The sequence below is a fragment of the Ipomoea triloba genome, chromosome 12 (assembly GCF_003576645.1).
Source record: "Ipomoea triloba cultivar NCNSP0323 chromosome 12, ASM357664v1".
Lineage (NCBI taxonomy): Eukaryota > Viridiplantae > Streptophyta > Magnoliopsida > Solanales > Convolvulaceae > Ipomoea > Ipomoea triloba.
In genome coordinates this window covers 9160316-9232404 of record NC_044927.1, presented here as the reverse complement: position 1 = coordinate 9232404, position 72089 = coordinate 9160316, and the positions used below count along the sequence as shown (strand labels likewise).

General features: G+C 35.6%; 5 protein-coding genes across 9 annotated transcripts; 3 read left to right on the top strand and 2 right to left on the bottom strand.

Moving 5' to 3' along the window:
• Positions 1 to 12693: 12693 nt before the first annotated feature.
• LOC115999201 (GDSL esterase/lipase CPRD49-like) lies at positions 12694 to 35091 on the bottom strand. 5 transcript variants are annotated; one of them, XM_031239009.1, is made up of 11 exons: positions 35074 to 35088; positions 26317 to 26413; positions 24587 to 24831; positions 23429 to 23603; positions 23245 to 23337; positions 15672 to 15784; positions 15469 to 15546; positions 14615 to 14755; positions 14342 to 14418; positions 14087 to 14227; positions 12694 to 13130 (listed from the first exon to the last, which is right to left on the bottom strand). In XM_031239009.1, the coding sequence occupies exons 6-11, from the start codon at positions 15780 to 15782 to the stop codon at positions 12905 to 12907; spliced, it is 774 nt and encodes a 257-aa protein (XP_031094869.1). In that variant the 5' UTR covers positions 15783 to 15784; positions 23245 to 23337; positions 23429 to 23603; positions 24587 to 24831; positions 26317 to 26413; positions 35074 to 35088; the 3' UTR covers positions 12694 to 12904. The 5 variants fall into 5 exon arrangements, with proteins under 5 accessions (XP_031094869.1, XP_031094870.1, XP_031094868.1 ...); XM_031239010.1 differs by lacking the exon at positions 35074 to 35088 and adding an exon at positions 15864 to 15904 and having other exon boundaries at positions 26317 to 26469; XM_031239008.1 differs by lacking the exon at positions 35074 to 35088 and having other exon boundaries at positions 26317 to 26469.
• Positions 35092 to 40770: 5679 nt separating this feature from the next.
• LOC115999319 (putative ETHYLENE INSENSITIVE 3-like 4 protein) lies at positions 40771 to 42171 on the top strand. Its single transcript, XM_031239175.1, has one exon. The coding sequence runs from the start codon at positions 40771 to 40773 to the stop codon at positions 42169 to 42171; it is 1401 nt and encodes a 466-aa protein (XP_031095035.1).
• An 11575-nt stretch (positions 42172 to 53746) lies between these two features.
• Positions 53747 to 58860, top strand: LOC115998074 (probable envelope ADP,ATP carrier protein, chloroplastic). The gene is made up of 10 exons (XM_031237542.1): positions 53747 to 54196; positions 54859 to 54915; positions 55012 to 55074; positions 55202 to 55258; positions 55337 to 55420; positions 56596 to 56664; positions 57021 to 57133; positions 57225 to 57394; positions 57902 to 57980; positions 58404 to 58860. Exons 1-10 carry the CDS (start codon positions 53873 to 53875, stop codon positions 58525 to 58527), a joined length of 1140 nt encoding a protein of 379 aa, XP_031093402.1. The 5' UTR covers positions 53747 to 53872; the 3' UTR covers positions 58528 to 58860.
• Positions 58861 to 61190: 2330 nt separating this feature from the next.
• Positions 61191 to 64171, top strand: LOC115998443 (dehydrodolichyl diphosphate synthase 2-like). The gene is made up of 4 exons (XM_031238023.1): positions 61191 to 61772; positions 62248 to 62315; positions 63118 to 63543; positions 63700 to 64171. The coding sequence occupies exons 1-4, from the start codon at positions 61350 to 61352 to the stop codon at positions 63764 to 63766; spliced, it is 984 nt and encodes a 327-aa protein (XP_031093883.1). The 5' UTR covers positions 61191 to 61349; the 3' UTR covers positions 63767 to 64171.
• Positions 64172 to 64990: 819 nt separating this feature from the next.
• On the bottom strand, positions 64991 to 68017 carry LOC115998257 (high mobility group B protein 1). Its single transcript, XM_031237778.1, has 8 exons — positions 67865 to 68017; positions 67045 to 67135; positions 66717 to 66833; positions 66531 to 66588; positions 66390 to 66434; positions 65850 to 65930; positions 65657 to 65737; positions 64991 to 65310 (listed from the first exon to the last, which is right to left on the bottom strand). Exons 2-8 carry the CDS (start codon positions 67116 to 67118, stop codon positions 65263 to 65265), a joined length of 504 nt encoding a protein of 167 aa, XP_031093638.1. The 5' UTR covers positions 67119 to 67135; positions 67865 to 68017; the 3' UTR covers positions 64991 to 65262.
• Positions 68018 to 72089: the final 4072 nt, after the last annotated feature.

Below are 72089 nucleotides of genomic sequence, written 5' to 3'. Positions count from 1 at the left end.
TTGTTTTCTTCCCTGCGATCTAAGGCATAAAAAATTGTATTATTTATTATTATTATTTTTTTTGTTTAAAGTAGTAATCTGATGACTAATATGTTGGGTTTTTGTTTCTTCTCCTCGTTGGCGTGTGTTAGGAATTCTGAGGAGAAAGAGGAGGATTTCATGGCCATCAAAGGATCCAAGCTTCCTCAGCGACCCGAGCCAAATTTTTCTTGCCTTCTTCTTTTTAATTCACTTTTTAATGATATTTACTGATTCTCACTCTATTTGTTATAATTAATTAATTAATTACTAAGGAGTAATCTAGGACATATCGTGAAATGACATATTTACCCCCTCTCAAACGGCTATCTAACGGGAAATATAGACGGAGTACTAAAATTGTCCCCGTCACAATAACTATGTCCATAAATTGTCTGATTTTTTTATGGAGGACTAAAATTGTCTTTGCCACTATAAGTTTAGGACCAAAAAAGGAATTGACTCTAAAATAATATATCTTTATATATATTTATACTCACATACGTAAGAAAGAGAGGAATAGGAAAAGTAAGTGTTGTTACTTTTTGACACATTATGAAAGGCAATAATACATATCCTATTTATAGTAGAGGAAAATAAATAATGATGCTAACAATTAGGAAATAAAGCTGCAATGCTCTCCACGTTTTGCTCCCACACCTCACGTATAGCACCCGTTATTCCCATTACTTATTTACTTGGTTAAAATATTATAATATTATTATAACATTGCCTCCTTTAAACCAAGTTGGATTTATTGGTCATCACAATATCTTTCTTCAATTTAGGAAATGTCTCCATCTTCAGTAACCATCAGCAACTTGACATGCACTTGAACAATACTCAATGTTGATTTTTTTTTCAGTAACCAATTCTCTAATTCTGTGGTATTTGATATCAATATGTTTGCTACGACCATGAAAGACAGGATTCTTGGACAACGAAATTGCATATTTGTTGTCATAAAAAATAGTTGTAGGTGCTTCCTACTTGTGTTGTAAAAATTTTCAAAGTTCTTCTCAGCCAAATTGCCTGAGTAGCACAATTTGCTGCTGCAATATATTCTGCTTCTGCAGTTGAAAGTGCTATAATCTGCTGCTTCTTTGAAGACCAAGAAAATATGGCTGAACCAAGATAGAAGGCATATCCTGATGTGCTTTTTCTGGTCTCAACATCTCCAGCCCAATCACTGTCTGTATACCCATCAATTCAAGTTCCACAACTTCATTAGTAGAGTAAAAAATTCCATCCTTACTCGTACCTTTGACATATCTTAGAATTCGCTTTGCTGCAGCCCAATGTGATTCTTTTGGTTCTTCCATGGATCTGCTAAGTATTCCAACTCCAAAAGAAATATCTGGCCTTGTTGCCACCAGATACCTCAAACTCCCAATTAAGCTTTTATAAGCTATAATATTCACATTCTTACCAGACTCATCTTTGGACACCTTTAACTTTTCAGCTACCGGAGTTGAAACTGGTTTGGAGTTTTCCATTTTGAACTTTTTCAAAATATCAACATCATATTTCTTTCGTGAAATAAAGATTTCACCATCCATCTGAAAAACCTCAAGGCCAAGAAAGTAACACATAAGACACATATCAGTCAATTCAAATCTCTTAATTAGTGCCTCCCTGAATTCTGAGATTAACTTCAAGTTATTTCCAGTAAAAACCAAATCATCAACATACAGACAGATTATAACAACATCACCAGAATCAATGCATTTAACATACAAAGTGTGTTCATGAGGATATCTCATAAAACCACTTTCAACAAAATAAGAGTCAATGCAACCATACCATGCCCTAAGTGCCTGCTTTAAGCCATATAAAGCTTTATGTTCCTCTCCTATCTTCACAAAAACTTGGCATGGTATGTAACAGATTAGCGACGGATTTTTGTCAAAATTTGGCGCGCATTTTTTAGAAGCAAAATAAACCCGGAAATAATGCTCTAGCGACGGATTTTAAAATCCGTCGCTAGAAAGTGAGCGGGAATTTTTTTGACAAAATATAGCGACGGAAATGTGAATCCGTCGCTAAATCTAGCGACGGATTCACATTTCCGTCGCTAGATATTTAACGAAACTTTAAAAAAATGTAAAATAAAAATCTAGCGACGGAAATTTGAATCCGTCGCTAGATTTAGTGACGGATTTTAATTCCGTCGCTAAATCTAGCGACAGATTAAGATCCGTCGCTAGAATATTAACGTAGCGGGTTACGAATTTGTTTTACAAATTGAATCTAGAGACGTAATTTATATTCGTCGCTAGATTTAACGACGGATTCAAAATTCCGTCGCCAAATATGATAACCCTAGGTATATAAGTATTTTAATTCCATTTCTTCAGACTTAGAATTTCTTCCTTCCCCAGCAGCTTCTTCTCCTCTCTCTCTCTCTCGCTTGGAACCGTAGACCGGCGAACCATAGATCCTCTCTCTCTCGCTTCGAACCATAGATCCTCTCTCTTGCTTCGAACCGTAGACCGGCGACCTCGAACGTGGACCGGCGGGTGGAGTGGCGAGGCAGCGACAGTCGCTCCTTCTCGTCCAGCAGATCGAAGCCCGCGACGGTGGTGGTCGGCGTCCAGCGTACTCTCCTCCGATCTCCGTAGCAGGCGAGGGTGATGGCCCAGCAACGAAGGCGAGGCAGCGGCGATAGCAGGTTCCGGCGAGGGTAGGTTCCTACGAGGGTGATGGCCTGGACCTCCAGCGTCGGCGTAGGCAGTAGCAGGTTGCGTCCTCTCTTCTTCTTCTCTTATTTGTTTATATTTATTTATTTAGTTATTTATTATTGAGTTCTACCGATTGCAAAATTTCTTTGTTGCAAGGTAACTAGGTAAGGTTTGTTATTGAAGAATTATTGTTGTTAATGATGGCTTATTGATTAATTAATGTTGTTAATGATGGCTTATTGTTGTTAGATATGTAGTTATATTAACAAGGAATTATTTATTTTCACTTGTTCAAACCATGTACAATGTACAATAGCTTATTTTCTACCTATTTTCTGCCTATTTGAGCTCTATGTTTAATTTTACTACACTAGCTTAGTTTGAGATGTATGGACAAATTATTTTTTGAGGGGTTTCTCTGTCAATTTGTAAAAGTTACTGAATCTATGTATTGGAAATATTTAGCCTCACATTTGAGAGCTTGAGGAAGAAGTGAATTTACTGAAGAATCTCACACATCCAAACATTGTGGTGAGTATAGTCTCTTGTATTTTATGAGACTGAGTATATTCTCTTGCAGTTTAAAGACTAAGTTATATTCTCTTATACGAATAACACAAAGCAATTCTTGCAGATCTATTTGTTGAAAATCTATTTCAAATTTCAATGATGCATATCACCACTATTTACGTTATTATATTAGTGTATTATTCAAAATTCAGGATTTCTTAATTATTATCTAGAAGTTCTAATAAAGTGTGTGAAATTACTTCGTCGATCTTGAATGCAAGACTTTAAGAGTTCAGGGATTATTTAACGTTTTTATAATTATTAGTCCAGATTAGATAATACTAAAAGACAAACAAGAATAAAAACACAAGTAAATGAAATGAACCCGGACACAAGAAATGATCACGTAGTTCGAAGCTAAAACTCCTACGTCTGCGGGGCTACTCAGCTTTTGCCCAATCCACTAGATGCACCAAGGTTTACAACAGTTGGAATATCTCCCAAACGTACAATGGTTCTAAACCAACACAACCTTCAACATCTACACTTGAATTGACAAAACTGCAAGCCAGGAATTCTTCATTTCATCACCACGACTCAGCATCAACGACAGTCTCAAAGACAGTAGCAAAACGCCATTAATTTTTCAAATAAATCCTCTAGAAAATCACGTGTGAAGCTCTGAACATATAATGTGTGAAGAGATGATTTTAGAGCTTCAAGTGTCTTCTTATTTATAGCATAGCATCCTTTAAAACCCTCACAAAAGTAGAGCTGAAATAAACCTTGATTAAATGAGAGCCACACCCCTTAAAAAACTGTTAGTCACATAAATTAATTATGTTGACTAAATCCTTGTTGAGAGCTTGCTGTCTAAGACAGCATCCGCTAACATAGCTTCCCTTTCAGCACTGGCGGACAAACTGACTGACGGTCCAAAAACAAATAAAAACTAGATATAGGCTAAGTGTATTTTTGACAAATAATATAGCCAATAACAAAGGACCGTGTATCATTTTTACACTTACAATTTCCCCCTTTGGCAATTATTTGACAAAAAACACCTTCAAACAAACTTAGGCATTTTTATGAAATTAAACATAAAACAATTTATTTAGCTTGCCATAAGTTAGTTTGGTAACAAGTATGACTACCAAAAGGATAAATACATATCACAAAATAGAGGAGAGAAAATACCAACGAATAGATAGCCCAAGAGACGAATCATGACACTTCATCCAAAAACATACTTAACCAACCATCAAAATATAGAGAATACTCATTCATCATCATAATGTACCATCATCCAATAAAAAAAACATTAACATCCATCCACCATTTCATCAAAAACCACATAAAATTATCCATAGAACATCAGCAAAAGTATCCATAGAACAGCAGCAAACACAGTGGATTTTCTCCCCATCAACTTATTCACTCCCGCTTTTTGTCAAAGAATTGACAAAGGGTGACCATCTAATCAGAATCAAACTCGTCTTCATCATCACCCGATCCCGACGCTTCTTGAGCAGGATCTTGTTCTTGAGCAGCTTGACGTGAGGCTTGAAGTAGCTCCAACTGGGTGAGTTCACGCATGTCAGCAAGATGAGACTTTTCAAGATCAGCAGCAGCAGTTTGAAGAGATGCAATAGCATTATTTATGTACATAAGTGTGGATTGGGAAGCTTGAACACGAGCATGAAGCATAGGAATGGCAGCTGTGTCAAGCACTAAAGTAGCCCTGGACAGAGGAAGAGGATGAGCCAGAAGGCGCAACAGCACGAACTGGGCTGAGGACTGGAACCGGGACAGTTCCAAGCTGTGGACGATGATCATGGTGATTTTTCAAACATAGCCGTGAATCAACAGTGTACTTGCTTGGAATTTCTAGCAACGACTCATTGTTTTAAGGAGAAAACCCTTGAGCTTTGAGTAACCCAAAAATCAGATTCGAAAAGGGAAGATGAATTTTTGACTCCTTCTTTGTAAGGACAAAATCCATGATGCGATTGTAGATTAAATCACCAAGATCAAACTTAACCATATGACGAACTTTGTAGAGCAAGAGAGCCATTTTTGCCAAAATCGTACTCGTGGAGGCCGTAGGAAGCCAATTGCTATTTGCTAGTCGAAAAAGAACAGAGTACATGTCAGTCAACTGTTGAGTAGAAATATTCCCCGTTGGCCAGGCAGTAAGCTTGTTGTGTGTCAAGGCAGCAGCAAGAGTGTCTAGGCCTGGATTGCACCTTTCAAATAGAGCAGCCCGATTATAAAATTTGTTGATGGTGTCCGGACTAAACTCATACCATTGGCCACAAACATAGGCTTTGTGAAACAATGTAGACTCTTGAGATGTGGAATCACTGGATAGATTGGATTAGAATTCAGCAGTTAACCATTCAGAACAGGGACCCACATTCTGGACAGTCTGAAGTAGATCTTGATCTTTCAACAAAGGAATGATATTGCAATTTCGCATAAGATCATCTACATCAATCTCCTTCTGAAGCTAGACACCACGAGAGTTATGAGTAGTCCACTCTCTAATCAGGGATGAATCACGCAAAATCGGTTTGAACTTCTCAATCTTGATATTTGCGGGCGGTGAGACAGGGTTGATAATGGGGCTAACAGAGGCAGCAGCATCAGCAGATCCGGAGGCAGTCTTGGACCGAGTCATCCTTGGAGTAGGAGTGGTCATAGCCTTTTTCCCTTTCCTCTTTTCACCAACAATCACCACATCACTTGTATCATCTAGCTTCCCTTTTCCATAAACTTTCTTTTTAGCTTTGAGGGAAGCTTGTTCAAGAGGGACCTGTATAAGAGGCATAAACACAGACACAGCAGAGCAAGGTACAGGTAACTTTGATATTAAATCAGATAGTAATTCGGTAGTGCTGGCAGACAACGGAATTGGACCAGATGAAGCTGGAACAGTGACTGACTCAGAGACATATAAAGGGCATGTAGTAACAGTGACCGGAACAGAGTCATCAGACTTTGAGACACCGAAAGCAGCAGGCAAGTCAACATATAATGCAATATCACGTATATTGAACGTAGAAGCATCAAGAGTTGTGACTTGCACGGACATAGACCTTCCTAAAACAGAGGCAGCAACAGAGCCAGAAACAGAGCATACTGGAACAGAGACAGAAACAGAGCCAGTAGCCACTAACGAATCAACAAATAACACAGAAGCAGGTAAATCAGAGGATAACGCAGCAGGCAAAAGCACAATATCAGAGTTAAAAGCAATAGGCACATTTAAAGGACAAATAGAAGCAGCCACAGATTTAAGTCATGTAACACACGAAGAGCTAGGCATATCCGAACAAACTAAAGCAAAAGGCAAGGAAGAAACAAAAGATAGTGAAACTGAAATAGGTAACGAGATAGTGCCAGTACTAGAGGAAACATAGAATGATACCACATTTTCAGAATTTTTCGAAGCCTCTAACGCTGCTTGAAGCTCTGCATCATCGACTTCCTCGTCACTTTCTTCAATCGGCCATGGCGCAGCACCAATACCCTGAGCCAATGTTAGTAGATTCCGCCTCTAAACACAGTTCTGGATCTGTACTAAAGAACCAAAATTTATTAAGAAAAAATAACTTATGGAATTATAAAATACCTGGTTTATTTCAATGTTGATCGTTCAATCTTGAATTTCCAGATTCTCTACACCTTCCACTAGTTCTTGAGTACCACTTTTCTCTTACGGTGCGTTTGGTATTTTCTGGGTTATAAAATCCGCCTTCCTGACCCAAACTTGTTTTACAAATGGTGCAATATGCTTGTGAATTTATTTCTCAACCCTTTAATCCTTGTAGAAATAGTAGCATTCAGGTCTGGTGTGGCCGCGCATCCTGCAATAATGACAGACAGGGTTATATCTCATGCGATTAATGTTTGAGTGCAATACATTACCATATCCTTGTCTAGTTGCACTAGATTTTGAAAAAACACGATATGATTCAGATTCTGTAACACGACGTTGTGGAGCTGAGCTTGATTCATGCATGTCATGCACTGGTTCAGATTCTGTAATACGGCCTTGTGGAGCTGAGTTTGATTCAGGTGTGTTATGAACTGGTTCAGATTCTTTAACAAAGACAGTATCTTTGTTCTTGCCACCGGTGAAGCCAAGCCCAAATTTGGTAGTAGTTTGTCTTCCTGAATCAAGTATTTCATCAAGTGTAGATGTGGTGTCCATCATCTTGATTTCTTTTTCAGCAGCTTGATTTTTGTACACTTTTCTTGCATTTTCTAATGCACCAATTTGACTAGACAAAGAGCAATGAACTTTAAGTAAAACCTCCCATCTGGAGTACAATTTTTTGTATTCTAATTCATAAGACATAGAAGGTAACTCGCGATCTTATGCTGAAATATATTCTCCACTGTCTGAACCAGCAAGCTCTTCTGTGTCAGGATCAACGTCAGCTATTGAGGTAAAGGCCACAAAATTACCATAATTTCGTCAGCCTCTAACCCAGCAGCTTCTGATTCAGGTTTATCGTCGCTCCAAGTTAGGGCCGTCATGGACTTCTTTCTTCGTAACTATGTTGCACACTCAGCCTGAATATGTCCAAATCCTTCGCATTCATAGCATCGGATGCCCTTGTTCGCTTTGTCTTTAGGTTTAACAGTACGTGAGCAAGATGATCTTAATGTTGATCCTCCAGATTTTGTCACACCTTTTGAGCTACTTGAGTTGATCCCTTTCTGATTTTGTACCCTAGCATTTTGTGTGTAATTCTTTTGCTTAACCTGTTTCAAAATTTTAGAAAAATGTTTAGATAATAAACCAATAGGATCATCAGAAAGCTCATCTGTATCAGCTAAGTCGAAGTCTTGTCCTTCAGCGTTGAATGCAACAGATTTCTCCTTCTTTGTATGATCAGTCAGGATCTCCATTTCGTAGGTCCTAAGACTTCCCATCAACGCTGCAAGTGTTTTATCTTCCCAACCTGCGTTTTCCTGGATAGCGGTAACCTTCATTCGAAAACGCGGAGGTAGAGAACGCAAGACTTTCTTGACCAATTTTTGTTGGGGAAATGGCTCGCCTAGCACAGCAGCTCGATTTGCCAGTTCTTGAACACGTTCGTTCAAGCTTACAATATTTTCGTTTTCATTCATCCTTAGATCTTCAAAGTCTGAGTGAACCAGCTGTAACTTTGATTGTCTTACCGAGTTAGTGCGTTCATAGGTAGTTTCCAATATTTCCCACGCAATTTTTGCAGAGTCACAACCTGCAACTAAAGTGAATCGGCGTTCATGCATTAGTGAATAAATTATATCTAAAGCTTTATTATTATATCCAGCAAGGGTCCTTTTAGCTGCATCCCATTCAACTTCTGGTTTAAGCACTTTGGGATCATTTGCTGTTTCACCCACTTTTGTGGGATGTTCCCAACCAGTTAGGACAGCTTTCCAGATAAGTTCACCATGTGCTTTGATATGCATCCTTGTACGTTCTTTCCAGTAAGCATAGTTGTCACCATTTAGTTCAGGACATTGTTTATTCATCCTGACACACTCAACACATGGTGAGACAGAACAAAAAACAGCAAAAACCGAAAATAAAGCAACTAAAAGTCACCAAATAATTGAGTTCAAGAAACACGAGATCGCCAGATCTGTAGACTAATAGATTAAGTCCCCGGGCTTTGATACCAAATGAAATTACTTCGTGGATCTTGAATGCAAGACTTTAAGGGTTCAGGGATTATTTAACGTTTTTATAATTATTAGTCCAGATTAGATAATACTAAAAGACAAACAAGAATAAAAACACAAGTAAAAGAAATGAACCCGGACACAAGAAATGATCACACAGTTCGGAGCTAAAACTCCTACGTCTGCGGGGCTACTCAGCTTTTGCCAAATCCACTAGATGCACCAAGGTTTACAACAGTTGGAATATCTCCCAAACGTACAATGGTTCTAAACCAACACAAACTTCAACATCTACACTTGAATTGACAAAACTACAAGCCGGGAATTCTTCAATTCATCACCAAGACTCAGCATCAACGACAGTCTCAAAGACAGTAGCAAAACGCCATTAATTTTTCAAATAAATCCTCTAGAAAATCACGTGTGAAGCTCTGAACATATAATGTGTGAAGAGATGATTTTAGAGCTTCAAGTGCCTTCTTATTTATAGCATAGCATCCTTTAAAACCCTCACAAAAGTAGAGGTGAAATAAACCTTGATTAAATGAGAGCCACACCCCTTAAAAAACTGTTAGCCACATAAATTAATTATGTTGACTAAATCCTTGTTGAGAGCTTGCTGTCTGAGACAGCATTCGCTGACATAGCTTCCCTTTCAGCACTGGCAGACAAACTGACTGACGGTCCAAAAACAAATAAAAACTAGATATAAGCTAAGTGTATTTTTGACAAATAATATAGCCAATAACAAAGGACCGTGTCTCATTTGTACACTTACAATGTGCTTCATATTGCAGAGAATGTGTTTAATCTATGCAGTTTCCCCAACCTAGCAGGATAAAGAACCTTTCTGCATGTTCTTTCTGCATGATTCAGGCTCTAATGTTTTTTTAGCAATTGATAAACCTTTTTCAGGTAGTTTGTGATCTATATCGAGGAGGGAAGATATATTTCCACCCAAATGATGATGAAGTATTAGAACAAAGTGATAAAGTATGTACCTATTTGCTGCATATTACTGTTTTATTTTTCTGTCATCCAACACAAATAATTGATAAGCCTTTTTGATGTAGATCCCTACACCTTTTGAATTTTGACTGTAGAAGAAACAATTTAATCATATAAATGACTAAATCAAATGTTTCTTTTTAATTGACATGAACAAATGCTAAATAGACAGCACTGGTAGTTCTGTTTGAAAAGTGATCTTGTTAAACTTCAGCGCACATTTTAGTGAGGAAAAATATATTCTAAATACAGACGGATAGAAACAACTTAGCGACCGAACTTTTCCGTCACTAGATTTAGCGAAGGAAATTTAGCGGCGGAATTTCCGTTGCTAGATTTAGCGATGGAAATATCCGATGCTATTCTCTTACAAATTTTGTCATTCAAATCGTCGTGGAGAGGAAATAACGACGGAATTTTTTCGGTTCGCAACGGAAATATCCGTCGTTAAATTTAGCGACGGAATTATATTGTGTCGCAAAAATTTAGCAAGGAGGGTTTTAGCGACGGACCATTTCCATCGCTAAACCCGTTAGCGACGGGTTTTTTCCTTTCTAGCGACGAAAACTCCGTCGCTATTTTCACGTTTTTTTTTGTAGTGGTCGGAGAACCTTCAACAAACACAGGTCTGAGTGAATAATCTCTAACTGTTTTGTAGCTCTCCTTGACTTGCCCACAGGCCACAGGGAAGGGATCTCTATGCTTCTTCCCAATCAAACAAATCTCACAAATACGATCAGGGACATTCACAACAGGTAAATCATAAACAAGCTCTTTTTTCGCTAGATAGTTTAATCCAGAGAAATGGAAATGTCCAAATCGCATATGCCATAACCAATTATCATCACAAATTTCAGAATTAAATCAAGCAAGAAGTGCATGATTGATTTTCAAAGGAAATAGTCGATTTTGGGACATATTTACCTTTGCAATCTAAACTCCCTTAGCATTTACAATGGTACAACACTCCTGAGTAATATTTATCTTATATCTTTTTTCTGACAACTGCCCCATACTCAACCAATTTTGATGTAAGTCAGGAACATAGAACACATCGGATATAAAATTGTGAGTACCATCCTTCAACTGAATAAAGATTTTACCTTTTCCCAAAATTGGCACTTTTGACTTATTGCCAAAAGTCACTTCAGACCGGACTAGTTCATCTAGTTCGGAAAACAATTCTTTCTTCCCACACATATGGTTACTACACCCAGTATCCAAGAACCATATGTTTTCATCTGCAGAAAAACTATTACTAGCTAAAAGTAAGGTTTCAAAACTCTCATCGGACTTTTCAGCAATGTTTGCTTGATTTCCACGATTGTCTTCATTGTACCAACAATATGCAATCTGGTGCCCATACTTACCACAATTGTAGCAATGAAATGGAAATTTACCTTGTTTGGTATTACCTCCACCTCTTCCTTGTTTGGAGTTACCACGTCCTCCTCCTTGATTGGAGTTACTACGTCCTCTTCCTCTAAATCCTCCTCTTCCTCTTCCACGACCTCTACCAGATCCTCCACCTCTTTGATTAGGGCCTGTCATATTCAAGGTAACTTGGCTCTTCAAAGCTTCTTCTGCTACTGGTTTCGATTTTGACTCAATCCTTTCAATATGACTTTCTATCATACCTTTCAGCTCTGCAATTGACAAGAGCTCGGCTTTATGTGACTCTGTTATTGAAGCCACCACATGGTCATACTTCATCGGCATAGTTCGAAGAACATTTTCAACCACTACACCATCTTCAATCGTATCTCCATATAACGTCATCTTATTCACATGATCAATAAGACAAGTGAAATACGTATCTACTGTTTCTGTAGAGGTCATCTCACAATGATCGTATAGCATTCTCAACGACTGCAAATTAGACTTTTGTGCCGATTCAACTCCTTTGTGTGAGACCATAAGGATGTCCCATGCTTGCTTTGTTGTTTGAGCATGAGCTAATTGCCCAAAAATAGAGTAATCAACACATTAGTGAATCTGTCCTAAGGCTAATTGATCTCGCCGTATAGCGGTTGCATCAGCTCCTTCTTGTAGACCGTGATCAACAAAGCTCCAAAGCTTCTAGGCTTTCAAATGTGTGGTCATCATAATTTGTCAATAATTGTAATCGAGTTTCCCATCTAATTTGGGACCCGAGCATATAATATTGAAATTTGTGGCCATATTTCACTACGAAGAATATCTCGAGGTTGTAAGATTGACTGGCTCTGATACCAAATATTAGATATATTAAAATAATATACCTTTATATATATTAATACTCGCATACGTAAGAAAGAGAGGAATAGGAAAAGTAAATGTTATTACTTTTTGACACATTATGAAAGGCAAGAATACATCCAATTTATAGTAGAGGAAAATAACTAATGATGCTAATAATTAGAAAATAAAGCTGCAATGCTCTCCACGTTTTGCTCCCACACCTTACGGCTTACGTGCAGCACCCCTTATTCGGATTACTTATTTACTTGGTTTAAATATTATAATATTATTATAACATAAATGTATAAGAAAGAAAGCTCAGTGTATAATTGTATAAGTTACCTTATAATTAGCTTCATGGCTATGGAAAAACGTACTTAAAATATGAGGGGTATAATTGAAAATTATTTGTATTAGTATATATAGAAAAGAAGTATAATGTACAAGCAATTAATGCAATGTATTACACCGATGTAAAATAATTTTTTATTTCTATTATAATATAATCATCACATATTCACATTATTGATTTTTATTATATTTAGTATATTTTTTTTTTGTTATTAATCAAATGTGAATAATGTTTGATTATTATTAATGAAATGTTTTATAACAGTGGTCGCAGGTCCACAACACAGAATATGAGAATGGCAATGCATATATGCTACTGAGCATTAAATTAAAGAAGTTTTGAACACTTATTAAAACAAGTTAAGTTGCGATATGATAGATGATGTAGAAAGATGGAGTCCCGGCCGGCCGGCCGGCCGGCGAGATGTACTATTCTACAACCACTGAGTTTGCCAGCTGCCAACAGGCTCATCAACGGGAAGGTTTTTGTTCCCATTCCCATTGGAATCATGAGCAGCAGGGATGAATGGTAAACACTCCCAAAATTCACTCGCCATTGACCTCCAATGCAGACTCGGTTTCCACTCAGCCTCCTTCACCACCTTCAGGATTTCCTTAACCACAATCTTGCTCCCCTCACTTGATAAATGGATTCCGTCCCTAAACAAGTACACATAAATCCAACCACAATCATCATCGATCATTATTCCATAGACTATATATAGTTCACACATTTGTGTAAATTATAAATAAAAAGTACATTTTTAATATACTAAAAGTATATTATTTGTAACTACATTATTTTTTATATATTACTCTCTCCATCCCATTTTATGTGTCTGGTTCGGTTGATGAGGCTGGACTGAAGTTATTTTTAATCTAATTTTTAATAATATTAAGTTTAATATTAGTATATAAAATTTATATATTTAGAAACTACACTAAAAGATTAATTTAAAAATAAGTAAAGGATATTAAAGAAAATAAACAAAGAAGAAAGTGTTGGTTTGACCAATGAATATTAAGTAGGACAGATAAAATGGGACAGAGGGAATATTAAATAATGTACATTCAGTACACAAGTAATGTACTTTTTGTATATTAAAAATTTATATTGCATTTATCGTCCACACAGCTACGTGGACAATGGTCCACAATATTGTAGTTTGGGGTAGCCCCGACAAATAGCACTGCGTAGATCATAAAAAATATACATTTTTAATATACTAAAAATACATTATTTGTGTATTAAATATAAATTATACAATAATATATTTTTCAATACTCAAATAATATACTTTCAAAACTTTATGCACACAAATAATGTACTTTATATTTCTAATACACACATGGTCTATGTAATAACAACTCGGTAACCCCAACCAAAATGGCTAAGGCCGGATACAAGCTTGTAACCACAAGGTCACGAGTTTAAATTCTAGCCTTCTTGGTTTAAATCGATCAACTATAGGCCAGACAATATTGGTTGGTTTACCTCTTTCTGGTACTTTGCCAATTAGGATCACAAGACAGGTTTACGCAATGCACTATTTCAAATAGTGGTTGCGAGTTTTCCTTGTCGCCAAAAAAAAATAATAAATAAATATTGAACTTACAGAAAACAAGCAGTCATCCAATCTTCTCGCTGCTGTAAGGCAGTCCAAAGATCTACAACCTTCACATCCAACTCATGGCACAGTTCTATACAAGCTTCTGAATATTTGTGGCATAACTCATTTGTCCGGTTACTGTGCCTGCTTCCAGGAACAACATACAAAGCCGCAGGTAAGTTGTAGTACTAATTACAACCACTAAAGACAACACTAACACTAATAATTAAGATTAATATTACTATTCACTATATAATATACCCATAGCGATCCAAAATTTGTGCCTCGTTGACCGGAGGAGCGCTGAGGAATATTACCCGTGTCTTCTCCGAAAGGCTCTGGTACAACAAAATTTAAAAAAAAAAAAAAAAAAATTATTAGAAAAGGAACATTATATTTCAATTGTGTGCTAATTCGATTAAAGCAGTGTTTTGTGAACAAACAAATTGGAATTAAAGCAGCCATTGTTATATTATGCGGGGCAAAAGATAACGAATGCAACATTATATTATATTGTTACATATATATATATACCTTGAGATGAATAGCAATCTTCCTCATGTTTTCAACATATTCAGGAAGAGGAACATGGGCATTTTGGCCATTGGGATGAGGACGAAGTGAATCATTGCCACCAAAGTAAACTATCACTAGAGATGGTTGCACAGCTGCATCCTGAAGCGGATCGAGCCAAAACAAAATAGCAGCATTGTCAGATTCAAGCGCCTATCACTGTGCTAAAACTATAACTCAAAGTAAAGGTCCGTGACTTGGATCTGATACCATTTATTATAATTAAATATTTATTACTACCCAAAAACTATACCACACCACAGGTACAACTTTATTTCCTTATATACCACCACCACATTTCCATTTTTTGAGTTAATACCTCCAATGGTCCTTTGAGTATTAGCGATTTACCAATTGTGGTCGCTCGACTTTTAAATGACCTCCAGTGGTCTTCCAAGTTTTAAAAAATAACCACCTATGGTCCTTTTAGGACGTCTCGCGGTCATTTTAAACTCGGGTTATTTTAAGAATTAGGACCACATGTGGTTATTTTTTTAAACTTGGAGAATCATTATTGAAGGTTATTTAAAAGTCGAGGGACCACAGCTGGTAAATCGCTAATACTCGGAAGACCATGGGAGGTATTAACTCCCATTTTTTCAAGAAGCAAGGGCTGGACTTAACTCATTCACGGGCCTCCACACACACACATCAATGGAATTTGGAAAGATGAAATTCGTTTTCTTCTTTTCATACAGTGAGTAAAAGAAAGACTATCCATTTTGAGAAAAAGCGAACAGAAACGAAGAAGAGTAATCAACAGATACAGCATGCACGCATTTTGAAATTAATTAATACTCTATATATATATATACCTTGGGGAAAACTTGTTGTAGAACTTGAAGAGCACACCTTGAGTTCCAGCCACCATATCCACGAACCAATATATCTGCCTGTAATATAATTGAAGTTTGATTATTCACAAAGTTCGTACCTTTGAAAGCTTCAAGGATGACACATTGCAGAACATAACTCAACCTTAATTAACACATGCAAATTAAATTAAACAAAATTGTACCTTTCGAGAGTAGAGGTCAGAGAGGATTGCACCCCAGCCTCCATGGCTGTAGCTAAGCTGCACAATAGATGAACCAAAGAGGACGATCTGAGGGCGAACCGGTCCAACCATTTCTGCAAATTTTAATTTGCTAGATAAAAAATTAAAGGAAAGAGTTTCACTGAATATATATATAGGCAGACCAAAATTTACCGTTCGATAAGTCCAAGAGAGGAAATTGCGGTGGGGTTTGTCTTTTGACAAAAAGAAAGCTCCAACTTTAATTAATTCAATGTATTATATACATTGCTCTTACACTAAATTCGAATTTTTAAAAGTTGATACTTTAATGTTAAGTAAGTATTTATATCTTTTCGTAATATAATTATATTAATTGACAATTTGACTTTAAAAATACTTGGGTATTAGTTTAGCTGCAATAATGTTAAACATGAATGTAATTTATATTTACAGAATCTTTTTGCACGCAATTCAATATAGTGTAGAATACTTAAGTTAATTGTATGAAGTCAACATTTTGATACGGAGTACATTATATTTTTTAAATAAATGATTTTATTGTTTTATTTTAAAAAATAATTTTATCGACAATCCAACTAATATAAATCAAGTTATGTTGAATATTTTTTTTAATGAATAATTGTCACAAAATAAAAAAATTTATATTAAAATTTTAAATTTTAAAAGTTTTAATTTAATTGTTATGAATAATTGAATATAATTAATGTTTATTAAATAATACAATTGTCACAATGCAATTTATAGAGTTTTTAAATAATACAATTGAAATTTTCAAAAAAAATAATACAATTGAATATTTATTAATGCAATTGTACAATTAATGTTTATTAGATAATACAATTGAATATTAATTAATACAATTGTCACAATGCAATGTATAGAGTTTTTCACCAATATGTGCTAATTAAATAACCCAGCTTACATCAATTTTATATGTTATATAATAAAACTCAATAACTTATTAGTAGTTAACAAAATGCGATTACCATACGTCAATTTATTTTAAATTTGTAGAGATCGAAATAAGTGAGATTATGCCAACTTTAATTTATGAAATTGATGAACTTATAATTAATAAATTGAGATTACCATATGTCAATTATTTTAACTACATTTTTGTTAATTTATTTTTATTTTTAATAATGAATCGGATATAATTTATTCTTCAAGCGGGATAGTTAATAAACTTTTCTTTAAAAAATTAGCGATCGTTAGTTATAAGCTAATCAGAATATGTTCCTCTAGGAAATATTTGTCCCAATGTATACAATATTATTATATTAGTATATTACAATTGTTAATTTTATGGCGAACGATTAAAGTAATTAGAATTAGATATCTATACTAGCTAGGAGTCTTCACATTGGAACGAAATAACACTTTCGTTTTTTCTCTTTTTTGTTAAGCTTTTAGTGATGCTGGGTAAATGATTGATAAGTCAATTTTTAATTAGCTGGTCAGATCAACTAATTGGCATGTTAAAATTTCACCTTTTCAGAAACATTGCTTTCAGCAGCGTTTTCGAATGGCATTTTGGAGAAAACGTGTGTTTTCTTCATAAAAAGTTGCATTTGAGGACTCACATTAGAACACTTTTGCATTTCTAGGACATTTGAGTGGTTTTAAGGCATTTGGAGGCAAGAAAAGGGCAAAGTGACCATAAGCATGAAGTCTGGGAGCTATACGAGTGATAAGTGCCAAAATGTTTATGTTTTCACCTTGCATTTAAGCTTACTTTTCTTGTCATTTGTTGTAATTTTTTCTAAAATGTTTCTCATTTGATTCATTTGTGTGTTTAGATGTAATTCTTTGTGATTTAGATGAGTTGAATGATTTTTGGAGCATTTCGGATGCATGTAGAGTCAATGGGAGCCAATGAGAAGCTATGAAGATGGGTGTAACACCTCATAGAGAGCCAAATTTTGGTGTTTTCAATGGTCTTGGTCATTTGCACAAACAAAGGCAAAAGTGGAGCAAAAGATCAAGAAGTTGAAATTTCCACACAACACGTCCAAATGCTCGGTATTTTGGCATATCTCTATGTAGAAATGTTCAAATCATGTGATTTTTATGTCATCAGAAAGCTAACTTGAAGGGCTACAACTTTGATGAAGACCACAAACACAAATCCAAAGGATTTAGCGATGAAAATAGCCTAGAAGATGGACAATATGCGCAGAGTTCACACTGCCTGCTAGCCACGGTTCTGGCAACGCCCATGGCTACAACCGTGGCCACAAGGCCGTGTGCCTTCATTTTCTAGCCACGGGTATAGCTACACCCGTGGCTAGCCTCTGCAACATATGACAGCCCCGTTTTACCCTTTAAAAGGGGATTTCTTCCACCAAAAACACATCTTTCATTTCCCCTTCAATTTTTAGTTGGGTTTAGCTTTAAAATAGCTTAGATTAGTTTAGATTTCTTATTCTTTTCCATTTTCAAGCTCAAGACACCTTGCAATCTTGGATTCAAAAGCTCAATATAGAAGTTTTTCTTACTCATCTCTTTCTTTAATATCTATTTATGCTTTCTATTAATCCTTTGATATTGTGTATCTATTTTCATATTATGAGTAGCTAAGTGTTTTGGGACTAGGATTTTGTTTGATTTCTTGTTATTGATGCCCATTTGATTTGTATTACATAAAGGGGATTATTTGGGTATTCTTGGATTGTGTGAAATGGGTTTGATATGAAAATTGTGTATGATTGTTGGATCCCAATTATATATATGTTTTCTTTGGAGTGTGCTTGTTGCTACGAGAGTAGAGCTTGTACACTAGCTACACATTCACACTCTTGATGCCCAATACGAGAGTATTTCAGGTATTAAGGAGAATTTATGCCTAGTGTTCTTGAATGGGCAACCTTGGGTTTAATTGCCATGAGAGTGGAGTTCAAGGTGAGGTTGCAAGTCCAAATAGATACGAGAATGGTATTTGGACACTTTTGTACGTGCATCTCACTTACCATATGCCTTGTGTTAATCCCCTAACCCCTAGTGGAATAATTGACATCTTAGCTTGAATCAATCAAGTCCCGGTCCTTTACTTTACCTGTCTTATTTGTTATTTGCTAAATAATAGCAACCAAACTCATTAACAATAGGCCTAGCTTCTAAAAGAGTAGTTTTAGTTTGTGTTTAACTCCACCTAGCATCAATTCTTAACATTACAAGAGTCATCTCTAGTGGAACGATATCTAAAACATATACTGTGATTTGATACTTGATGGATGTGTGAAAACCGTTCTTATCGACAAGGGGCGTACGCACGTATTGCACTCATACAAGAGGTGGACGAAAAATGCATGACTGGAATCACGTTCGTGGTAATGGCTAAAGCTGAGGGAAACCTAGTATAGGCACGCGTACCAGGATATATTGAATGAGTATAATTGTGTTGGCGGGATTGTTTTAGAAGACACATGCTATTAGTTAAGGATTTCATTCTCTCACTTCTAGACCAAGCTCTAAACTCTCTCCAATTATAGAAAGAGGGTAGTTCTAGCGTTCAAGAGGAATTAACAACTCTTCTTCAATCTGGGAGCTTCTTCTTGCTTGATTGGAATATCTTGTAGATTGATTGTGAATTACTCTTGAGCTAAGTAAACTTCCTGCATTTATCTTTATCATTTCACCATCTATCTATATTGCTAAGCTTAGGTGTTGTTGCCTTTCAATCTAGACAATGCTTGGCTAGAATTGCTTTGTGAATTAGATTATATTCCCTTGTGACTGTGCATGAATTGATTAAGGAAGAATTGACGACTATGTGTTGATGTCTTAGAATCTTTGTTGGAAATGACATTTGTATAGACTCTTGTATGAGGAGTGCGAACATCATACAAGAGGCTTCAGGATGAGTGTCTTTGCAAGAGATTGAGACACTCTAACTCTTTCCACTTGCATTACCCACCTTAGCTCCGAGAGGGTAAAGTCCGAAAGAACGCATGTAGACTAAGCGTTTGATGAAATGCTCTAGGTTATTAAAGTTTCTACAAAAGTAGAACTCGAATGGTGTAAGATGCTAACCGTAACCAGCTTAGCACTAGTATAAATGCCTTCCAAAGATCACAACTCATCACATAGCTTCAATTCTCACCAAGGCCTCTTCATTCTAAGCAAGGGAATGTCAATCCAATTCATCTCATATCACATTGATTATTTACTTTTGTTTACTTGCTTCCACACTTTACATTGCACTCTACTCTTTGCTATTGCTCAAATGAACTTGCTTAGCTTGCTACCACAATTGTGCACTCGTTCTTAAACCGCACACCATTCAATTCCAATTGTTCATCCTCTTGAAAACGACATCCAGGGGAATCTTCATTCTCCACGCTACTTTCCATCCACCACATACTACACCACATTAATTTACATGAAAACCCATTGCCATAGAGGGCGTGGCAACTAATACCAATGTAGTAAAAGGCTCTATGGCAATGGATTTTGTGTCAAGGAAATGCCCATGGATGAGGTGGTTTGACGGGACATGTAGGCAGCCAACCAGGTGGCTAGATTGGACCTGAGGGCGGGCTAATGGGAAGCCGGGTGAGACTTATAAGCAGTCGACAAGACGGTGGGGTCAGCCAGTCAGGGACCGGACGGGAGGTACGGGCAGTCTATAAAGCGGCATAGGAATGGAGCCCTATGGGTAAATGCCCAAGTAGAGTGCCAAGTAGGCGGAGACTCGCTTGGGGAACAAGTACGAGATCGAATGATTAAACAAGTTGCACTTGATAACATAGTTGGATGAAGGGATGACTAGACGAGTTAGTCAGTCGGAGAGAGGGTTGGTTGACTCCTTGGTGGACTCGGGCAAATGAGGAGAGGCTATCCGTACGTAGAGGAGATTTGGGGCCGATCTTGCGGAGTAGAGAGGAAAATCCAGAAACTATAAGGAAAGAAAATCAATTGTATTTATGGCAAATTAGGGTGACCTAAATTAGCCCATTTATCTCTTGTATAAACAAGCCTAGAGCACCCTAAACAAGGGTTCAACTTTTACACGCATACATAAATCAATAAGAGTACTTTTTCGACAAACATGTCTCTTAATTTTTTCAGTCGTGTTCGCCCGTTGTTTGATTGCTCCAGTGGTCGACAAAACTTACATTGGTGTCGTCCGTAGGGATCGATATAGAAGGTGATCTCGCTCCACCAAACCAAAGAAAAATTTAAGTAGAATTCCATGGCAAGAATGAGGAAAACTCAAGAACTTTTTATCAATAAAATCGTGTAGCCCATGGAAACCCAAAACTAGTGTATTTTCCTTATGATTTGTGTGTTATGCTCTGTAATGCATATTTGGGTGTTTTAATGTATGATAGTGAAGATATATATTATGTTTTGATCATGAGGTGATGCGGGAATAATGCCTTGTTGTGATTTTATTAATGTTGAATGTAGTGGAGGTGATGGAGGTCTGTTAATGGAGATTTTTTGGTGTTGAAAACGGGGAATGACCGGAGTGGCTGAGCACTTTATTCCCTCTGGTTGAACACACAATGCTAGCCATAGAGCCTGGAGGCCTGCCGCGGTCGCCCTGCGTGTGTAATCTGGTGGCAACGCTCCCTGCCCCACCACCTGAGAGTCGTGAGCCCCGCGAGGTTGTCACGGCAGGGCTTGAAGCCTTGCCGCGATACTCTTCCTCCATAGAATGATGAGATCCTCCAATATTATATTATAAGTATGATTATTCTTTTGAGAGTGATATTGATTACCAAATGAATTTTGAAGGATTTACCCTTACTATGTTTATGAGTTATACTTATGTATAAACTTATTTTATAAGAATATGATGTGTACGATTTGAGAACTACTATTATTACCCTTTGCCAGAGTTATCCATATATAGGATAGTATGAGGTCTTATATGTGACTATGATCTTTCCTTTGTGATAATGTGGATAATCTATTGAGCATGTTATCTTCTTGTTTGTATCCTTATATTCTTACGCATATGGTGTGAGTTACTACTATACTTATATGCGGGTATGCCTATATGTATATAGATATGTATTTACCTATACTCTATGGATATTGTCTATTGATTGCCCTTTCACGATAATACTTACTAATGAGTATGTTATCTTTGTGCTTTCATGCTAAACCACTTATTTTCCAAACCTATATATCTATACTTACTTTACGGGGTTGAGTGGTTTATACTTACCATCCTTGTTGAAAAAAACGCTAGGCGCCCGATTAATTTTAATTTTTTTTTAATTTTTTTAAATTAAATATGGTTTGTGTTTGTAATTAATAGTTAAAGTTCATTGAATATAGTTAAAATTGTAAGTTCCTAGGCAGCTAGGCTTTATAGATAATTTCTCATTTCCCATCTCCCAAACACAAATACCAAAAAAAAGCTGAAACCTTCCCATTCCACCGCCTGCCTCACTGTATTCAATGTCTGCCTCCATCTTCTTTATTTTTAATTTCTTTTAGGAGTTTTTTGTACTCCATCATCTCGTCTCATCATCTTCCAGTCGGCATCGCTTCTTCTCCTCAGTCAATCAGTCAGCATCGCTTCTTCTTCTCAGACCGTCAATTAGCGTCGCCTCTTCTTCCGGTTGTAGCTCCATTCAACAAGGAGGCGACCATGGCAATCGTTTGTAGCTTTTCCGGCGGACGGCGATGACCAAGTTCGTCCATTTTCCAGCGTCGACTTCTTCTCCATCGTCATTCATCTGTAGGTTGTAGCTCCGTCCGGCGAGGCACCAACCATGGCAGGCGACGTTGTACTGCGGTAGCTCTTTCCGGCGAGGAAAAAAACGTCGAGATGGGGCTGCCGGTTAGGCAGCCTAGGCGCCGCCTTGACCACCTAGGCGGCCGCCTAGACCGCCTAGCCGGACGGCCGCGGAGGAGGCCGATTCCGGCCTTCCTCGCGGCGGCTGTCCGGCGCCTAGCGCCTAGGCGCGATTTTTTCAACACTGCTTACCATTTCATACTAACGGGTTTGTTTTCTCCTTGTTTATCAACCCCTTTTAGGCGTGGATATTTGATCAATGAGAGCGCATAGTGGAGTTAGATGTGCAGATCTCTTTGATTCTAGCTCCCCTTTAGATCCCCTCATCTTGTTTAGCTTTGATGACTATGGATTCCTTTTAACTTGTAGTATTATTATTACTATGATGTTTTGATGGTTCTAAGCACATTACTACAAAAATTGGTTATTTTGGACATACGACGTCGGTTTTTTCCGACGTAGTTCTAACAGACGTTATAAATAAATTATGCGATGTCAGTTTTAAAAAACCGACGTATATTATTTTTAATTTTTTAAATAAGTACATACGATGTCGGTTTTTTCAAAAAAAAAATCGACTTCGTATCTCGTTTTTAAAAAAAATAGAGATATGGCTATTCTCGAAACAATCGCCATTCGAGCTCCAGATAAGAAAAGTAATGGAGTTGCTAAACGTGAACCTGTAGAGCAATCAAAAGATCTACATATTGCAGAAATTGAGAGGATCAAGAGTGTGATTAGCGATGAGCAGTTGATGGGGGACCAGTGGGTGAGGAAGCAACCTGAGGAGCTACGTACCAGTGTGAAACGTGGGGGCGTTTGTTTCAGTGCTTGAGCATCGAGGGGTTGAGCACCTAAGTTCAAGAGCTTCAACTTAGTGTTCTACGAGATCTACAAGATAGAGCACCTGGGTGATTAGCGACGAGCAGCTTCAATCGGAGCAATATACTAAGAAAAGAAATCTGAAATGTGAAATACGTACGGAGGATTCAAAGCAAGTTGCTGCTAAACGAGGAAGACAAAAATGAAGCTGTGTGTTGGTGATGAAGGAAGGCGAAGCTGATCTCTTAAAGATGAAGGAAGAAGACATGTGTTGGTTCTACTGATGAAGCTGATGAAGTTGTGCGTTGGTTTTACTGATCTGATCTCTTATAGATCTGATCTTAAATAATAAAAAAAAGGACATAAACATACGATGTTAGTTCAACATAGAACTGACGTCACATGTCTTTAATTTTTTTATATATGATTTTTTTAAATTTTATTTAGAACATACGACGTCGTGTGCCTTTAATTTTTTTTTTTAAAAAAAATATTTAAAACATACGACTTCGTATGTCTTTAATTTTTTTTTTAGAAATTATTTAGAACATATGATTTTTTAGAAAATTTTATTTAGAACATACGACGTTAGTTATTTATAAAATCGACGTTGTATGTCTTTAATTTTTTTTAAAAAAAATTATTTAAAACATACGACGTTAATTAGTTTTTTATTGAACCAACTTCGTATGTTTTTAATTTTTTTTTAAAAAAAGGATTTAAAACGTATGACGTCGGTTCTACATTGTATGTCTTAATATTTTAAAAAAAATATTTATGACGTCAGCTTTTTCCATAAACCAACGTCGTAAATAATATACTCCCTCTGTCCCATTTTACGAGCCCTACTTACTATTCATTGGTTAAACCAACTCTTTCTTCATTGCTTATTTTCTTTAGTAATTTTTTTATTGTTTTTAAATTTAATTTTTTGTGTTTAATAGTACTTTTAATGTAGTTTCTAAATATATAAATTTTATATATTAATGCTAAACTTAATATTATGAAAAATTGGATTAAAAATAACTTCAGTCAAGACTCGTTAAACGAATCAGACATCCAAAATGGGACGGAGTCACGGAGGTAGTATTATTTTTGCTTTATTTTATTGACATATAACGTCGGTTTGTCAAAAATCAACGTTGAATGGGCGACATAGTATCATTTTTCTGTAGTAGTGGCATCTCCTCTATTTTGGATTCTTGCCCATTCGGTTTAGAACTTGATATTTAATTCTCTTTTTATATATTTAATTGGAAGTTGTATCTAGGCTTTATTAGTAGAAATTGGAGGTGTTACAAAAGGTGTATGAAACAACCTGACCGTAAAACAGAAGCAACTGAGGTGGCAATGGTCCAAACCAAGTCCAGATGCGAGGCTACAAGAATTAGGCGACCCAGGAGTTACATGTCTCACGCGCTGATGCGTGGAGAACAGATCGAGGACAACGGAGGCGCGTGAATACACGCATTGTATAGAGGTGGTGCGTGACACTCACGCGCAGCCCAGAATGACTTCAGATTTTCCAAAACCGGTTGCCGGACACCTGCGCTCTTCTAATCCCTATATTGGCGGTTACACCAGTAAATCGATTATATGGAGATGGATGTAATTGATCAAGTTAGAAAACGAGAAAAGAGAAAGGATGGATGCAACTTCTTAGGTTAGAAAATGATAAATTAAAAGAGGAAGAATGGCAAAGCTTCGTGAGGAGATACTTGTTTAAAAGTTCAAGGAAACGGAATTTAATAGAACGCTATCAAGAATGAATATCAATGTCATTGTTATTATTTGGTTGACAGGTTTTTAGAACACTACTATGAATTTTGATTACCCCTTAATTGCAAAACTCATTCCCTAATAAAATAAGGGTTTCATACCCTCCCTCCTCCGCTTCCCCAACTATTAATAATCATTCACATTCCACTCTACTACCAAACATGCAAAAATACTATCACCAAAACCCATTACTATTACCAAGTATTTGATACCCATTTTGATTCTGATTCCTATATGCAAACCAAACATGCACTATGTATTTTATTGTTCTCACATACACAACGCACACATCTTCTCTTCACTCCAGCCATCACACCTATTTATATACACACTACATTAGCCTAAGCCTATAGTCCAAACTCCAAAGGCTTTGACAACTCATTTTCAAAGAACATATGCTAATAATCTAATTTTTATTGTCAAGTCTCTACTAGTGCCTCTTTATCTACTAGTCTTTTTCAACTAATATTCACAACTAACATTCTACTAACACTCCACATACCCATTCACAACAGGCAACGCCATCCTAATAGTAACAACACCAATTTACTCACATATATACTCACACATGAAAGAGTGGGTTTACCTCGTTAATCCAAAAAAAAAAAAAAAAAAAAAAAAAAACACCAATCCCCCCCCCTCCCCCCCCTAGCCTCATGTAACTCATCCTAGTAGTCAGGGGCGACACCGGGCTGTCGTTTGGCACAGGGAATCAGAAACCCCACCAATGTGGGATGGTGAGGGTGATGGATATATATGAGGAATGTGAGGGGGTTTGTCCATGTTGGAGTATAGCTGTTAGGAAGAAACTATCTAGGGATAGTAGTCCAAGTCAGGGCCTGAAGCTGAGACAGATGACTCTGAATATCTCAGCCTCAGCATACCTCCTCAAACCAAAACCTAGGTTTCTTAGAGATTGAATATAGGAAACATGGGCAGCTGCTAAAGCATATACCTAGAATCTATGGCATTCTTGATGAATCTCTTCCTCTCCTTACACAATCTCAAAGCTTCACTCCTCTCACCCTTTGAACTTGTTCCCCCCATTCCTCTATTTCTTCATAAACCTAAAATCTGCAGCATTTCCCCATAAATTCTCTGCACCCCACACCACAGTACAATTTTTCAGTAAAACTCCCAACAAAAAGTAAAGTAAAGATTGCTAAAAAACGAAACCTTTTTTGTTGTTTCAGTACTTCACAGCAAACAGAGAAAGCATACAATGGAGTCCAAGAAATTGTGAATGAATGAAGTTTAAGAAAAGCAAACCTTAATCAGATTGGCAAAAAAGAAAGGCTTTCTTGTCTGGGTTCCGAAATCCAACCCAAGCATTTCAGTACACCTTTTCACACAAAGCTAGAACCCACTGCAGAGAAAGAAAGAAAGATGGAAATGAGAGAGAGAGAGAGAGATGGGAATGAATGATTGTTGAGAAACAACATTGAAATGCATGTGGGGCATACTACACTCTCTTTAATGGTCCCAATTACTGCTTTTTTTTCTTTGTTCTGTTTTGTTTTTCTCTATCGTTCTATCAGGTCATTCTATCAGGTCAGAGTGTGAGGCACTGGGGCAAGGAATTTTAATTTGCCACAAAGATTATAAATTTACTACTGATAATAGACACTGGTGCTATTTGCTATGGAGTATATTAATTTGTCATGCCCTCATAAAGAAATGTTCAACTACTGTATAATAATGCTCTCATTTTTCCCAAGCTATCATTTTTCCACCGTAACCACTCCATTTAATAAGGGATGGTAATAGGACGGGCAGGGTAAAAATAGGACCTCCATCCTCACTTTCGAATTCATCTTCTCCCAACGCAACCTTGTTCCCCGGCCAAGATTTTTTTAGGGACAGAGAACTTCAATCTTAATTTTTATTTTTTATTTTTTTATACACTTCGTGATTTTATTTAGTACAGTATAAAATAATATATTTGAATTTTACAATTAATTTACAAATTTATATATTTAATTATCTAATTCAATATTGTAAATTTCTGCATTCATTATTTAAATATTGTAAACTAAACTCAACTGTGGTTGCTCTTATTTTGTAATTTACTGCATTCAATTTTTCTGGTAATACTATGTTGTTGTTTTTTTTTTTTTTTTTTTTTTTTTAACTTTTCTGTTCTTTTGAACTGAGGCATTAGTACATGGTGATGAAGGAGGTGGGTGAGAGTGAATCTAATTAATCTGCTGAGCAGCCTGCCATGTGACGTGCTGCAGATCTTGTAGTGGATGTTTGACTGTAATCATATTAGCAGTAGTAAATACCTGACTGGATATTCCTTTTTTAAAAAAATCTTTTTAATATAATATACAATAAATTATAGGGATATAATTTATAGGGATATTCTTTATACATAACAAAACCACAAAGGCTCAAAAGAGAAAGAAAAGGGGTGGGTTCACGGGAGCTTTTGCCAAAAGGAAAAGATAAGATCAAAAGAGAATTGAGAATATGTATATATATATTTCTTAATCTTAATTCAATTTGCCAAAGACATATCTATGGTGTCAGAAGATTGAGAAAGTATGTATGAACAGATACTACAGAGTCAATAATATTCAAAAAAGAAATCTTAATTCAATTTAATTAATGTAAAAATAAAAAAAAAAATTAAAAACCCTTAAAGCACCTATATCTTTCCTAGTTTACTGTCAAACGAAAAGAAAAATAAAATGTGATGTGTAGCTTTAATTCCACTTTTTAATATTTTCTCCTCTCTTTTTTTTTTCATCTTTTCCCATAAAGGCTAATGGTTTTTTTTTTAAATAAAATAAAATAAAAAGTTGGACACAAATCAACAAAGAAATTAAGTTATTCATTGGATGTGGATAAGATGACACAATTATCTTTTATTGGAATTAGTCTGGGTGTGTGACTTTACCGTTTTAATTGATTGGTCAGAAAAAATGTGATCAAACAACAAATTAGATTAAGTTTGTTGGGTAAAATAGGATTAAGAAATCAAGAACAAAAAACAAAATGAAAGAAGAACACGTGATTATTTATGTGATACGGCAGTGTACCTACGTTTAATGGAGTGAAGTATTTTTTTTATTAATTACGATGATAATAATCTAAGTTATGAGCATCAATGCATCATATTTATATGTAACTCAAACATACAGTTCTTTTATTAATTGTGGCTCTATTCCGCTTTGCTTGTTGTGTTCCGATCCACTCACTTTACTTCACTATACTAATATTTGTTATCTTCAATAACATATGAGATATATGTACAACAAAATTTGTTTAGGACTTATTTAATAGAGAATTGTGTGGATAAATAATGTATTTCGATCTGAATCTCGTTACTCTAATGTGATTTAGGTAAGAGGAATAACCCATGAAATTATGCATGAGTAAAATTGTGTTTACTTGGCAAGTTGCAATTTCATGTGACAAACATCACTCATGTATAATAGTGTAAATATGAATACTTATTTTTTGTTATAACATTGTTGGTTTTATTAGGAGTAATCCAACATGAACATATATGGAATAAAATATGCATATAAGTATATAACATGAAAAATGGACACAAAATTATTATACATATGAAAATTGTAAAGGTGAAAGTTCTGAGATTTTTAGATGGTACACTAAAAATATGTACCAATACCTTATAATATTTAAGGTTTTGTACGTATATGAATAATTTGACAATATGTGAGAGCTATTTGAGTGATTGTTCTTGACCTCGGCCCGAGGATTTTTTTTTTGGTAAATTTACAGGGTCTTTCTCTCCGGCTGTTTAACTGTCCGGGGTCCACCCACGTTCGCTCCGGAAGGCACAGGAGCTAGCCCAGGGGGAATCGTCACTTGTGGGAATTGAACTCGGGTTCTCCCGAAATTTCTCCCCACAAATAGAGCTCACTTGCCACTTGAACTACCCCACTGGGTTACCTCGGCCCGAGGATGATGATATGGTGTCCCTCTTTATCTTTGATTATATATGGAGCATTTTTTTTTAGTGAAAGAGGAATGTCCACGAACCTCTTTATAGTAGATTAATGGTCCATCATGACCTTTCGTTGTGGGGTAGCGGCCATTCATGGAGAATTATGAAGATTCATACCTTTATTTCGTCCATAATATAATGGATATCAATAATTTTCCTTTAATAGCTAGTTTGGCTATAATAATTCTTTTAATGGTAGGCTTTGATTAGAGTAATCTCATCAGTTGAATTGTGAAATCCATCTTTGAGTCATCGTTATCTTTAGATCTATTGAGTTGTTTAATCTATACCATTAAATAATATGTATTATATATATGATATATTAATATTTTCGTTACGTAAGCATCATAAAATTTTCATGATATGAAAATAACACATCATTCTTTACTGTATCAAGGTCCCATACCATTTATGGGCTAGTACAAGTAAATAAAAGTATGAACAAATCACAAATCACCTAAAAACAAGAAAAATTGGAGAGTTTCATGTAATAAAATTATGAGCATAATAAACCAGCCATTTTGACCACTTGGTAAACGGATTAGTAATGGTGTGGTATGAAAATAAATTCAAAATAGTCTTATACTAATATTGTGAACTTATCCTGGGCCTAGAGAGATGTAGGAAACCTCGTAAATGTGGAGCAAAGTGCCTCGCACGTTACATATTCCCCCACCTAATTCGACGACGCCCTAGTCGCCGTGTATGCCTCCAATTTGATAACGTAGTACATTTGAGGTGGAACTTCCCTTTTGCGAACTACCTTCGATGTGAGCACCTTGTCTATTCCTTGGTTGAAGGACTTAGTTACGACGAGTGGTACCCACAACTTCGATTTTCCACGACTTCATGATGTGGGTTATACTCTTGTCGCTTGTCTACCCATTTCTTCCTACACTTGCGTGCACTTTCTCTAAACATGATCAAGTAAATTGGCTTGTTCCACCCAAGCATTGGTCATAACGTTGGCTTTGCCTTTCTTGGCTCCTTCCACAACTTGCATGGTTAATAGTTGTTATAACACTTTCACTCACCTCTTGGAAGCTTCAAAGGTTGGGATCATGCACGATAACCTTTTTTCCAAAATACATATCGTGTTAAAGGGTGGAATGGGGATGGTTGTGGCTTGACGAAGAAAGTACATCCCAAGCACGACTTTATAATCATCCATTAGTGTCACGGACAAGTTCACTTAGCCCTTCCAAATGCCTAAGCGTAACTCTACACCTCGCATTGGTGGCCTTAACCCAACCTTCCTCCTTGTCTAACAAAAACCGAGTCTTCTAGCCCCATCCTCGATCACAAAACTGTGTGTGACACCAGTATCTACTAAAGTTCGTGTTGGCTTACGATTCACCAACGCTTCGACGTACATTATGCCTTTGTTCGACGTCATTAGCATTGTTTTGGCATTAAGGGTGGTGTGGATTTGGAGTGATCCCATCTTGCTTGTCTCCTCTTCCTCGTGGGTCTTAGCCTCATGTTGTTCCACCATGGCCAAAAGCAAACTAAGTTTTGGACAGTCCCTCATACAATGTGGCCCCTTGCATACGTAGCATGCAAGTTTTGACACGAAAACTTTCTTCTTTTCCTCGTACTCCCTTCATGCAATCGTTTTGTCCCCATTCATGGTTGGTGACCTCCATGAACTTATCCCCCTCCCTTGTGTCCCTTCTCTTTGACGAACTGAAGTGACATTGAGAACGACCTTAGCAACTCAGCGATGGCAATTACTTTGTCTACTGACACAACATTTCATCGTTGTACCTCTTGTTTTGCCCACTATTGCAATTCGTCGATGAAGTAGAATAATAAATCCTCCTCATATAAGTTGGAGATTTGAAGCATTAGAGTTGTGTACTCTTGCATAGTCTTGGATAGACTCTCGTTGCCTCGACTCCCTAAGTCGTCTACGTGCCTCATATACCACATTCTCGGGGTAAAAATGTCACTTGAGCTCCTTCTTGAAATCATCCCATATGTCTATGCAGTAGGTCCCTCATTCAATGTCAACATGCTTTGATCTCAACAATAGCATAGTTGTGTCAGTATGATATGGGGTAGCAGCTTTGATCTTCTTCACTTCGTCATTGAGACCAAGATTCTCAAAATATTACTCCATTTGCCAAAAAAAAATTTGACATCTTTTGCCAAAAATGTCGCTTGAGCTCCTTCTTGAAATCATCCCATATGTCTATGTAGTAGGTCCCTCATTCGATGTCAGCATGCTTTCATCTCAACAATAGCATAGTTGTGTTAGTACGATATGGGGTAGCAGCTTTGATCTTCTTCACTTCGTCATTGAGACCAAGATTCTCAAAATACTGCTCCATCTCATGAAGCATGTCGGTCATGAAACCTCTACCCTCGGGGCTCGGGCTTAACCCTCCAAGGGATCAAGGTTATGATAATGGTTCTAATATGAAAACAATAACGGGTTCAAAAACGATTACTTGAAATAGAATCTTTTTTTAATTTCGCCTCGGCTCTGTGTTAGATGAGGAATAAAGATAGAAATCAAAAAAATAACAACACTTAAAGAGATAGAAAGAGAAGAGAAATAAAAAGATGAAGAAAGGATACGACAAACATGGAGAGAAAGATAAACATACACTTTAATGAAAAGAATAAGGAGAAGAAAAAAGAAATAGGCAGATGAGGAAAAGAGATAGAAAATAAAAGAAGGGGATAAGAGAAGGAGAAGGACAGAGAAGAGAAATAAAAGAGAGTTCAGAGAATAAGAAAGTAGGGTTTAAGGTTGGAGATTTAAGGGTTTTAGGGTTTAGGTTTTAGTGTTTTAAGGTTTAGGGTTTAGGGTTCAAGGGTTTAGGGGTTTAGGGTTGCATTTAGGGTTTTATGGTTTAGGGTTAGGGGTTAAGATTTATGGTTTAGGGTTTTAGGGGTTATGGGTTAGGGTTAGAGTAAAGGGTTTAGGGGTTATGGGTTAGGGTTTAGGGTTATGGGTTAGGGTTTAGGGTTGCATTTAGGGTTTTAGGGTTCAGGTTTCAGGGTTAGGGGTTAAGATTTATGGTTTAGGGTTTTAGGGGTTATGGGTTAGGGTTTAGGGTTTAGGGTTTAGGGGTTTGGGTGGGAAAGGGTTTAGGGGTTATGGGTTAGGGTTAGTATTTAGAGTTTTAGGGTTTAGGGGTTATGGGTTAGGGTTTAGGGTTAGCATTTAGAGTTTTAGGGTTTAGAGTTTTTTTTTTTTTTTTTTTTTNTTAGTACGATATGGGGTAGCAGCTTTGATCTTCTTCACTTCGTCATTGAGACCAAGATTCTCAAAATACTGCTCCATCTCATGAAGCATGTCGGTCATGAAACCTCTACCCTCGGGGCTCGGGCTTAACCCTCCAAGGGATCAAGGTTATGATAATGGTTCTAATATGAAAACAATAACGGGTTCAAAAACGATTACTTGAAATAGAATCTTTTTTTAATTTCGCCTCGGCTCTGTGTTAGATGAGGAATAAAGATAGAAATCAAAAAAATAACAACACTTAAAGAGATAGAAAGAGAAGAGAAATAAAAAGATGAAGAAAGGATACGACAAACATGGAGAGAAAGATAAACATACACTTTAATGAAAAGAATAAGGAGAAGAAAAAAGAAATAGGCAGATGAGGAAAAGAGATAGAAAATAAAAGAAGGGGATAAGAGAAGGAGAAGGACAGAGAAGAGAAATAAAAGAGAGTTCAGAGAATAAGAAAGTAGGGTTTAAGGTTGGAGATTTAAGGGTTTTAGGGTTTAGGTTTTAGTGTTTTAAGGTTTAGGGTTTAGGGTTCAAGGGTTTAGGGGTTTAGGGTTGCATTTAGGGTTTTATGGTTTAGGGTTAGGGGTTAAGATTTATGGTTTAGGGTTTTAGGGGTTATGGGTTAGGGTTAGAGTAAAGGGTTTAGGGGTTATGGGTTAGGGTTTAGGGTTATGGGTTAGGGTTTAGGGTTGCATTTAGGGTTTTAGGGTTCAGGTTTCAGGGTTAGGGGTTAAGATTTATGGTTTAGGGTTTTAGGGGTTATGGGTTAGGGTTTAGGGTTTAGGGTTTAGGGGTTTGGGTGGGAAAGGGTTTAGGGGTTATGGGTTAGGGTTAGTATTTAGAGTTTTAGGGTTTAGGGGTTATGGGTTAGGGTTTAGGGTTAGCATTTAGAGTTTTAGGGTTTAGAGTTTTTTTTTTTTTTTTTTTTGGGTTTAGAGTTTGGGGTTTAGGGGTTTAGGGATTAGATTTAGGGTTTACAATGGTTTAGGTGTTAAGGTTTTGGATTTTAGGGGTTAGGGGTTTAGGGTTTTAGGGTTAGGGGTTTAGGGGTTAGAGCAAAAAGGGTTTTAGAGTTTAGGTCTTAGGGTAGCTTTAGGGTTTAGTGTTTTAGGGGTTAGGCATTTAGGGTTTAAGATTTACGGTTTAGAGTTTAGGGTTTTAGAGGTTAGGGGGTTAGGGGAAAAAAGGGTTTAAGGTTTGGGGTTATGGTTTAGGGTTTAAGAGTTAGGCGAAAAAGGAGGTTTAGGATTTTAGAGTTTTAGACTTTAAGGGTTAGGGTTTAGGGATTTAGGTTTTTTTTTTTTTTAAATCAAACTTTTGAACTTTATTGATCATCAAAACCCTAGGCCAAAGCCTTTACAAAGAACATGACCCAAAAGTGGTCATTCAACCAAACAAGAGGCATGTGCCTTACAACATTTTACAATCTATTTATACTAAGCACAAAACACCACTCATCACTCAAGCTTCATCAAAACTCCTTCGAAGGTTTAAAATCAAATTACAAGAGATAACACACTACCACGTTCATTAACCTCTATGACCTTCCATTATCCAACTAGTTAGACATGCCTATCATTCAATTAGGGTTTAGGGCCCTCCATGACCTTCAATTATCCCTTTCCCTCCTATCCAACTAGTTGGACATGCCTATCATTCAATTAGGGTTTAGGGGTTTAAGGTTTAAGGGTTTCATTACTTGTTAACAAGAGGAATATTTGAGTTTAATTAGTTTGCTCACACAAGAATCAGTTCATAACTACTTTCTCAACCTATTGAAACACAAGAATCAGTATTGCCTCCACTGAGGCTCGAACCCACCACCTCCCGTATAAAGGGAAGGGTTTGATGCCACTGGACCACAAGGTCCTTGGCAAGTTATTTCAATTATAGATACACAGTTTTAATGTTGAAAGAGAAGGATTGTAAAATATTTCAATTAAAGATACACAATTTTAATGGTCAATCCTACTATTCTGAAGAAAATACTAAATTGTAAAATAAAACTTTGAAAACACACATTAAAATTAAAAATATAATGAACACCAAAAAATCATAATGAGCAGTAAAAAAAATACTTAATCAAGAGGAAAAATAAAAAGACATAAAACACTAAACAATACTTCTAAGGAAATAAAAGTCTAAGCTAATGACTGCTAGTTGTGCAATAGAAGATATGTTATTATTGAGTTCAAAAAAAATTGGGTAGACTAACTATATGCAAGAACATTCAATAGCAAGAGTCACCATGACAAAAATATGATAGATAAAATATACTTTTTATAATTTGACAAAAATTGATTGTCAAGAAAAAAAAAATTCTTAATAATTTTTAAGAAAAAATCTATCATGTGAATCGTAACAAAGTTAGATGTTTAAATTGTAAAGGATGTAGTACATTTTATAATTTAACAAAAATTGAAGGAATGGATTCAATTTTGTCAAATTATATAATATACCACATCTCTTATAATTTTTAGTGTTTGACATTGTTATGATGACCAAGAAAATGTCTTCCTAATACGGAGTATTTAATAATATCAAAGGAAAAAGAAAGAGTTACTTTAAACTATAGTTAACAGTTAAATGATGTTTTCTGCATTAGGGCAATTTCTGCTTTTGGTTTAGATATGCTTAATTTCTATCAACACATTCCAAAAAGAATATTCATGGAATTATAAAATAAAATTTGCGTTTTCAAAAAAAGAATAATAATAAAATAAAATTTGCACTCTCATTGAAATGTAATTTTAGTAACCAGATTTAATATCTGAATTACCAGATATGTATAGCATACCTGAATGAAGAAGAGGGCTATCTAACTGGTCCAAGTGGATTCATTTCATCCTTTGTTTGGTGCCTTTTATGTAAGAGGATGTCCTGAGCAAAGCTATCACAGGGGTATCAGGTGGTGGAAGAGGAGTAAGAGAAGGAAAAGAATGAAGAAGAAAAAGGTAGAATCGGTGGAAGGGTAAAAAAGGAGATAATTGTGAAGGATAAGAGAATGAGATGAAAAATTAGCAAGGAAAAGTAGAAAGAAATGAAATTAAAAAAGTTCAAATAATTCTTTTACTTGGCTAACTCATAGTTAGGGGATCGATAAAGAAGCTAGCTAGTTCAATTAACACAACAATGGGCGCCAATGTTCTAATCTTAGAATCAACGAGGTTGAACACAAGACAACATAAACTGTGATGCTAAAACAAGACTAACTCTTAGAAGTTAGGGAGGGAACGAGAGTTGATTAAGGAATCTTGGGGTCATTCTCTTAACATGAAAATCCCAAAGAGTTTTTGACAATCTAAAGGTACAGTACACCCCAGCATTGTATATGGACGGGGGAGGTTACAACCAAAAAGGTTGAGCATTTAATTAGAAGCCAGTTATTACAAAAGCAAAAAACATAATAATCAATTAGAATCATGCATGAAGGCAAGGCTCACAAATAAGATACAAGAGAGATAAAGGAGAGAATTGTGAGGAAAGGAAGCTTGAGAGTGCATTGTTTATCCGTTAGCATATTATAATCAAAACACACTTCATTTTAGATTCCTAGTATGACCTTTGTTTATGTGAACAAATTATTCATATTCCATAAATAGCACACATCTTCACATAAAACAAATAATATAAATAAATAAAAAAGATTTGAGCAAAAGCTAAGCAATACTAACCATTTTATCAAGACTTTGAAGTCATCAATCCCTCCTTCCAGATTATTAAAACACAAACAAATATTTGGAGTTTGGCAAAGTTAATATAATAGATGATATAGTCAACAATAAATGATAATCTTTTCAACGCTATAGAGCATTTAAAATACTGGGATTCTGGGAAATGAAACTGCAATATATAATTTTCATATGAAGATCACAAATGAGGAAATGCATTCTTGCCTGTAGTAGTTGAAGCAGCGGAAGAACAAGAATCGGTCATCAAGTGGTTTGGGTCTTCACTTTACTTTTCCAGCTTCCAATTCCAAGTGGTATACAACAAATTAAATAATTATAGCTTCAAGCTTCTTAGAGTTGAAGCAAGCAGAGAGATTTTCTCTAGAGCTCTCAGCTTATAATCTTTTTTCAGGGTCATTACAGACAAAGACTGTAGCTCTTCTCTCTTTATCCTCCTTGTTTCGCCCTTTTGCCAGCTGCCCAATGGCAAACGTACACTGTAATATACAATTCAGTATTAGGATACCATGAAATCCCTTATTTGTATTCAAACTGCTTAAACCACAATATAAAGAAAATAACACATTATTTTAATAACTGCTAAAAACCATGGTTCATGCTTGGCAAGAGGTTACATAAAATAATATTTAATTAAATGCCAAAAGTGAATAAAATGGCCTTGAGATGAGAAATTGGCCATCTAAGCCATGGGATAACTCAAGAAGAAGAATTCACTGATTCTGCACAAATCAAACACCCTTTCATGATCTCCATCTATGACCACCATTTTGGTCTTTATTTTTACATCTCAATGAAAGAAGCAGGGGAATTAATATTAAAAGAAAAGGAAAAGGGAACTAGAAAATGGAGAAAATAATAAAGGACATCAATGAAAGAAAGGTTTGGCATGAAAACTGTCATAGGAAGTGGGTTATGGTTGCTGCTTTGGAAAAATCAAGTCCTATTGGAAGGGTTTTGGGGAAAGAAACATAAAAGAAAACTAAGATATGGGGAGGGTGGGAATAAAGGAGAAAAAGGCAAGTTGTGTTTAGTTTTAGCTTCTTCATATAACTTGAATTATTACAAATATATATTAAAATACTATGAAGTAATATTGTTACAAAACTGCAGTTGAACAAATGACTCAACAGTCAAATTCTGTAGAAACATAATAAAGTTAATATTCACGGATCAATCTACAGTTTGGTTTTAATAACACTAGTTAGATGAAGTTTATTAACAGTCTTCAGAGACTACGCTGGATCAAAGGAAAATCACAAGAACATCTCAAATTGACAAGGATTTAGAAACCTCAAATTGACAAGGATTTAGAAAAACTGGGATCTAATAAAAAGAAATTATGCTTAAAGAAACACACTTGAGAGATAGAAATGCACTCACCAAGCATATACCAAAAAGGGCTCTAGAATTTTTGCCACCAGTTAAGTCTATTCTTGGTTGTGTGAAGATTTTCTTGTCCACCTAGCATATATAGAATCTGGTTCAGCCAAAAAGAGTCCACACAACATTTAATTACATGGTTTAAGGAGTGGAAAACATCAAGTTCTACAGTGATTTATAATATCAGAGTAATATATCTTCATAGAATCTGTTAAATAGGGCAATGGAAGAAGAGAAAGAAAGGCATGTCTAAGAACAAACACTTTGCACATCTAGATTATTATCTCTGTTGCATGGGCTCTCCAAAGCATCAAGTAGCACCCCTGTCTAAAGGATCCAACAAGGGTGTGGGTGTTCGGAGGCCTTATATTTTTTAAAATATTAAACAAACTTAGCCCAAGAGAATTGGGCTAAGCCAAAGAGCTAACATTGGAACACTAATTTCTTTAAAAAGACAACAGGCCTAAAAAAGCATTTGATTTTGGACATTTTTATTCAGCCGGTTTTCTTCTTTCTTTTCTTGTTTTATTTGATCAGCAACTTCTCCAATTACAACATTGACTACTACTCTACCTGGATTTTGATAAATTAGTAAATATAATAATTATTATGGAATTTATCATTAGAACAACTGTTGGTCACAAAGGGAGTTCCACTTACGTGTCCCAGTGTCCTTCCATTTTAATTTTGACAAATCTGACCACTACATCCATACACATACCCAACACACTCGTCCACACCTTCACCCAAGTCCATGTAGCAAGATTATCATGTTATAAGAGCATCCTTAACCAAATGATATTACATAATTATACATAATAATTAGTCAAATGTGATAGGAAAATTCACTTTTATAGCCATAAAATTTAACAAGTATAACATGTTTTAATTGTGTCAGAGCTAATCTTTAATCTTTATATTACTAACAACTGCATGTGGTCACTTTAGTCAATGTCACCTCCATGTCTCTATTCTATGTTTTTCAATAGAGTTTTTCTTTTTTATATTTTATTTCTTAGTGGACTCGGGTCTACCTTTTCAAAATAGCATAGATACATAATTTACCTTTTAAAAATTTACAATTTGTATATTACAAAAACACAATGTTAACATATATTATAATTGATTATCTTGTTTTGTATTTACAACTTTCTTTCAAATAGTGCAGTCAATTCAACACTAAAAATATATAATTTAATTTTTTTAAAATTTAGTACAGTCATGTGTTCACAAATTCTATTCTACAGTTGTTATGTGTTTTGACTTAGAAACACAATTTATATTCTAAACACAATAGAAGCAGTATTTTATAGACATTATTGTTGGAGTAAAATATTGGGAGCCACCCAAATTAGGTTCCATGGGTGGAAACTCTCAAAACCATCAAATTAAGGCAAAAACTTGTGTGAGACTGTCTCACCATGAGACGGGTCGGGTAAAAATGCAGATGTAACACTTATATGCACAAATGTCATACTTATATGCTCAAATGTAATACTAATCAGGAATAAAATTTTTGTTACTTATTAGGGTAAATGTAATACTTTTAAGGGAAAATACAATACTTTTACATTTCGATTTAAAAGTATTACATTTTTCCTCAAAAGTATTATATTTGCCCTTATAAGTGAGAGGCACTAGTCAACATTACTTATTATGAATAATGTATTACTTTTTCTCTTATAAGTAACAAAAATTGTATTTTTGATTAGTGTTATATTTGAACATATAAGTATCAAATTTGCACATATAAGTATGACATTTGCATGGTGCTTTGACCCGACCTGACCCGACCCGTCTCACAAATAAGGATTCGTGAGACGGTCTCACACAAGTGTGACCCTCAAATTAAAGGATGACAAAATATGACAAAATAGAGTAGTGACAAAGGAAAAATATTTTTAAAAGATTAACATTAAATATCCCAATTTCACCGGACTAAAAATTATACTCCAATTTTTAAAATTGTTGAGTAAGGTAATCGTAAGTCATTCAAATAGGTTCATATGCTTAAAATTGCTTGTATATTTTTGCACACAAGTACTCATTACCAAACTGATTGGCCAGCTTCCATTAGACGTGTATACCTATGTCGGCTTCAACTGAATTTGGTCAGTGCTGATGAAAAATGGGCTACCCTCAGCGCCTCTGTTTCCATTTATATATTATATCTTATTTTCTAGAATTTCCCATCTCTCTTAACTTGCATTTACTGTGTGCCAAAACAGCCAAATCCAGTTTCCACTTTCCAACGTATGTGTCCGACATGCCATGCAACCTCAAAATGAAGCACGTAAGCTAGCACAACTCGCCACCGTCTCCACAATTTCCTCCCTTCCCCACACATCAACCCAATCTTAATACCACTTTACATCACACCTACATATAATATATATAAATATATACTCCCGCTATCTCCCATTTTACATGTCCTATTTACTATTCATTGATCAAACCAGCTCTTTCTTCATTGCTTATTTTTTTTAGTAATTTTTTATTATTTTTAAATTTAATTTTTGTGTTTAATAGTACTTTTAATGTAGTTTCTAAATATATGAATTTTATATATTATTGCTAAAATTAATATTATGAAAAATTGGATTAAAAATAATTTCAGTCAAGCCTCGTTAAACGAACCAACATCCAAAATGGGACGGAAGTAGTAATAAATATAGTATGAAAGAGAGTGACTGTGTAAATGTAGCATGATTCTGATATTATAAAGTCACGAATTACGAGTTTGATTCTTATTAATATTTTTTTATTGAGTTTATTTATTTTATTGAATTTTTTTAATATAGTTTACTTGGGTTATGTGGTTTACTTTGTTATAACAAAGGTCGTGATTGTGAATTATTTGTATAGTTATTGTGTATTGCTTTGAGGGAAAATTGCAATTTTTATTCTTTAAGCATATGGTAATTGTAAAATTTGTTCCTAAATGTGGGTCATAATCAATTTTCGTCTTTAAGTTATTTGCACTTTTTATCCTTAAGTGTTGGTCATACTCACTTTTCGTACTTAAGTTATTATTGACGTTACATTTTTTATCTCTTTACTAATAAAATATTAAGGACGAAATTTATAATTTTAGTATAATTCAAGGATGAAAAATAAGCACGATTGTCACGCCAATAATAACTTAAGGATAAAAGTAAACATGACCAATACTTAAAACAAATTTTACAATTACCATATAATTTAAGGACGAAAAGTGCAATTTTTTATTGTTTTGATATGCTTTCCCACCGCCATTCCCATGCATATATATATATATATATACACACAGTGTTCTGCCGCCTCTTCAGTTCATCCAACGTATGCGTTTGGACGTTTCGTATATTGTCACTGTTGCTACAAGGAAACAATTCAGAAAGTTGTGTGTGTTTTTTTTTTTTTAAAGATCTTTTGAAGTATAGAAGATGGTGAACTTTCATGGAGACCTTGATCCCTTGAGTCCGGGGAGCGAGACGGAGACTATTCTTGAAGAAGAAGAAGAAGAAATGGAGGAGATAATAAGCTACCGTGATCTCAAGAAGCGGATGCGGAAGGACCAGATTCACATGCAGAAGCTCAAGGTTGAACGAACGGCGGCGGCGGCGGCCGGAAAAGAAGAGATTTTGAGAGACGACGAGGACGAATCGGCGACGGAGAAACAGCTGGAAGCGTCCCGGCGGAAGAAGACGGCGAGGTCTCAAGACGCGGTTCTCAAGTACATGGTGAAGATCATGGAGGTGTGCAAAGGGCAAGGGTTCGTGTACGGGATCGTCCCGGAAAACGGGAACCCGGTGATAGGGTCATCCGACAGTCTGCGAGAATGGTGGAAAGACAAAGTAAAGTTCGTCAAGAACGCCCCGGAGGCCATAGCCGAATACCTCCCCAAACTAGTAACCCTAGTAGAAGACCCAAATTCCAGCGTGATCTACCTTCTCCAAGATCTCCAGGACACCACTCTGGGCTCCCTCATGTCCGCCCTAATGCCGCACTGTCTCCCTCCCCAGCGGAAGTTCCCGCTAGAGAAGGGGCTCGCCCCGCCGTGGTGGCCCACCGGGCGAGAGCTCTGGTGGGGCGATCAAGGCCTGGCTCAACAACACGGCCCCCCACCCTACAAAAAGCCTCACGGCCTCAAGAAAGCCTGGAAAATCAGCGTTTTAGCCGCAATCGTCAAACACATGTCCCCAGATTTAGACCGGATGAGACGCCTCGTCAAACAATCTAAATCCCTTCAAAACAAAATGTCCGCTAAGGATACTACCACCTGGTCCAAAATCGTTAACCGAGAAGAAGACCTCATCAAACTCGCCCAAAAAGCCCTCAAGATTATCGACCAAGGAGACCAAGAACAAGAAAAAGAAAAAGAAGCCTCTTTTCTCACGCACGACAAGAGAAAGTGCGCATTCGAGCGTCAAATCGCGACAGAGATCGTCCTATACGCGTGTCAGAATTTACAGTGCCCGCAGAGCGGCTTAGGATTGGGATTCCCCGACAAGACTTCGCGAACTGAGCATGAACAAATCTGTCCCCATCGCGACCAGAATCTTGATTTCGGCGAAAACTATGTTCCTAGCTTGATCACAGAAGGAGATATAGATATAGATACAGGGCAATTACCAGATTGGATCAACGAGGATATTCAGAGAATCTTCCACGAATACAACGCGCAGTTCGTCAATGGCGGCGCTGGGAACTATGGGAATCTCTTGAGCGACAATCTGACAGAACAACAGTATAGATATGATCCGACCATGGCAGGTGAAGAAGCTTCCACTTCTGGTTCAACTTCTGTGTGGGATTTAGCATACGATGATATCGATCCAGACTGAAATTTAATTTGCACTAAGAACATGATGTATGTGTACGTAATTTACTACCAATAACACTTTTTTGGTTATTTGAGGGCATACCATGTCTGTTATTTTTCAACATTATTTTGACAGATGTAATAAATAAATGATAGCAACAGACCTTTTTTTTTTTGAATACTACTGACATGATAGCAACAGACCTCGTATATGTTTTTAAAATTTTTTAAACTAACTTACTAAAATTGACACTTATTATATTTATTAATAGATAAAAGCAAGATCAAATAAGAACCATTACTCTTGTGTAAATATGCAAACTGTACAATTAGACATCTGTGATTGCAGAAAATCTAATAAATAAATAAAAGCCTAAATAAATTTTAAATTTAATTGTGGGTAAAGTAGGAAATAACAAATTTAGGCTATCCCTGAGAATTTAGCCTAATACCAGGGGATCTGAAATCACAATTCTCTTTATAAGATAAATAGTTCACTCCGGAGAACAAAAAACATTACCAAACAACAAAATATTCTTGTTCTAAACAATGTCATTCTATTCCGAACTTATTCTTTGACCAAACATGTTGTAAGTTTGATAATGGATTAGTAATTTGGTATTGGGTGACAAAAGCAAAAAGGGATGTGGAAGGATGATACTTTTGCCAGGTAACGTTTTAAAAAAATTGGCAACCAATTATTCCTACCGTCTCACTTTATGTACCTGATTTGGTTAACAAGACTTGAATGAAGTTATTTTTAATTTAATTTGTTATAATATTAAGTTTAGTATTAGTTTATAAAATGTATATATATTTAGAAAAATATTAAACACACAAAAAATACATATAAAAATAATTAAAAATTATTTAAAAAAATAAGTAAAGAAGAAAGAGTTGATTTAACCAATGAAGAGTAAACATGACAGACAAAATGGAAAAGAGGGAATAATAATTAAAGAAATAGAAATAGAGTTGCGTTTTATACTAGGTGGGAAGTAACAGTTAGAAAAGCTAGCAGGGTTGCAACATATACATTTCATAACAGTACAATTTTTACATTACTAATTTAACATAAAACAACTACAAATATAATTAGAAGCACACATTAGCAAGCATTAATACATATTGATATAAATTCATAAGCCTACATTTGAACAATCATAACCTCATTTGACTCAACAGTAGAGGAGGTTACATTGCCTGTTGCAGAAGTCGAAACTGTTGGATCTTGTGTCTCCATCCATCTACGCCATTCATCAATGCATAATGGCTGATTTGGACCAATGCCTAAAAGTTGCTGCTCTTCAAATAACTTCAGAATATCTTCAGTTTCTCCGAAAAGGATAGCGGCATCACAAACATTTCTGAACCTTTCTTCAAAGGCATTTTTAACCAATAATCGTTTTGGCAATTGTTTTTCTCCTTCAAGAAGTATCACAAAGTGGTTGAGGTCTATCTCTTCCCTTCTCTGGTCATTTGAAACTTCATGTACAGGTAACCATAGTTTCCATAAATGACTAACTAAAATTGCTAATGGAAGCCATATGTAAAAAGAAATAACACAACTGAACTTAATAAATATGACAAACAAAGTCTGAAGTAGTAAGCAGAAAGTCAAGCTCAAACTTTTGATGTTGTGAAGAAGCTTCATGACCTTGTCTCTTTTAAATCTTATAGGAATTGGACTCTGTCTCCATTCAACCAGATTTTCAATCCAATATGGCTCTACTGTGAATTCTTCTCTAGAGATTTTGATCCTATTGTCCTCATATTTTTCAGCCGCAACACAAATCAAGAAGGTTGTAGTTACGGAGCCGCAATCTGATTATAAGTGGTCCCTCGAATTAATTTTATAGATTGGTTAGCATATCTGTGTTATTCATGGAGCTTAGTGAGGTGAAAAAATTGGCCATCGCAAAGGTTAAGAAAACTGTGCTAGTAATTTTGGTGAGATTATCACGGTAAGACCACATGGGAGATGTGAGGTCCCCGGTGAGCTTTGTGGCCACGGCTAATAGTGTCAGCCAAGTTGCATTTAGACCGAAAAACTTGAGTGATGAGAAGGGGTAAGTAAGGATGCGGGGTGAGTTTAAAAACATAACAAATGAGTTTAAGAGCATTGCAATGTAACAGAGCAGAGAAGCGGCTGCTATGTAAAGGCCAATTAATGGCATAGGCGACATGTTCAACTCTTCCTTTCTTCTAACATATAATGTACAGTTTTGGTTACTGTACGTAGTGGTCGACATGTTTATAGGATCGGATTAATGTTTTTTTGATTCAACTAAACTTACAACGAACTTCTGCCCTGCCCTTCCCTTCTATACCACGCTATATATACCATATGTTGGCAGACAAATAATGGGTTGGTGTATTTTAATTTTTCCCTGGACGACTTTCAGGATCTTTTCTAATTTTCTATCAACTTTTATTAATTAGCAACGTAACAAATAGATGACTCATCCATGATAATCATTATAATTATTATAAAATTATAATTTATTCTTTGACCTTGTGATTGCATCTGATAAAGGACCACAAGGAATTGAAGGAAGTAAATCAACCTAAGTTATGTATAGTTCACTGGCTTAAGAAAGCTAATAGGCCACATCATTGATAGTACAACATCGAACATTATAATTACTAAATCAACCATGACCAACTTGGCTATGGTTGCTCCTAATTTATTTACACTTTTGGGGTGTGTGGCAAATAGCTATTAACAGATTGAGTTAGCAAGTTTGACTAGTTGATAATATTAATTAGCTTGTTGTAAAATGATGTTTGGTAAATTAAATGTTAGTTGATAGCTAATTACATGTAAAATGACCTTTAAATGTATAATTTATTTTTTCAAAAAGTTGATAAAAAAGCTGCTTTGAACAACTTTTTAAATTTTAGCGTTTTATAGCAATAAGTTGTTACAAAAATGCTGATTAACTAAACACTTATATAGACCGTTTAACCAAGTCAAATAGCTAATAAGAGTCAAACAAGTTAAAATTAACTAATAAGCTAATTATGTTATTAAAAGGATCTTTGTATCATATATGGAATAACATAAAGATGTTCTATATCTTTTTTTTTTTTTGAAACAAAAGATGTTCCATATCTAAATTCATAAAAATGACTAGCACAAATATAATTAGTCTCAGTGTTAGAGAAAATTTATGGTGAAATCAAATCGATAAGAATGACAATATAATTTGATATATCAAATAATCTCCATCAGAAGAATTTCGTTAACTAGAACCGTTTAGTCACCATTCTCTAATATTTTAGTAGCACTAGAAATCTAGAATACAAATATTAGGTATATAGTCTCCACCAGAAGAAATTTCCTAGAAGTTAATTAGTACTAGAATACAATAGGTTGGTCGAAATTCAAACGGCCAATTTAATATTAGTATTAGTGTTAGCTTAATTTGACCACGGTATTACAATATAATATGTGCGCGTGCCTATATAAACAGTAAAAGTAAAACCTGCCCTCATGGTTATTAGCTCAATTGGATGCAGATGTAAAATTTATTGCAAGAGATTAATGTTTGAGTCTTATCAGCGATAAATTTTATATTGTACTTTTCTTTTTGAAAATTTATATTGTACTTTTTAATAAACTCTGACATATTTATAGTATAAGTTCAACAATTATGCAAGTTGTTATAATAATATCTACATCTATAATAATACTAATAATTTTAATAAGAGCCAATAAAGTTGACACTCTAACAGAAGAAAAAAATGTTGGTGGTAATTTTAATTAAACGAATGGTTCATATTATTTTGATTTTAGTAATTTTTTATAATTTTTCTTTTTTACCCTTTATCATATTATTTTTTTCCCTTAAATAACCACAAATTCCATTAACATAAACTATAGTAACGGAATATTCTGTTAACTTTTAACTTACCCATTAATTTTTATAAGAAAGGTCTTAGGCTCGAACCTCATCATAATCCGGGTTGATATAATTGTTAAATATATACTACGAATATGTTAGAGTATATTATTGAAAACTAAGTATCTCATTCTATTACTCTTATTAAATTATTAAATAAATTAGTAGCTACAACAAAAAATTAATGCATATGCATTTCTTTAATTTAGAATTCGATATTTACACTTTACAATGCCTTTATTCCAAAACAAAATTATTCGTTATCAAAATAATTTTAAAAAAAAAAAAGAAATATAATTTCATTAGTTATATTGTTTTTATTAATTTATTAAATAAATTGGTAGCTACAATAAAAAAAAATAATGTGTATGTATTTCTTTAATTTACAATTCGATGTTTATAATGCCTTTATTCAAAAAACAATAGTTATTATCAAAAACTTAAAAAGAGATATAATTTCATTAGTTATATTCTCTTTATTTTCTACAATAAAAATTAATTATCAAAAAAATTTAAAAGACATATTATTTCATTAGTTACATTGTCTTTATTTTCTACAATAAAAATTATTCACTATCAAAAAATTTAAAAAGAGATATTATAATTTTATTAGTTATATTGTCTTTATTTTCTACAATAAAAATTATTTATTATCAAAAAATTTAAAAAGAGATATACTTTAGTTAGTTATATTGTCTTTATTTTCTATAATAAAAATTATTTAGCATCAAAACATTTAAAAAGAGATATAATTTCATTAGTTATATTGTCTTCATTTTCTACAATAAAAATTATTCATTATAAAATAAATTAAAAAAGAGATATAATTTTATTAATTATATTGTCTTTATTTTTTACAATACAAAGATTCTTTACCTTCAAATTAATTAATTAATTATATTAACTAAATTATTCATTATCTTCTTTTTACACTATGTTGTAATTAAATACTCTATATCAAAGTTATAACTTATAATACAAAATAATGTTATATATTTATTTACCAAGTATTCTATTAATAACATAGAAAAAATAATAATTTGAAGTCAATCATATTAACTACTTGGGGAGGATTTGTTGACAAAGATGACATTCAAATAACTTAATAAATTGAAGCAAGAAACTACCTCGTAATATATTTTGTACTACATCACAGTTGCTCAATTTAAAAGATAAATCGTATTTCTTTATTAATATGATTTAAAATGTACTTTCTCCGTCACATTTTGATTGTCTGGTTCATTTAACGAGGTTTGACTGCATTTATTTTTAATTTAATTTTTCATAAAATGCGTTAAAAGGGAGAAATAGTATTAAAAAAGATAAAGAAAAATATTATGATAAAAATGTTAAATTTTTATTAGGAAAAATTGCATATTTGGTCCTTGAGTTAAACTTAATTTTTATTAGGGAATCAACATGTTCATTACATGACAAACATAATCAGGAAGTATTTTTTTATCGCAGTTTGAGGAGATGAATACCTAATTTTTACTAAAAAGTTTCGCGATATGCGAAAATGGGTCGTTATATGGTTAAAATAGAGTAAATGAGCTGAATTTCTCGTTTTGCCCTCCATTTTAATGGCAACTTGATGTCAATGCTAACAGAGGACTAATATGGCTTAAATTTTAATAGTCGGAGAACCAGTTTGAGTGTAATTAAAAGTCATAGGACCAATTTAAGAAAAGATCAAAATTGGAGGACCATTTTAGAAATTAACTCTATGATTCATGTATAAGAGCATCTGTAATAGTGGGTTTTTTTGTGAGTTTTGAGGAGTTTTCACAAGTGTGATTAGGAAAAAAGAATATGAGAGGAGAAAGTGATAAGAATAGAAAAAAGAAAAAGAAAAAAAAAAGAAAACGAAAAAGACTGACGCAATCCAGTAAAAAAAATGAAATAAACGCGTCACAGGGCGCGTGCACGGTATACGTTTGTCTTCCCTTTCTCTTTGATGCAAACATTGTTCCAATAACTTATTTTTACAGTTGAACCTAACTCATTCTCTCTCCTTCTTCTCTTCCCTCTACATCATCTATCACTATTCCAAAAACATCTAAATAACCATTTTTATGGATGCTCTAATAGTCAAGGTACCAAAGTGAAATTTTCTCATTATTAAATTTGGTTGGTTGAAATACTACAATTCTGTCTATATAGTGCAGTCCCAAGGTTCACAGAACTTTAGGTCGGAGAAGGGCAATCACTCATTCTTAAAACCAGCGTTCTTAAGACCAAAGAGTCGGGCGGAGGGGGGGGGGGGAAGATCTCCATTCATTCATCACATGTATCCCATAGAGGGAACAAACACATATCACCACTTAGGAAGGCCAATTAATTTAGTAGAGAGTGTTAGGTAATGCAAATAAATATTTGCTTTTGTACATTCAATTTACAAAGCTTTAAGCATGGTCGAGGATAACTCCTAGTTTATCTCCAAGGCTACTAGCTTCTATAATTAACCAAATTAATAATAAAAGGTGACAGGATAATTGGGCATCAGCACCCGACCTGAATCATCAGCACTGGCCCTAAGGCAGTGAACGGACGTGAGAGGCCGTTACGCATTAAGTGGCGTTACCTCCTCAAGCGGCGTCACTTCCTCAAGTGGCGTCACCTCCTCAAGCGTCGTCACCTCCTCAAGTGGTGTCACCTCTCAAATTCCGTGAAAATAAAATAAAATAAAACGTTATTCCCTTAGGGCCAGCACGAGATCCGATCTCGCTAACTACCTGACGAGAGGGTGTTTTCTGGGTAAAGCTTAAGACTTTGCTACGAAAACACCACACTCTATTCTCTTAGGGCCAGCACGAGATCCGACCTCGCTAGCTACCTGACGGGAAAGTGTTTTTCTGGGTCAAAGCAGGAAGCATGATTTCAAAAAACACCACACTCTAGTCCCTTAGGGCCGGCACGATATCCAATCTCGCTACCTACCTGACGGGAGAGCTGATCTTTGACCGAGCCTACGGCTGGTCGAAGTGAGCTCGCGCATAAAACGACCAAAAACACAAAAAATCAAAAATCAAAAATCATGGCCAAGGCCTACCTCGGCCAAATTTGGTCGAGGCCTGACGTCGGCAAAAAATTGGCCGATGCCTGACCTCGGCAAAAACTTGGCCGAGGCTCACCTCCGCCAAAAATTGGCCGAGGCTCACCTCCGCCAAAAATTGGTCGAGGCCTGACCTCGGCCAAAATTAGCCGAGGCCTGACCTCGACCAAAATTTGGTCGAGGCCTCGCCCTCGCCTTGGCTACAATTCTCTTACCGTTTGAAAAAAAAACACATTTTTTACACACGTCTTTACTCCCAAACCACCTCAACCACTTTCGTTGGCTAGGGAGTGAGGGGACTGGTGACAGGATAATTGGGTATCAGCACTCGACCCGAATCATTAGCACTGACCCGAAGGCAGTGAACGGACGTGAAAGAGGCCGTTACGCATTAAAGCGGAGGAGCCACTCCAACGGCTCCTCAGTATTAATATCCACTTACTGAAGAACATTGAAGAGGTCACTTACTGCGCATGGAAGTGGAAGCAAAGAGTCGTTGCACTCAGGCATAGAAAAAGACACTCACACTCATAGAGTAGGGGAGGAAGATGGCTAAGACAAAACACTACTGTAAGAACTCATTTGTACTCTAACACACTATTGTACTCTTATATTGAGCTTCATAATACAAAATATACCGGTAACATTCTTACCGTCACAAGGGTTAAAATGGTTTTTTTTTAATCAATAATTGTGTACTTAAACCTTTTCAATTTGCCAAGACTTTGTGGTCTAGTAGCACCCGATTACACTCCCATGTGGAAGGGAGTGGGCTCGAGGTTTAGTGGGGGTGATATTGACTCTTTGTGCTTTAGTAGGTTGAGAAAGTAATTTAGATAAAATTTTACTTTCTGTCCTCTGATTATTATACATGAATCACATTTGATTTTTTACTATTACATTTTCTAATTAGGTGCATGACTATGTAATTTGTATCTCATTTGGTCCTGTCGTCCAATGTCCTTGCCAACTATTGCCAAAAGTGTTCCTTTCGAAAGGAGCACTACATTTGCTTCTTCTGGAAGGAGCACTTCTAGTAATAGTTGGTCGGGAAATTAGACGGCAGGACCAAATGTGATACAAATTACATAGTCATGCACCTAATGTCCTAATTAGAAAACATTAATAGTCAAGACCCAAATGTAATTCACGTATAATAGTCAGAGGACCAAAAGTGAAATTTATTCTTAATTTTATATTCCCCTAGCAAATTATTGTGTGGACACGATCCAAAGCGACATCGTTTTGTCGTTTAAAAGAAATCGTTAGTCAATAACGGTGTGATCTAGCTACTCAGTCGTTTATGTGTTAGAATAATGAACCTTCTATGATAAGATAATGTATTTTATAAGTTAGAATAATGTACTTTATGCTTTAGAATATTATATTTTATGTGATAGAATAAATGAATATTGTACGTACTTTATGTGATAATAATAAATATTTTGAAGTAAGATAATGTATTTTATGAGTTAGAATAATATACTTTATGTTTTAGAATAATGAACCTTGGGAGAAGAGAAGGAACCGGTGTCGTTTTTGGACCGTGGTCACTGCAGCTGTGTGGACCACGGTCCACGCAATAGTGATTGTTGAAGCCCCCCTCCCGGCCGTCGCCGAAACTAAACATGTCCTTAGCCCCTTGTATGGCACTTAACATTATGCTGGGCTATTGGTGCAAATAGTTTCTTGATAGTTCTCCCAGTAAAATACCAATATATTGATGATAGTGATAGAAAGTATGATCAAGTGGAAATGTATATATAACTTCATGAATACGAAATTTGGTAGGTTGGTTTATTTTAAGTTATATTTATTATATCTGATTATATTTGTATCATGCATGAATTAGCTTAACAATTACTCTGTATTTATTTTTAATTAAAGTGGATCCATTTTATTTTTTTTTTGGAATTAAAATTCATCAGTATTCATAGGTTGGTAGACACCGCTATTATGATATTTAATAATTTTTTGTGTTTTTTTTACAAGTTTTAGTAATTATATTTGTTGCATATTCATAATTTATATATTGGGAAATTTATCAAAAATTGGTATTGTGAGTGGTGATTCTATGGTACAAATATTTGTAAGGTCCATCTTTCATTTGAGTCGGGTCAAAGTGAATTCTGATTCTCTTGAGTGAGACAAAAAAAATTGATATGTTGTACATTTAAAATAGATAATGAATGAATTAAAAATTGAATTTTAAAGTATACTCATTTAAGTGGTTTGAAAAAGTCTTTGTTTTACATTGAAAAATGAAAACAAGTTTACACTAATATAAAGTTTAGATTGTATTAGGTATAAATCAAATTCTAAAATGAACTTGAAAATGTAAATCAAATTCTAAAATGAACTTGAAAACATTTGACTAGCCGCTAGTTGCTCCTTTAAACATGCATGCCAACTCAAAATATACAAATATATTAATGATAGTGATAGAAAGTATAATCAAAGTGGAAATGCATCTTTCTGGACTACCAAGGGAGGTGGATCATGGGCTATATGGTAAATGTTGGAGGGACGAATAGTTTTTTTTGTCAAACTGTAGAGCCTAAGGGAGGGTCAAAGACTCGGTAGAGAAAGGATTTTTTGTCAAACTGTAGAGCCTAAGGGAGGGTCAAAGACTCGGTAGAGAAAGGAGATTCTAAAGAATGATGGTTGAACTAAGCATGCAGTGAGAATTATGAACGAATGAATGCAACTGGGGAAAATACTACCTTCCTCATCATGAATTGTAAGTTTCTTACCAAATGTTTTGATTGTGTGGAGTTCTCTCATGTGCCGAGGGAAGAAAATAAATGCGCTGACTACTTGGCTAATCTTGGGCAAACTAATTTTAAAGGAACCAGGGTCTTGGAGGACATTGATTGGGCTCCTTCAGGCAAATGCTGGTGGTGCCAGTTTTAGAAAAATTAGATAATTTTGTCGTGTGAGCGACGAGGATCTCACCCAAATTATTTATATATATATTTATATATATATATATATATATATATATATATATATATATATATATATATATATATATATATATATATATAAAGTGGAAATGCATAGTTTGGTTTATTTTAAATTATATTTGTTATCCGATTATATGCGTATCTTGTATGAATTAGCTTAACACTTTTTTATTTAAAAAAAAATAAAACTGAGATTTTACTTAAAGAGAATCGACTTTTTTATTGGAATTATAATTCATTACTATTGATTGGTTGGTATATATCACCATTATGATGTTTGATAATTTTTTATATGCGTTTGTTTATTAAGTTTTAGTAATTATATTTGTTGTGTATTCATAATTTATATTCCCTCCACCATATTTTAACTGTCATTTTTATTATTTATTTGTTAAACGAACTATTTCTGTTTTCTTTTATTTTTTCATGTTTTTTTTTTCTTATAAATTTTAAATCTGGCTCTATGTGTGAATAATAATATTTTAATGTTAATTTTAAATTCTAAATATATAAATATTATATACTAATACTAATTTAAATATTGTGTAAAATTAAATTATAAACAACTTAAGTTACACATATAAATCTTTCTAATGGTTTGTTGGAAAGAGAGTAATGGCATAGATACAAAATTTTCAATGACATGTTAATTATGTTAAAGAACTAACTTATTTTGCAAAGATAGAAATAATTAAGAGATGAAATTTGTAAAAATTAATAATTACTACTTGTGACAAAATGTGGAATTGCCCATTTTATAAGCCCTCACATCTCGGTCCGACAATTTGTGGAGGGGTAATCATGGATTAATGGTGACTCATCTGATCAACAAAGACTAGACTTTTGCTCACTGTGCATAAAGAGACTCCTCATTTTGTGATATTGCTTCCACATTGTCGTGTGTGAAACTTGATCTCTTATAACAAATTTCACCATTGTGACTAGTTGAGTTGCACATAATCAATATTTGTGACAAGGTTGAATCGCCCAGCCCCTCACACCCCGGCCAGACAGTTTGTGGAGGGACAAATCATGGTGACTCAACTAATCAACAGATGCTAGACTTTTGCTCATTGCGCACAAAGAGTCTCCCTCATTTTGAGAGGTTGCTCCTTCACTGCTGCGGGTGAGACTGGATCATTGGTTTTTTGTGACAAATTTTATCCATGTGACTAGTTGAGTAACCACGTAGGCAATAAATAATCAATACTTGTGACAAAAGTTAAAAACGTCTACCCTAGGCGCCCTACACTTTGACCCGACCGTTTACAAAGGGATCAATCATTGTGATTCAACTTACTAATAGAAGCTAGACATTTACTCACGGAGCACAAATAAACTCCTTATTTTGAGAATTTATTCCATACTACTATGAGTGAGACTTGATCTATTGTAAAAGATTTCACCTATGTAACCACTTACACGTTACATGCGGGCCATTAGCAATCAATACTGTGTACTGCGTTGATGGGACGGTTGCAAAGTTTTAAACAAACTTTCCTCATGTTTTTCCTCCCAAACTTTCCTCATGTTTCAATAGCTGTGTTGATGTGATTTGTAATCTAATTTAGATTGTTTTTTCATTGTTTGTATTAAATAAAACAAATTAATTAATAGAAATTTGATTTGAGAGATCCAGTAACATATAATATAAGCCTCTTCTTCTTCTACCAATCAAATAAACCCCCAAAACTCTCCCTCCAAAGTCTCACACCCTTTCTCTAGCTTGTCAGTTACCTTATCTGCACAGAGGGAATTAGGAAACGCTACTCTCCCTCTGTTTTTCCACCGGAGAAAATGAGAAATAACCACCGACCTACCTTTGTTTGCCGGGAAATTCCGGGACTCGACTTGTCCACAAATGCTCGGAATTTCGAACCGGAACACCGGAGAAACAATTGGCTCACTATGTCCGGCGCCGGCAATTTCGCTTGCATTTCTCTGGCGGAGAAGCGCGAGGAGAAGGAATTCTCGCCGACGCCAGCTCAGCTCCTCAAGCATCCCTTGGCAATGCTCGCTTTGGCTCCGAAAGACGTCGCGCTTTTCGCCGCCGGCGCCATGGCTGGGGCCGCTGCCAAAACTGTTACTGCCCCCCTTGACCGGATTAAACTCATCATGCAGGTGTTTGTCTGGTTTAACTTAAGCCTTCTTCTTCATTTTCCTTTGGCGGGGATATTGATGCCAAACATTAGCCTGGTTTAACAATATTTGCTAGTTTTCTCCTCTAATTTTATCAAAGTTGAGGACGTTTTGTCTTCGGAGTTTATAGCTAATGTTTTTATAATCTGCTTCTTTGTGGCTGGTAGTTGTCACTGCATTTATAGTGAACTTTTGAATTTAGCCCATTTAGATAAGGATAATGACTTAGTTGATTGAAGTTTTGAATGTTTGTCATTATTGAAAACTGGATTCTATTTTATTGCAGCATTGTTAGAGAAGGGTTTTCGAGGTTTTTTAGCCTTTTAACTTGATATGGACTCTACTTCACTGAAGATTTAAAAATAAACAATATTGATTTACTTGTGGAAGTAAATATAAAAATAAAAAAAGCTACCAGGTTCATGTCAAGAGTTGTATCTATGCTGTGGGTGATTTGTAGGGTGATATATTGGAGTATCTTTTTATAATTTAAAGTTCAGCTATAATTCTCTAGTATCACTTCCCCATTACATTTAATTAGTGTTTCACCCCCATCATGTCTTGGCATGTTGTCTTTGTTTTAGTTTCCTGCAAATGATTGTTCATTTATGAGTTTCCATCCTGCTACCTGTATTTGGTTTTAGACACATGGATTAAGAGCTGGGGAAGAAAGTGCAAAGAAGGCAATTGGTTTTATTGAGGTATTTATTTATTTCTTACTTACTATTAGTTAGTATATATCCCTAAGACTACTCCCCGTATTCCCCAATTGTTCCAGTAATGCCTTTGACTTGCAGGCAGTTACCTCAATTGGGAAGGCGGAAGGGATTAAAGGGTATTGGAAGGGGAATCTTCCACAGGTATTTTGCTTCTATCACCTGCTAAGCTACTTCAATATTCAGTCGTAAATTTCTATGGATGTAATTGCTGAGTATGACCTTTAGTCTTTAAAATTGAGATTATGACAGATTTTCTTCAACTGTTTAGGTGATAAGAATCATACCATATAGTGCAGTTCAGTTGTTTGCCTATGAAACCTACAAGGTACGAAACCTTTTTCACAAGTATTTGAATTGTATTTTTATTTCAAATTTAAGCCACTTAACATGGATACTTTGTCAGAAAATTTTTACGGGAAAAGATGGTGAGCTCTCTGTGATTGGAAGACTTGCAGCAGGTGCTTGTGCTGGCATGACTTCAACTTTTGTAAGTTGTGAAACTAAACTGTGAACTGTCAAAGTTGTGCTAATATGCTGAATTCTAATCGGACATCATATACTTGAGAATGTGGTTAAAGAAATTCTATGGTGTAGAAAATAAATGAAATTGAAGAAATTTAGATCTGTAAGAGATTATATTGGAAAAAGTAAGGAAGGTCCGAAGGTTAAGATTAGTCTTTAACGTGCTCATCACTGCTTAGGATGATGTAGGCTATTCTTAATATTTAAGGCATGTAGTGGTATGTAAACCCCGGCCAAACAACGAAACCTATTTTCCGGTTAAGTAGGGTCAGCTACATTGGTTCTTTGGTGGAAATCCACTCTATTTAGATTATATTTTAAAATAGCTTGCAAAATATATGGATATGAGTGCTGGTGAAGCTCATAAAACCATGTATGAGAATCAGGAATATTGGATCCTAAGGAAGTTGCTAAGATTGTGATTTTATATTAAGGCCAATATGAATAAGCTTATTTCAGGCCAATATGAATAAGCTTATTTTCAGCTTTTATCTATTACAGTAGGTACTTATACTGGTTTTTTACTGTGTTTGGATTAACTTAATAAAAGAGCTTGTCTTCTTGAAAATGCTATTTTCACCTTATTTCCATAAGCTTTTTCAAGTAACTATTAGAAAAAGCTGAAAATAGCTTTTCAAAGGCAATTAAATAATGAGAAACCCTTATAAGTTGTGTTGGCCTTAATTCAAGCTATTTATCCAAACTGTGCCAAAGTGGTAGTTGAGAATAAAAACAGACAGGAAGTATATCACAAGGTAATAAGAAAATTCCAATTTAGTGAAGAAGTATGCTCCACCTGTAGTGTTGCTGTCATGGCTTTATGTAATAAGAAATATGTTGTTCAACACCCTTTAACTTCCTATAGTTCAAGTGTGAGTTTTTTTTTTTTTGAAAATTAGTTCAAGTGTGAGTTAATTACCAATTTAGTTCCTAACTATGATTCTAGACATATGGGAATTTCTGAAATTTTACCTAACCTCTTTTCTAGTATTGGTTTGGAACTATTCATGAAACATTATATTCTCCCCCTCCCCTCTGAACCACTGCCTATATTTTTTGTTATCACCCCAATATCTTTGCTATCTATATCTTGTATGTTTGACAGGTTACCTATCCATTAATATCTTGTTTATTTGGCAGGTTACCTATCCATTAGATGTTTTGAGGCTGAGATTGGCTGTTGAACCCGGTTATAAAACTATGACAGAGGTAAGATGAGCTGAAATTATACTTGCTGTGCATAGATCTCATAAATGAGCCTTGGACTCTAGGCTGCTTTGTTTGTTTTTAAATGCGAGAAATATGGTTGTTCTGTTAGCATTTTCGCAGTTTGTACCTAAAGAAAAATAAATCATGCAATTATCACATAACCATTCAATCAAGTAAAATAGGAGGCAGTTCTATGTCAAATTGGTGAGTCTTAAGGTTAAAGGTTCAAACTCTGAATGTATCAAATGAATGGTTCGGTGGCCATTGCATTTCTATAAATTTAAAGTCCTATCTATGTGTTGTAAAAGATAAACAATCATGCCAATATTAATTTGGATTCTATTAATATCTTTCAGGTTGCTCTTAACATGCTGAAAGAGGAAGGAATTGCATCCTTTTATAATGGTCTAGGACCTTCTCTAATTGGAATAGCACCATATATTGCTGTGAACTTTTGCGTTTTTGACCTGTGAGCCTATGTTTTTTAAGTGATCACTTTATGATTGTCTACCTATGGAATATATATTTATAATTTATTTTTTGGTTTTTGTGAATATCAGGGTGAAGAAATCTCTGCCAGAGAAATATCAGAAGAGCACTCAAACATCACTAGTTACAGGATTGATTTCTGCAACTGTGGCCACACTCACATGCTATCCATTGGACACAGTAAGAAGGCAAATGCAAATGAAGGGTACACCTTACAAGACAGTTTTGGATGCTTTCCTAGGTAAACTGGCATTAAAACGTATTCATTCTTAATATCAATCTTATCTTTGAATAAGTTGCTTTTTCAGCTTTCTCCTTATTGGAAATTGCAAGAACTACTAAATGTTTCTATTGGTAGGTCATAAGCCTAACTGTCGTAGTTCTTTGTCACAGTAGTCCCCTGACTCATAAAATAGTAAAAATGCATGCAAGAGATTCAATGTTCTATATTCCTTTACTTGCAATTGGATCGATCATGTATACAATTACACAGCCTGAGATCTATAGTTTTGATTCTCGAAGTGGAACTGTATTTACTATTTTAATTAAATTTTTAATGAATTTGTTTTTAAGAGCATATGTCAAAGTCCAAAATGTTTAGTATGGTATGAGCTTTTGAATGCTACTATCACAAATTTTGTTTACTTCTATAATTTCATGTATTCTAAGTTTCATATTTTATGAAGTGGCGACGACGCATCTTTGGCAATTTGAATGGTTCTTGCTAATTTAGTTGAAACTTATTCAGGTATATTGGCACGCGATGGTGCAGTTGGACTGTATAGGGGCTTTGTGCCAAATGCTCTGAAGACTCTGCCCAATAGCAGGTCTATCTTTCTTCCTGTTGCATATTTTTTCTTAAAGTGTTTATAAATGCATATCTTCTTGAATCTTGAAGAATGGTATGCCAAACCTCTTAATGAGCACTGCCTGCAAATAAAAATGGTGTCAATTAATTACTTACACTTCATGTATTGGCTGTCTAAGTTCCTGCAACTCAATTGACACTGTAATTTCCTTAAGAATATTAGCAAAAAGTGCATTTTCCTATTTCGGTGTTTCCAACTGGATTACAATATCAGGCCAGTTCTGATACCATAATGCCTCACCAGACCCTACCATTTCATGATTAAACCTTTTCACCCTCTTTTTCTTAAAGCTTCGATGAATAATGTTACGGGATTGTTAGCACTCTAAGACTATTCTGCTATTTGATTTTCTCACTATAATTGTGTCTATGTTCTTTCCAGCATAAGGCTTACAACTTTCGACACTGTGAAGCGACTGATTGCAACAAGTGAAACGGAGTTCCAAAAAATTGTGGAGGAAAATCGCAAGAAGGAAGAGCAAATCTCTGATGATTGTAAGGCTTAAATCTCGAGTTTGGTGTACTTTCGAGACAATATTGGTGTCACCATTATTTTTTTGCCCAGTGCTTCTGCTGGGGAAAGCATTGCTTAAAGCATTTGTATGAAACTTGAGCTGCTAGTATAGTGCTTTAGTATCTGGAGCTCTAATTTTTGTAGAACAGTCAAAGTTTAGTGCCTACATTCTACTCATTCTTCGTTTCTTGTAATATTTCTGCCTACAGAACTTAGTGATGCTCTTAGCTTGGTCATTGCATCCTTCCATAGTCGTCTTTTTTATTATTATTGTTGTTGTTCTGAGAATGATCTTATTATTTATCAATTTATTATATTTAAAGTACTGACTCTCTTACAATGTGTAGTATCTGTTCATAGTTACTTTTTCAACCTATTGAAGCATAAAGAGTCAACAATTGCCTCCACTGAGTTTCAAACTCACTTTTCGCCATGTGGAAGTGTAAATCGGGTGCTACTAGACCACAAGGTCTTTGGCGAATTTTAGTGTACCTAGAATACAGAGTCTTTACGGTCCTTCAAGTTTAAGGTTCTTTAGAAAGAACATTGAACTTGTCTCTTAGATCATTTAACTTTGTTGTGGTTAGTGATTTGGTGAAGATGTCTGTCAGTTAGTTTTTTTGTAGATATGTAGTTTACTTGTAGTTCTTTTGATGCTATTTTGTTACGAACAAAATGGTAGTTGTTGAGTTAATTAATTGTCAAAGGTTCTTTAGTGGTCAATAAAGAGATCATCGTGTTGTACTGGGGCCTTTGAATAGATAGAGATTTTGTTCATCCAAACTAATTGGTCAGTCGACTTTTGCAAGAAGTCCAAATAAAATCTTGACTTTGCCATGATACTCACTAGTAGTGGATTCTTCTTAGCGCAAAGATGGCAAATAAAATCTTGACTTTGCCATGATACTCACTAGTAGTGGAATCTTCTTAGCGCAAAGACGGTAGCAGATGACAAATTATGTTATGGACCTGGGTCCACCTTGTAAGGTGGACTCGAGTTCATGTTCACAATTTAAAAACTCTATATTTACAATTTTAGAATTTTATGTTCACAATATTAAAACTCTATTTTCACAATTTTAAAACTTTATATTCACAATTTTAAATCTCAATATACAAAATTACATTACTCAATATTTACAATTTTTGAACTTTATATTCACAATTTTGTTATATAGATTCAAAAATTGTGTTATACTATTGAATATAGAGTTGTGAAATTGTGAACATAGAGTTCTAAAATTATGAACATATAGTTCTAAAATTGTGAACATGGACATGGGTCCACCTTGCAAGATGAACCCGTGTCCATGGCATAACAACTGGCAGCAGACTATGGAGACTCAGATATCGTGCATGAGAAGAAAACCCAAAGGTGACCTCAATAGTCTGCCATTGGGCCCAAAACATGGCATGTTTGTTTCCCATTGGGCTCAGGACACTGCAACATACAAAACTTAATCAGACAGAGATGAGATGAGATGAGATGAATATAGACAAAATAAAAGAATTCTAAAGGACCAACTTTTCAATCGCAGGATCGGCTACAATGGAATACTCATCCAGAGCCTTAATAAATGAAGTTGGGCATTGTAACGTGCCATTAGCATATCCATTGACATTTTGACCACAGACAAAGAGAACAAGTTGAGCCTTCTGCAACAAATAGTTTGGGAAAGTAAGCTTAATGGAGATAAAGTGATGAGTTGTTTGTAGAGTACGAGTTCCTGATGTTGTAGTTTGTATTATTATTATTATTATTATTATTATTATTATTATTATTATTATTATAATATAGTGGGATAACCACTAATATAGGCATTTCATGGGCATGTATTACACTTTACAAGTAGTTGGGTTAGTGGGTGGCTTATGTATATGATCTTGTATATATAGCCACTTATGCAAATGTATAAGGCAACCAAGAATATAATGGATTATGTCTAGAGACATTCTCTCTTTATCTTTCTTTTCTAAAGTTACATTATAACTCGAAGCATAGTCATTTGGAGTTGAGCTGTTACTAGAAGCACATCAATGTCTCTTCTCCCCTCACTTTCTAGAGTTTAGCTCTTGACTCGAAGAAGAGCAACACATATAACAAGGTTGTATCAGAATATTTATCGGGCCTGCGATTGAATAGGCAATATCGGAGATGGTACGAGAAGAGGAGATAGTGTCACGAGCCGAAGGGGTGGGGGTTGATGGCCACAGTGATTTTTTTTTTCTTTTGTGTGTGTGTGTGTGTGTGTGTGTTTAGGGTATTTATTGGGACTGTGGTTAAATATTCAAAATTAGAGATAGTGCCAAAAGAGGAGATGGTGTCACTGGCGAAAGGCGGTGGGGTGGTAGGGGTTAGTGGCGACGACAATGTGTTTTTCTTTTTTAAATATTTTTTTTTTTCTTGGTAGGATTTGTGGCCATGGTTCTTTTAGTCAATAATTCTGAGAATGATCTTAAGGAGAAAGAATTGTAACTTGGCTAGAAAACAAAGTCCTAATTACACCAAAAGTTAATAAGTTACAAGTAGTAAATAAATCACAATTTTATTTTCTTATACCCTCATATATTTTCGAAAACCAATGTAAGCTTCTGCCCAATCATCCCTTGGTCACCATGCTTGAAGGAGTGTATGGAAGATATCCCCAATATTGCATGGAACGACGGCGTTCTCTAGATAAGCCGTAAGGTCAAAACACATTACAAACTTACAACCGTTCCATATATACGAGTCGATAAACTTTGACTCTTCTGACTTCTCCCACCCAGACCGACCCAGTCAACCCTTCTTACCGCCTGGAGCTATACTGTAACATGCTTTCTCACCGCCTCTGCTTTTCTCTCTCACCTTCCGACCTCAAACGCTCCATTCCTATCTCGCGCGTTCCACTACACCCTCTATATGTCGCTCAAGTGCGCCCATATCAAGTTGCACTCGCAGCAAATAATGCCATTAATGGGACAGAAAATGGCGCCGTTCGTTTCAAAGAGAGCGGTGAAGCTTCGGATGAGGAAGCGTCTCTTCCGGCGGGGCTCCGGCAGGATCTGATGCCGAACCACGTGGCAGTTATAATGGACGGGAATAGACGGTGGGCTCGGACGAGAGGGTTGCCTGTGGCTTCGGGTTATGAAGCGGGCGTTCAGGCTCTGAGGAGATTGGTGAAGCTTTGCTGCAAGTGGGAGATTAGGGTTCTCACCGTTTTCGCTTTCTCATTGGATAATTGGTTTCGACCCAAAGTGAGTTCGAAATAAATTTTTAAAAAATTACTGAAATTTTATTTTCAAGTTAAAAATATTTGTTTTGTTCGTATGAAAATGAGTTAATATCCAATTTAGCCCTCCATTATAGTTATTTTTTTCTATTTAGTCTTAAATGATTTTTGTGTTTAATTAGCTGCTGGACTTTGATAGTTTTACTCAATTGAGTCTTCTATTTCTATTAGGATAACTTGATAATTTTACTTTTGCTAATACCAATTTAGTCCTCAACTATAGTAGTTTTATCTAATTTAGTCTTCGACTATAATGATTTTTTTTATTTAGTTGTTGATTCTAATAGCCAAGGACTCAATTAGGTAAAATCATAGCACAAAAAGTCATGATTAAATTGAGAAAAACCAATACAGTGGATGACTAAATTGAGTATTAACTCGTATGAAAATTCATTTTCTTATATTTTAGTCTTATTGCATTATGCATTCGGATTGCACAGGTAGAAATTGACTTTTTGATGGGCTTATTCGAAAATGGACTGAATAGTTTACTTGAAGAATTTGCAAGGTGAGTTTCTGATATTTCAGGAATTTAATTTTAGAAAATATGGTCACTCTTATCTATAATATTTCCTGCAAATATAGACTGCCATAATATGGAATTCTTTACTCTTTAGGCATAAACATGAAGGGTAAAGCATTAGGTATCCACGAAGAAACAAGAATTAACATAAAGAAGATAATGGTGGTGTTTGGTAAATAGTTGTTAGTAAATTGGGTTAATAGATTTGACTAGTTCATAGTATTAGCTATTGTAGAAAAATGTTTGGTAAATTAGCTGATAGCGGATTACATGCAAAATGACTTTCTCAAAAAGTTGATCGAAAATGTTGCTTTGAACAACTTTTTGAATTTTAGCGTTTTGGAACAATAAACTGTTACAAAAAAACTAATTAATCAAACACTTATATTAATTGTTTAACCAAGTCAAACAACTAATAGTAGTCAAATAAGCCAAAATTGGTTGATAAGTTAACTATGTTACCAAATAGGGCCAATATGGATGAATTTTGAGGGTACATACCTTGTTGGGCGGAGGCCAGTAAGCGCCAAGTCTAACACTTGGCTTGTTGGACGGAAGCCGGTAAAGGGTCAATCACGTAAGTGGTAAGCACTTGATCCTAGCAAGTGGTATTAGAGCCAAGTCACGGGCCGGTAGAATGCCAAGTCCAGCAATGGTTCTCCACATAATATAATGGTTAGATAATATGTTGTTGCAACAGGCACTACAAACTAATGTTAAATCTGTGGCTTTGTGATATTGGTTTTGCCATCTGTTGTTTCTCATGTGTAATATCGGTTTTCAACAGAGCAGAGATTCGTATATCTGTAATTGGAGACTCCACTAAGCTCCCCAAGCCATTACTGCGAGTGCTAAGCAATGCAGTGGATTCAACAAAAAATAATTCACGGCTTCATCTCATTGTGGCAGTTAGTTATAGTGGGCAGTACGACGTTGTACAAGCTTGTCAAAGCATAGCCCAAAAGGTAAAGGATGGTAAGATTGAGCCCAAAGATATCGATGGCTTTCTAATTGAGCAGGAACTACAAACGAGCTGTACTCACTTTCAGTACCCTGATTTATTGATTCGAACTAGCGGGGAGCTTAGAATTAGCAACTTCATGCTCTGGCAGTTGGCATACACAGAACTGTTTTTTTCGCAATCGCATTGGCCTGATTTTGGAGAGGCCGAGTTTTTAGAGGCATTGTACTCTTTCCAGCAAAGGCAGAGAAGGTATGGTGGGCAAAAATCTTGAGTTCTTTGTTCCCTCTGGTGGGATCCAAAAAATAATGATGCAGAATTGAACTATGACTTTGATTCATTATATACTGTTGACTGCATGAGGATTTGCAATCAGTAACAGGGCTGCCATGATGCCGTGATATTCAGAAGTTATGGATCTAGCAAATGGATGGCCAACCTTATGGTATTTTGTTTATCAGCTACTCAACCCTAGATGGCTATCTCAATTGTTATACCATGGACCAGAGTTCATATTGCATTGTGAACTTTGGTCCAAAAATTATGTGTCTGCAATTAACACACTGTAGTTAATAATTTCTGTACATGTAAACACATTGAAGACACATGATAATTACATAACTACCGACACAAATTGTTAACTGCAATTACAAAATAGGTTGACTACAACTTAACATGTTATGTGTCGGCAGTTAATATATTCTGTACCTATAGCTAATAGTTTATGTGTCCGTAATTATCATGTTATGTGTTTGTAATTAGTGAGGTTATCATGTTATATGTCTGTAATTAGTAGTTACCCAACTGTTGGTACAGAATCTGAAGATTATTTTAATGTAAGGTAGACTCTGATCCATGATATAATTTGCCGGCTATCCTATCTCCCAACTCCAAGTAATATAAGGGCTTTTTCTTACACATCTAGATCATCAAGTTCATTCATCATGAACTTCTAAGTAGCTTGTCTTTTCACGAACTGCATAACACTATGTGCTTGAAGTCTTTGATCTTTGTGGCCTTTGTTTGATACCCTATTGAAGTGCCTGAGATGCTGGACTATGGCTCAAGCTTCACCTATCTGAAGAAGAGAAAACTGCATGGAATGAGAGATAATTTGCTCCTCTTCTGTATGTTTCTGTATCTTCTATTTATTGTTTATCTGTGTAGGAATATTCTTGTTGGTTGGCAAACCATTTACATAGAAATTGTACTTTCTGGAAGTCAGATTCTTGAAATATTACATCCAATCTGAGACCTCTGTTACAACAACAACAAAAAAAAAAGAAGAAAGAAGCAGCTTTTATTTTGTTTTATTTGAGGGCATGAAACATATATTTCCCACTTTCCCAGGATTTATTTTGATTATAATATTGCTTACTTGAATGCTGGCAAAATAGAATAAGGCTAACCTCAACCCAGCAAGTGCATGCACTTGCTGGGTGAGTTTTTACTTTTGTTTTGTTTTGTTTTTTTTTTTTTTTTCAGTGTTGCTGTTAATATATTAATTTTTTTAATGTGATGTGAAATTTGGGCCCACTTTTAAAAGTTGATTGGATTTGCAGGGATGTAGTGTGAATAGTAAATGATTTGTAAATTTGGTGATGTGGAGGTGGGACCCATTTTCAAAAGTGAGAGAGTATTGAGTGATAAGGATAGTCTAAGTGAATAACACCAAATGGTAAATGGCCAATAACATTCATAATTAGAACTGCAGTGATAATAGGAGAAACTAAAGATCAAAAGGATACAAAATACCATAAGTTCATAATATAGGTGCAAATGTATATACAGAAATTCATCCAGATCTATGTAGATAGGAGTCATATCTTGCCCTGTGATAATTTTATGATCCTGCAATGTCACCTAGCATGGTAAGCATACACAAGATATAATCCGTATGTTATAGTCGACCTATAATATAAACGTACAGCATCCAGCACCCGCCATGGATAACATGGATCACAAATAACTTTAGTCGTCATCTTCATCGTCATCCTCTTCTTCCTCGTCATCTTCCTCCTGCACAGAAAATACGTACAGAAGATAAATCACACAATAGTGATCCGAATAAGTGGGTATCTCGGGAATTACTATGTCACAACATTCAATTAACCTAAATACAGAGTAGTAAGAGGTAACCCCAGCCAAGATGACAAGAGATCTATGCTTGTAACCACAAGGTCACGAGTTCGAATCTTTGCGCCCTCGGTTTGAGCCGATCAGTTATGGGTAACTTACGCTGGTTTACTTCCTTGTGGTCCTTTGCTGACTATGGTCACAAGGCGGGGTTTACACACTTGAAAGGGTTGTGAGGTTTCCCTTGTAATCCAAAAAAAAAATACGGAGTAGTATCTTCGGGAAATACCTGCCCACTTTCCTCGTCCTCATCGTGCACTTCAGATTTTGACTTTTCTGATTCTTCATCAGCCTCATCAGCTGAGCTTTCCTGCCAATTAAATGGGCAAAGAGACAAGTCAATAAACACTTCTAAGTTTTACACTACAATTCTCACGGGACAATGCTTCTGGATGAAGACAAGAGATGGTAGGAAGATTCACCTGCTTCTTGTTATAGGCATTCATTAGCTTTTCATAATCAGCCTTCCTTGCAGCAGCCTTTGCTTCGAAAGGAGCTTTTTCCTAAAGACCAGTATGTAAGGGTAAGTTGTATCTGTTATATGAGTTTGATGCTTTCTCTCTCATCTTCCGATTTCAAATAAAAATATTCAAATTTATGCAAGATCAAGTTTAGGATATATGTATCATTTAAAAGGGATCCTTGCACTAGCATGCACTTTACATATTCCAATTAGTCTTCAATGAACACTCTTCTTTATCACCATCAGTTTATAACCAGAATACCGCATGGAATGAAAATTACTAGTTTACTACTCAGTCACCTAGTATGCTGCTAAAATGTATAAGCTTTTTTGTTTAATTGGGTGATTAGCCTGAGTAATGAATAGTAAAACAGCTTTTCATAGTCATAGGTGTCCAAACCAATCATGCTTAGAAAGAAAGAAAGAAAAAAACCACAGGAAAGATCGAAAGACTTCGCCCACAATAAATTTGGTTAGGGAGAAGGCCTCAAATACTTACAGCTGCAGTCATTGATTTCCACTTCTCTCCCCCAGCTTTCCCGACCTTAAGACACAACATAAACCAAATAATAATTCAGTCTTCAGAACTGAGTTACAAGCAGATAAACATTTAGTGTATGTGTAACCACAATTAACTTACAGCTGATACAGCCTTCACATTGGGATTTTCTTTTTTAAATGTCTTCCGGAACTCCTCGCTGCAACACCAAATTAAGTCAGATGATACTAGGTAGACCTCACAACATTATGTGTAAATTTTTTTTTTTTTTTTTTGAGTACTACTGGTGTAAATTATCTCAAAAACATCATGGGAAAGAATCATTACAGGAATACAAAGAAAGCACTTGGTGGCCTCTTGGGCTTGTTAGGGTCTTTCTTAGCCTTCTTCTCCTTGGCTTTTCCCTTATCTGCCTTCTGGGCAGCCTTTCTCTTCCCAGCCTTTCTGAAAATAATAGAGATACACATGATCCATCACTATAACATTCCTGCTCTCACTGTACCCACCACCGATGTTAAAACCAAATTTATAAACAAAATTCACTAGCACAGCAGCTAACTTCATCAAAACACACAAAGGTAGAAGCAATATAGTCTTCCCATTACTTTATCCTGGCACGAATAAAATCAACGTATAACTTTGCGATATTGCTAACCTGTCATCAACAACAGGCTTCAATGCCGCTTTTGTTTCTTTTCTTGATGCTGCTTTCCCCTTTGCATTCTTCATTGTTCAACGCAAACTGCCTATACAAGTGCAGCAGTCTTGGATTTAGCAGCTAACGTAGTGGAAAACAAATAAATCGCATTGAAAATCAAAGGCAAACATAATTCTCGACTTCTTTCTCTCATGTATAGAGTCAATGCACAGAAATGGTTAACCACTATGCTATGCAATAGTGGGCAAATATTGCAACTTTGCATAGTATGTAAAATTCTAAAAATTGGGATAGAAATCAAAGAATGAATGAAACTCAACTTTCTCCTAGAATTAAGTAAATATGAAATTTATAAGTTCACTGTGCTAAAACAAATATATTAAATTCAGGAAAGTAAAGAATATTACTACCATCAATGGTTCAACATAGAGGATCAGGAATCTTATTCGTTTCATTGCCAGAGAAGAATAAGAGAAAATGAACACACAAAAAAAAAAAGCGATTAATCTCTATCTTCTATTATCAATAAAGTCAACAGGGAAGAAAATATTTATTTATTTTTCCTAAAAATAATGAAACCCTTTCCACAAACACTTAACTAAACAATAACGCTGCATCAACATAATTATATGAAAGCAAATAATTAAAATAATTGGATTGTAGTATTTCAACCAAAAATCCAGAAAATTCACAGCTCAAGCAACTACTTTGAAGAAAGAAAAATTCAGGAAATCTAGCTCGAACCTAATTATAGTTATAATCCATGGTGCTAGTAAATAGAAAAATTTACAAAAGAAAAATTAGGGGAAAAATAAACCTTGAGAGATAAGGAGTGATCGGCGATCACGGAGCCAGAAGAAGAAAACAGAGCAGTGAGGGCCAAGAAGAGAGAAGAGAAGAATGAAGAAACAGACCGGGCGGTTTTGGACTGATGTCTGTCTGCTCGCTTGTCAGCCGTAGATCAAGAATAACTCGATCTCGTCCGTTGAAGGTTTTAAGAAAAATCATAAAAGTGAGGTGTCCTGGAATCGTAAAGTTCTTTTTATCAAAGTATGCTCTTTTCATTTTTTTGAGAATAAATATAATCTTATTTTAATAAATCTTTTAAAATATCATTTTTTAAAAATAATAACACTAATTTTGATTGTTTTAAATATATTTTTTAATTAATTCTAATTTTATAAAATTATGATTAAAGTTGGTTTCCTTTTTGTTTTTGTGAAAAGTTGTTTTCATAAATTCTCTTCACGATTTTTTTTGGTTAGATACAGGGAAGGGCAAGGCACCGGAAAGCAAAAACAACTACATCAGTTCCCACAGGCTTAAAGCACACTGATCGCATCATTATGCAAAATCAAAACAAGGTTCTCATGGGGAAGACGGTAGCAAAACAAGATCATTATTCGTGCCACAATTCTTTGCGAGCCAATTAGCAGCTTGATTTTTTTAAATCTCTGTGTTCTCCATGGTTGATCATCATGCTACTACGATGGATGAGCCATGTGCTGCTTCAACTATAGAGGAGGATGGTCTATGAGTTATCATGGGTGTCGATGATGTGGGACCAATAGCTTAAAACTAATGATTCGTTGTTATTGGTAAACTATTGACGAACAAGCCTATCAAATTTCATATTGTTCGGGATGCCTTATTAGCTCTATGGAAACCAAGAAAATGGGTGAGCATCATAAAGTTAAAGTATAATCTCTTTTTGTTTCTATTTTACCATGAAATAGATATATCTCAAGTCTTGATAGATGGTCATTAAGCTTTTGAATACAACCTTATGGTGCTATGAAAGTTGCATGAGAATGAAAGCCCACTAATAGTGCCTCTAGTTCATGCTAAGTTTTGGATCCAAGTTCACAATCTTTCAATTATATTTATTTAGAAAAGAAGGTCAAGGTGATATGGCCTTACATTGGTGCATTTATTTTTGTTGATCAGAATAATTTTGATGGTACCTGGAAAAGCTTCATGTAGAATTGGGTGCCTATTGATGTTGTGAAACCATTGAAGAGAAAGATTGAAATGAATTTAAAAGGAATGGTGTTGTTTTGCGTTGATTTCATATATGAATGATTGCCGTCGTTTTACTTTTGTGCGGTGTTATGGGACATTTCAAACGTTTCTATGCTAAGGTCTTTAAGTCTCCTATGATTGAAGAGAAACAATATGATGTATGGCTCCCGATGGGGAGATAACGATGGTTCTAATGGTGGGGCAATGGTGGTTGGTGGCGAAACCACCAACACATATGGGAGACAAGAAAGTTAAAATTAAGACAATAATGTAGAAGATCACACATATTGATCGTGGTAGCAAAAGTACATATATGGGAATTTCACGGGTAATAAATTTGGTTAAGACGGCGAGAGAAGCTGAGGAATAGATACAGGAGTACCTGAGACGGCGAGAGAAGCTGCCATCGTGCGAAATTCTGACCGGAGTCCTCGAAAGACGTATAAATTCTGTTCGTCGAGGGAGATTGGGCGACCGGCGAGGGCGAGATCCTCGACTAACAGCTGCGCCCGTCCTAAATACTCCGCCAGAGAGCTATCTCCCTGTCGAAGGGACTGAAACTGCCTAGCAGGTTGAGACAGCGAGCACAGGTCGACAACCCGAGCGCTGCCGTGATAGAGAACCAGACATCTCTTGAGGTGGTGCGACCGACAGCGAGGTACATCACCTCGTCGGAGAGCGACGAGATGAGCAGGGAGAGAATGGACTGGTCCTACTGGATCCAGACTGCGTAGGCAGGGTTCGGCATGGCGGGGATTGGAGTTCCGGTAGCGGCGTCTGTGGCAGTGTTGTTAGGGAGAACCGCCGGCGGGCATGGCAACTCTCCGTCGACATATCCAAGGAGTCATTGGCCACGGTGAAATGGAATTAACTGTGTTTGCCAGAAAAGGAAATTACGGGTTGTGAGCTTCAAAGACACAAAATGATGGGCTAAGGGTTTGGAGCGGTGGCCGGCGATTGGATGGTGGCGGTAGTCACCGTTCTTTCTAAGGAGTTAGTCGATATCGGAGATGGTGGGAGGAAAATTAGGTACCTAACGTAATCTGATGCCAAATGAAGGTAATCTATTCTGTTATTGATCAAACATTGATAATCATTAGTAATACAATTAGCTAGGAGACTCAACTAACCGCTATACAATAGGCAGGAGGTTAAGTCTAAACAATGTGAACCACTCATACACTAATATCTCTAACAGATCTCGGGTAGGTTGGAAGCACGAGTCGAGTTGTCTCTCTCCTTAAAACATTATTTACCGCCTCCAGGGGTGCTAGGAGCGTTGCAGTCTAGGTTTCCCAGGATAAAATGTACTATGATTCCAACGTTTGAGCTCTCAAACTTGGAACCCGGCGAACGAGAACGCAGGATGAACACATGTGGCTTGAACGAAGGAAAAGTAGAGTTTCGAGGGGAGAAAACAAGTGTTTCTTGTGATTATGTTGCTGTTGCCTGTGGTGGTGTTCAAAATTAGCTACTCAACCTGTAACTTATATAGTGGAGGAAAAGGATAAATAACATTAATCATGGTATTAATAATTCGTATGTAACCTCCACCACTAGCAGAAAATTTACTCCCACTAACAGTCCATTAACAAGAAATAAACTCTGAAATAATGATTGGAATTAATCAAATTAATTCCGTAATGCCAAAATTCATTCTCCTTAACACACACAATGGAGGTGAGTCGTCGTTGCGAGAGGTCACTCCTGAGTTACACGCAGAAGATCGAACCTGCTAGAGGTGAATCTGATCTACGAAAGATCAATGTAAGCTACGAGACATCAGTGCAAGCTGTGAGACATCAATTCATGCGAACTTCCATCCGCGAGAGATCAGTTTACCTCTCGTGCGAGAGATCAATTTATGATCTTTCGTGTGGTTCAAAGATGGAAAACTAGTTAGAAAATTTGGCATAACTTAGCCCGCAATGCCAACCAATTTTCGGACGACATTCGTGCCTGCGTACACGAGTCAAGCCTTTTCAGGCTCATTTTGGGATTTCATTTGTACACCCCCCCTCCCCCCGCGCACGCAAGACTGAACCTCTATGCTATACAAGTCAATAAGTCATAATAAGGCCCTTGTATAAATAGTGGTGCAAATCCACTTTCTCAACCAACGTGAGACAAAGCTACTTAAGCTTTTTTCTCACCTAAATTCCATCTCTAATGGGTCTACTTTGAGAACCAATTTCTCATTCACCCATTATCCATTTTGAGCGTACAATATATCGATGTCTTCGTCTAACTACGAAGAACCCGAATCCACTTTAACCCAACCCAAATCGGATGTGGACCCCACTTATATTTGTACCACAATTTGGCCACTTAAAATGCCATTTTAAAGCTATTTTTCCAACATTTATAAGGATAATTGCAACCTTAACTTTTAGTAACAAAGTTTTCCCTGTTATACATTGACGTTTTGGAGAACACGATGGTATATATTCAGGTGTCGAATTTTTTAATTCAATTTTCGCTTTCAAGTTTGAACATATTGACAATTTAGCTAATTTCATTAGTTGACGTATACTAATTTTTTCTTTTTCTTGAAGCTTCTCACAATTTTCACCATCAAATCAGGAGGTCTATCATTTTTCACTAGTTAATTTTTCTATTATACATTTAAAAAAAAAAAAAAAAGTAACAAAAGGAACTAGGCACTCCAAAATGAGCCATCACTGATTAAATTGCTACCAAGCTATAATTTTGACCGGTAATTAATCGTTCGATTTTTTAGTTCAATTTTTGCTTCCAAGTTTTAGCATATTGACAATGTTGCTAATTTGATGATTAGCTTATTTGATATCAGTTATTGAACTTCAAAGAGATTTTTCTCAAACAGCTTGCGTACACTGATGATTTTTGTACCATATATTTTCAAATAGGTTTGGATTTATTATTCAATATGTACCATATGTTTTCACATTTTCTAAGTATATATCATCCAACTTTATACTAATTCGATCTTGTTATTAAAATAAAGTAAATAAAATTATATTGCAGGCTGATCCAAAGCA

Coding starts and splice junctions, on each gene's coding strand:
- LOC115998443 (XM_031238023.1), top strand. CDS start 61,350: ATGCTTTCTCACCGCCTCTGCTTTTCTCTCTCACCTTCCGACCTCAAA. Junction 62,316..63,117: donor TTACTTGAAGAATTTGCAAG/GTGAGTTTCTGA, acceptor GGTTTTCAACAG/AGCAGAGATTCGTATATCTG. Junction 63,544..63,699: donor TTCCAGCAAAGGCAGAGAAG/GTATGGTGGGCA, acceptor CGTGATATTCAG/AAGTTATGGATCTAGCAAAT.
- LOC115999319 (XM_031239175.1), top strand. CDS start 40,771: ATGGTGAACTTTCATGGAGACCTTGATCCCTTGAGTCCGGGGAGCGAG.
- LOC115999201 (XM_031239011.1), bottom strand. CDS start 15,782: ATGGTTGGACCGGTTCGCCCTCAGATCGTCCTCTTTGGTTCATCTATT. Junction 15,547..15,671: donor CTGACCTCTACTCTCGAAAG/GTACAATTTTGT, acceptor ATTATATTACAG/GCAGATATATTGGTTCGTGG. Junction 13,131..14,086: donor TGGATGACTGCTTGTTTTCT/GTAAGTTCAATA, acceptor GTACTTGTTTAG/GGACGGAATCCATTTATCAA.
- LOC115998074 (XM_031237542.1), top strand. CDS start 53,873: ATGAGAAATAACCACCGACCTACCTTTGTTTGCCGGGAAATTCCGGGA. Junction 54,916..55,011: donor AGGCAATTGGTTTTATTGAG/GTATTTATTTAT, acceptor TTTGACTTGCAG/GCAGTTACCTCAATTGGGAA. Junction 57,395..57,901: donor AGTTTTGGATGCTTTCCTAG/GTAAACTGGCAT, acceptor AAACTTATTCAG/GTATATTGGCACGCGATGGT.
- LOC115998257 (XM_031237778.1), bottom strand. CDS start 67,118: ATGAAGAATGCAAAGGGGAAAGCAGCATCAAGAAAAGAAACAAAAGCG. Junction 65,931..66,389: donor GGAAATCAATGACTGCAGCT/GTAAGTATTTGA, acceptor ACTGGTCTTTAG/GAAAAAGCTCCTTTCGAAGC. Junction 65,311..65,656: donor AGGACGAGGAAAGTGGGCAG/GTATTTCCCGAA, acceptor TTTTCTGTGCAG/GAGGAAGATGACGAGGAAGA.